The sequence below is a fragment of the Physeter macrocephalus genome, chromosome 9 (assembly GCF_002837175.3).
Source record: "Physeter macrocephalus isolate SW-GA chromosome 9, ASM283717v5, whole genome shotgun sequence".
NCBI classification, from domain to species: Eukaryota; Metazoa; Chordata; class Mammalia; order Artiodactyla; family Physeteridae; genus Physeter; species Physeter macrocephalus.
The window spans coordinates 33966070-34029807 of NC_041222.1; the positions used below are offsets into that span (position 1 = coordinate 33966070).

The window sequence follows — 63738 nt, forward strand, 5'->3', positions numbered from 1 at the left end:
GTCCAATAATTTATTTACAAAAACAGGCGGCTGGCTACAGTTTGCTGACCCTTCTCTTAGACCATTCATCATACCATTAAAAAAGAGACATTAATGCCTGCTATCTGTCACCTCACTAAGGCTATGTCTCAATCAGGCAATTGACCCAATGAAAATCTTCCCAACACCATGAAACATCACTCTCATCAAGGGATAAAGTCAAGGTTGTGTCTTCCCTCCCTCTTTAGGGAGCAGCACTTTTAATGTCACATGCAGGTTTATGACATCCTCTGTCACATAGGGGAGGACGTAAGTCAGGCACCAGCAGATAAGCAAAGCTTTCACTTTGGCATTGGTGAGTGCAGTAGGTGGAATTCTAAGATGGCCTCTAGGATCGCCATCCCCTGCTGAATACACAGCTTCCTCCAATGATCCTATCACACTAATTTAAGTGTTACTTTGCAGGGATTTTGCAGATGAAATTAAGGTCCCAAATCAGTTGACCTTAAGATAGTGAAATCACCCTGATGGACCTGATCAAATCAAGTGAACCCTTTAAACCTGAGTCTGGACTTCAGAGGTAGAGAACTCAGAGAGAATTAAAGTGAGAGGAGGATTCAACATGGAGGAAGAGTCTCCATTGCTGGAGTTTGAGATGTAGGGGCCATGTGGCAAGGACAGTGGGTGACCTCTAGGAGCTGACAGCACCCCTGCTGACAGCCAGCAAGGAAAGGGGTGCTCAGTCCTACAACCATAAGGAACTGAGTTCTTCCAACCAATGTGAGCTTGGAAGCAGACACTGAGCCTCAGATTAGAACTGGAGCCCCGGCCAAGGCCTTGACATCAGCCGATGAGACTCCCAGCTCAGCAGAGAATTCGGCCATGCCATGCCTGGACTTCTGACCTATGGAGACTGTGAGATAATAAAGTTATATATGGCAAACTACTAAGTTTGTGCTGATTTGTTACAAGGCAATAGAAAATTATTACAGAGATACCCAGGACTTTGATGTCGGAATTAACTGCTGGGGACTTTTAAGTCCAATAACTTCTGTGTTTAAATATAGATGGATGTGTCCCTTTAGATCCATATTCATTCATTCTGTCTGAATTCTCATGTGGCTCAGGCCATTGTGCACAGCCCACCTTTCAGGAGTGTGATTATCAAGATACCAACTTCAATAATGTTTACCCAAAACCAACTTGCAGGCTTATTTCAACATGCCTGTCATATGCAAAGCATCAAACCAGATATTGGGGGTGGATGGGTGATAGGGGATGAAAAGATAGACAAGTTTGCATCTTGGAGGAGGGACAGACGTTTGGAAAATTAACTGCCAGGCAGGTATTATAATTGAAGTGTAAGAAAACCATATGGGAGCTCAGAAAGCAAGAATAGATGGAATTTACATGAGAGGATGCAGTCTAAGCCAGAGAATAGAAGCACACTGTATTTTAAAGGACAAGAATGAGGTGATAAGTATAAGATGTTGGTGGAGATTGTGGAGGGTTTTCTTTATGCAGTGGATCTTCGAGGGTCCCCAGAACTCTTCCTGCATCCTGGGAATTAGTAGCTCGGACCACCACATCATTTTTCCAGGTACCTATTGTTATATTCTTTTTTACTCCCTCATGAGGATGACTGATGCTCAGCTGAATTCAGAGGAGCATTTGATTTGCCTGCCATCCTCTGGGAATACCCCTGCTAAATGCATGAAAAGTCACTCAACATCAAAGATCATTCAGCCACGGAGGTGAGAGCTACTGTCACCTTATAAAGCTTACAATAGCCAGTGTCCTCTTAAAATTTTCCCCAGTGCAAGATACAGAGGTGGGGAAGGAGGGAGGGAGCACGGGTTAATACAGTGGAATTTCCTTTGGCACCAACTCCAAGCAGTCTTTTAACAGAGATGTTTAATTGATCTTTATTGAGCAGAACCTTCCCTTCTGCTTATAAAAGAAATGATTGCTTTTCCCTCTGGTTCTATCTGGAGAAGTTAATAGCCCCAGTTTTCTCTTACAGCAGAGATACTTAATGACCGGGAGACTATCATAAATAGAGTTTATTTTCCAAAATACAAGCCCAGTTCTAAACAACCTTCACACTGAGATTGCCTTGCTTGTATCTGTTGATACTTGGAGGAGCTTTTCCCAACTGACGAGCGCATTGTTCTTTCCACTCAGGGTCTGCTGTCCAATTAACGAATTGGACAGTGAAGTAATCTATAGGCCTTTGCCAAAGACTGCTGAGGATGCCCTAATACGTATCAATTTGATCCTCACATGCAGTAGCTCCTAGATGAGGCCCCTGAGTGGAGCCATAATCATTTGTATACATGGTGCAGGAATATTTTGCAGGTGTGAAGACAATCATTGCAATACTTGCAGGATACAGAGACACTTTGGGATTCAGTACAAATAGAGCCGTTACTGCTTGGTAGCTATGAAGAGTGACTGAAAAAAAAGTAATACTTACCGAGTTCCTTTAGCTCATTTATAAAGGGCTTTATTGATATTAGCATTACTTTTTGAAATAACTTCCAAACACAACAAGCAGGTATTAATATTTCCGTTTTACAGCTAGGGAATTTTGTATTAAATGTTCTGACGGCTGTGCTACTTGACGACTAGATTTAGCAGTAAACTGGAGGCTAGGACCTGCTGCTACAGCAAACTATTACTATTTGGGAATTTATTCTAGAGTTACGAATTTCCTGGGTCTTTTTCTTTGTTCTCTCCTCCTTCTGGCTGCTGGCTTTCCCCGCCTGCCACCAGCCACGCCCTCCCCATACCTCCAAGTTGCCATCCTGGCACGGCAGGCGCCATGACCATGATTTCTGAACCACATTTTGGAACCTGTAGTATGAAAAATACCAGCATTCTTAGGTGGACAAGAGGACAGAATTGTTTTTGTTTTTGTTTTTGTTTTTGCGGTACGCGGGCCTCTCACTGCTGTGGCCTCTCCCGTTGCGGAGCACAGGCTCCGGACGCACAGGCTCAGCGGCCATGGCTCACGGGCCCAGCCGCTCCGCGGCATGTGGGATCTTCCCGGACCGGGGCACGAACCCGTGTCCCCTGCATCGCCAGGCGGACTCTCAACCACTGTGTCACCAGGGATGCCCAAAGGACAGAATTTTTGAAACCACAATTGTTCAGAAAAATCTGAGATATGTGATCACTCTTACAGTGTAGCTCTAGCATATACCCCAGTGACGAGCAAAGGAAGGTGTGGAAGGGAAGCACCTACCATTTACTGACACAGTTAATAGGAATATAATCAAGGCAGGTGTAAGGCCCGGGCCTGAGGTCTTCCCGGGAATGTGAGAGGGAAGGAGGAGGGAGGCTTTATACCTGAGGTATTGAATTCCTTTTTTCCCCCCATTTTACTGAGATATAGTTGTCATATAACATTATATTAATTCAGGTGTACAACATAGTAATTTGATATGTATATAAATTGCAAAATAATTATCACAATAAGTTTAGTTAACATTTATCGCCTCACATAGCTACAATTTTTTTCTTGTGATGAGAACTTTTAAGATCTACACTCTTTTAGCAACTTTCAAATTAAAAAACAGTATTGTTCGGTGCTTTGTGTCCACCTAGAGGGGTGGGATAGGGAGGGTGGGAGGGAGGGAGACGCAAGAGGAAGGAGATATGGGGACATATGTATATGTATAACTGATTCACTTTGTTGTAAAGCAGAAATTAACATACCATTGTAAAGCAATTATACTCCAATAAAGATGTTAAAAAAAAACAAAATAGTATTGTTAACTATAGTCATCACGCTGTACATTACATCCCCAGGAGTTGTTCCTCTTATAACTGCAAGTTTGTACCTTTTGACCATCTTTCTCATCCCCCCCTCCACTCCCACCTCTGGCAACCACTAATCTGTTCTTTGTTTCTGTGAGCTCAGTTTTCTTCCATTCTTCATATACGTGAGATCATACAGTATTTGTCTTTCTCTAATTTCACTTAGAGTAATGGCCTCAAGGTCTGTCCTGGCTTTTTTTGCATCTGGTATCACAGTTAAACATTCAGGACCATGTTGGTGTTGTTACCAGGTCCTTGTCAGGTGTCATGGGCTGAGCTGTGTCCCCCGCAAAATTCACAGGATGAAGCCCTAACCCCCAGTACCTCAGCATGTGACTGTATTGGGAGATCGGGCTTTTAAAGAGGTAATTAAGTTAACCTGAGGCCATTAGGGTGGATCCCAGTCCAATCTGACTGGTGTCCTTATAAGGAATGGAGATTAGACACACAGACACTACACCTGCCCAGAGGGTAAAAGCCACGTGAGGACACAGGGAGACGGCAGCCCTCTGCAAGCCAAGGAGAGAGGCCTGGAACAGGTCCTTCCCTCATGGGCCTCAGAGGAAACCAACCCTGCTGACACCTTGACCTTGGACTTCCAGCCTCCAGAACTGTGAGAAATAAATTTCTGTTGTTTAAGCTACCCACACTGTGGTGTTTTGTTATGACAGCCCTAGCAAACTAATACAGATACCAAAAAGTAACACAGAATGAGGCCTGGAACACCTACCACTTACATGTTGTTTGCTACATGCCAAATACATGCCAAATACTAGCTCGATCCTCACCATAGCCCTATGAAGTGGGCATTATTATTCTCACCCCCAATTTATAGACGAGAAAACTGAGGCACAGAGAGGTTCAGTGAATTGCCTAAGGCCATACATCTGACATGTGGAAAAGCTGGAATTTGAACCCAGTCACCAGTCTCAGAGTTCTCTGTCTTGTCTCAATTTTCTACCTGTTATCCCCCAATTGATCATCCACAAACCTTCCAAAACTGGTCCAGGAGGCAGCATGGAAGGCAAACCTGAGGATACTGTGCCCCACTCTTGAGAGGCAAGGACTCACAACCTGGGAATCTTAGGAGAGACAAGGAAAGCTGGTTCATCTCAGAGGCCCATGGATGGAAGGAAGAGACACCTGTGTCTGGTGAACCGAAGGCCTGGAGGCAGGAAGGCTTTTCCCATGATGGCTGTCACCCTGATCCACAGCTCTGCAGGACACAGCTCTGCCATCAGGTAGCCTTGGGTTCCTCCAGGCACGTTGGCCCTATGAGTACATGGTATACTACAGGCTGCTGGAGCATATTGGATGTAGAGTCAGAAATGGTTCACTCGCTCACCAGCAGTCATTTCTCCAGAACAAGCAGGGAAAAGATACCAGAGACAGGGAGGTTCACCTTCATCCTCTAAACCCGGGTTTCTCAGCCCCGGCTCTAGTGACATTTTGAGCTAGCTAATTCTTTGTTATGTGTGACTGCCATGTGCGCTGTAGGATGTTTAGCAGCATCCCTGTCCTTACCTACTAGATGGCAGTAACACATGAGCTACTTGTGACAACCAAAAATGTCTCCAGATATTGCCAAATATCCCCTAGGGGACAAAATCACCCCCACTGAGAAGCACTTCTCTAAGAGAAACAGAAAAAGGTACTTCCTCAAGACACTATTTCCATCTGTCAGAAAGTTGTCCTAATAATACATGCAAACGTTCTACATTTATGGTGTTGTACAGTGCACAACATGCCCAACTGCCCATGGTCATTCACCTCCTCCCTCCCTCTCCTCAAGCTTCACAGGAAAATGAGGCTAATCTGCCCTACACTTTATCATTCCTTTCTACTTTCCCATATTTCTGAGATAATATAAGGAACCCGAGGGCTTCCTGACCTAAACTTGGGGTTCAGTTCGGGATTGACCTTTCTCCACCCTCAGGTAAGGATTAAGAAAATAAAACCTGTGCTGACCCTTCTGATTTTCTAGTTCAGCCATTAATGTGATAGGCACGAGGTGCTGATAACATTTTTTTCTCCCTCATTGCTGAAGCAATAGATAATTTTATAGCTGTGTTCTCCTATCCCTAAAGCAGGCGGTATTAATTAGGAAAGAAAGCAATGACAGGGTGTGAGTTAATGGGCTATTAATGCCTGCCGTGGGTGCCCGGCATGGTCTGAAGCCAAAGGCCAAGCGATTTCCACCGCCCGGTAAGCGCACTAATGGCCAATTAAAGTCCATCCTGAATCGGCTCTTTCCTCTTGGTCGGGAGTTTTTTCAATTTAAAAAGTAGTGAAGTTTCCAAGTTTGCATAGGTTTGTTTTAATGCAATAAGAAGTGAATCTGCCCACAGAGGATAAGGGAGAGAAATCAAAGAAAAGACTGGAGTGACAGGGACAGACACACTGGCCCTCAAGGCAGTCCCTTGACCCTGTTTGCTAGAGGCAAGAGGCCCCTAGTGTGGGCTTTTTTACTCCACCCATTTCTTTCCTGTGTGTTCAAGATGCAGGAGGGAAGGAGGCTGACATTTTTGTAGGAGCTTTTGTTTTAGAGACTATTTAGTCTTGTTGACACCATATCTTCTAACAATACTGGTCTCCTAATAAAAATAAGCGCGAAGGTAACACACACTGGGTGTCTCCCATGTGCCTGTGCATGCATCTATATCTCACTGAACCCCCATAACAGCCCCCAAGAGAGGGACTTTGAGTGTCTCCATGCTGCTGGTGGAGAAAGAGGCACAGGAAGGTTCAATAATCTACCTAAGGTCACACAGAGGGTGGGAGAGCCCGTTTTTAAACCATCTGCCTCCGATTCTAGGCGCCAGGGGGCAGACTCTCTTCTGCTCGCCTGGAGGTGAAACCATGTGTCATGATTAGTCAAATCTTGTCTTGACTCATCAAGGTAGCTTGAAGACTTGCATGTCCTCCAAGTAGCAAGTAGCATAAGCAATAAGATGTTTGCCCCAGTATCGTCCAGGAACTTGGAGTCAGCTGTGTCTAGTTAGGCTGAGCTGCTTAAAACTGGAGAGGAACACCGACCCTCCAACTGGGCAAGTGCCTTTTGACCTTCTGCCATCAGCGGGCCGAAAACTCCACCCTGAGAACGTGCTGAGGCCTGTAGCCTAGTTACGCCAGCTCAGAACAATGATGACCACACCTTTTTCCAATCACCTTTCCGCATGCTCCCCACGCCTCATACTGCCCTGCTTCTTTTTTTTTTTTTTTTTTTGTGGTATGCGGGCCTCTCTCTGTTGCGGTCTCTCCCGTTGCGGAGCACAGGCTCCGGACGCGCAGGCTCAGCGGCCATGGCTCACGGACCCAGCCGCTCCGTGGCATGTGGGATCCTCCCAGACCGGGGCGCGAACCCGATTCCCCTGCATCGGCAGGCGGACGCGCAACCACTGCGCCACCAGGGAAGCCCTGCCCTGCTTCTTTATTCTTTACCCCCATAGAAGCCCCAAGTCCCTTGCCTTCAGGGAGGCGGATTTGAGACTTATTCTCCCGTCTCTTCCTTGCTTGGCTGCCTTGTGAATAAACCTCCCCTTTGCTGCAAACCTCAGCATCTCAGTGTTTTGGCTTGCTGCGCCTCAGACGAAATGGTTGGGTAGCAGTGGTACAGGCCCCTTGCCTGTGAGGGAAGCTGGGTAACAGTAGTCAGGTTGCAGATGTTTTCTCCTCCCGGGGGGCAGACATCCTACTCTACTAGAAAGAAGGGAGAAAGGCAGGAGCTGGACCCTTGCTATCAGGGTCACCATCACCTAGGAGCTTGTTAGAAGTACAGAATCCAGGCCCTACCCCAGAACTACTGAATAAGAACGTGCATTTAACAAGATCCACAAGAGAGGCATACCCATATTAAAGTTGGAGAGGCACCAAGCTGGAGTCCAAGTAGCTCACCCCTAGGGTCATGTTCTTCTCCGCAGCTAATGAAAACGAAGGAAAGATTCATCCCGAGCCTACCCTGCCTCAGTCACTTGGATATCACATGAGCTCATTTAATCCTCCCCAGAACCTGCAAACGACACTGAGGGTCAGAGTGGTCAAGCACCCAAGGTTCCATAAAAGAACATGACCAAGGCTCACTGGAGCCCAGACCTCCAAACAAGAAGGCCCCTCAGCGCAGCATGGCACCACAGCAGCCCAAACCGTGGGCCTGGAAGGTAGGCCAGGGTGCCCACACAGAGTTCACACCATTTGACAGATGCCCACAGCAGACCACAAGGAAATGTGAGAAGTAAGTTCTTATTGTGGAATCTCTGAATTTTGAGATTTAAAGAAAAAAATCTGTTTTTCTGGGCTGGTTAAAACGTTCTACTAAGGAGTAAAGAGAAGGCATCTCAAGGCCCCTTCTGGACTTAGGATTTAATGCCTATTTATTGAGAACCTCTCCGTGCATTTGCTCAGTCCTACATGAAGATAAAGTTGTTCTCTGTGCCCTGAAAGCTTACATTCTAAAAAGGCCACAGAAATGGGTGAGATGTAAAAAATGCCAGAACAATGCAATGGCCTTAATCAGACTGTCTTTGCTTTGCTTTGCTTAGAAGTCACTGACTTTAAATTTAATATAGTGTCATGTCTTTATTTTTCTTGAAGTCTTTTTTTTTTGAAGATCATATAAAGATTTTCTTCCATGGTAAGACTTTTATATTGTATTTTTCTTAAAATGGAGTGTGGTACATTTACCCTCCATCAGATGATTGCTTATAACTCATCTTGCTTTATTAAGAATACCGCTTGAGGGCTTCCCAGGCTTCCCTGGTGGCGCACAGTGAGAGGCCCGCGTACCGCAAAAAAAAAAAAAAAAAAAAAGAATACCACTAGAGGCTTCTATGCCCCTAGTAATAAAAATGCATTTTCAGGCCCATTCAAACCAAGGAAAATCCAAGTTTTCAGAGTACAAGATAATGAAAATTCTCTAGATCGGTGTCTTTTACTTCTTTTAATCTGTTAACAGACCCTAAGTGTCTCAGATGAAAGGTACTGTAGGGTGAACTGCCATCGTTAACAGCATTCCATACAGGTAACCCTTGATTATTCCAATTTCTCAAAAATTTGGACACTTTTACTGCCTCTATAACATCTCTAGGGTGTGTGAAAGAAAAAAATTTAGTTCTCAAAATATACACAGAAATATTTTGCACATACAAACAGGGAAACCTTATAAATAATGTATGGGGAGCAATGTAATGTCGATAACGGAACTACTCATTTCGAAAGACAACACTGTCACCAAGTGTCCCCTCACCAAAACTGATTGGGAATTTTTAGGGGCCGCCAAACCAGAAGTGGAGATTTATAGGAACCTGGGATGTTTGAAAAATGGCTTTGGACCACCTCCTTGAGGAAGGCACCAAGTGCCATCCCAAATTGCAAAAATGGCTCCAGGTTGACTCCTTGTGTCCTCACTCTTTGCAATGTGACATTGAACTTCTCCCATCAAGAGGCAGAGTTGATTTCCCCACCCTTGAAGTTAGGTGACGTGCCATGGCCAATAGAAGGCAGCAGAAACGATGGTGGGCCAGTTCCGAGCTAGGTTCCACGATGCTTCTACTCTCCCTCTCGGAGCCCTGCAGCCCCTGTGAGCACAAGCTCCAGTTACTAGCTGGGGCATAAGAGGCATGTGGCCCAGTCAGGCCCCCAGCCTGGCTACAGCCAGCCCCCAGCTGCCCCAACAGGTGTAGCAGCAATTCCAGCCCTGATAAGCAGGGTTGTGAGGAAGCATTAAGAGCGTAAGCGTATGCTATCATTTATAAACCACTCTGTCAACCTACGACATTATTTTTCGAAAGCATTTTCGTTATTTTGAATCCCTGCATGGACAAATTGAAAACAGCACTCCAATGATTGTTGGAGTGCAAAGGATGCAAACTGAAATTGAGAGTAAAATATTTTCGTTTATCCAGATTCACATATTTGTATAAATCAGTAGACAATCATCTGAAGAAAAACAGACATGAATGAAAAAAACAGTGCAAAGAACACAGGTGAAGAAACATGTCAATTTAACACCAACTAGTACATCAAAGATGTGATGGAAAGTATATGTTTGGTTCTCTGTATAATTTTGTATAATTTTCATCACAAGAGCATTATTTGATTTGTACATACTTGGAAGAAAACAAAGCATTAAGATTATCTGCTGGTGTGCAAACTGGCCCCTATACACAGAGGGCAAAGAGAGACTGAAGAAAGAGGCAGCCCGCTCCAGACTAGTCGGTGGCAGTTTTAACAAGCAAGGGAACCTGCTTACAAGGCTTGCCTTGGTCAGCTGAAAGACGAATAGATCTCAGCACCCACCCACCCACCAGAATCTTGAGTTTACAGAGACCTTAACAGGGTTCAGTCACGTATACTGTCCACATGGTCTCAATAACACATTACTCTCTCAAGCCTGCGTTCTCGAAAATGGTTCCCACTGTGGGAATGCTGGGCAGAATGTATATTCCAAGGTCAGGGGAGGGGGTGAGGAGTCTCTGATTGCCCGGGTCCAGCTCTCAGGTCAACTGGCGGTCATGCCCTCTCAATGGCCTCCTCTGACATTTCAGCAAGGAAGGATGCCAGAAAAGAGAGCCTAGGGCAGAAACCACTCAACTTGTTATCACGAATGCCAGGGCAACCCAAGCGAGTGGATATACAAGCCTACGTAGGGCCTGGAAGTAGGAAGCATTGGGGGACTACACCTGGGCCGGTACTGACCTCCCTCCCCAAAGGGACAAGGAGAGCAGAAACCTGGATGGAGTCAAGAGAGAGAACAAAGAAAGGCAAGGCTGGATATGGAACAACGTGTGGATCCAGGAGAATGTGTCTCAGAACTGCCGGGTGTGGGGTTAAGTCTGCAGAGCTAAAGGGGCCAGATGTAGAAAAGGGAAGGGGAATTATGAGGATAGAGTCAAGCCCCATCGTTATATTCCAAGGTCAGGGGAGGGGGTGAGGAGTCTCTGATTGCCCGGGTCCAGCTCTCAGGTCAACTGGCGGTCATGCCCTCTCAATGGCCTCCTCTGACATTTCAGCAAGGAAGGATGCCAGAAAAGAGAGCCTAGGGCAGAAACCACTCAACTTGTTATCACGAATGCCAGGGCAACCCAAGCAAGTGGGTATACAAGCCTACGTAGGGCCTGGAAGTAGGAAGCATTTGGGGACTACACCTGGGCCGGTACTCACCTCCCTCCCCAAATGGATATTTCATCCATATGTTGTATACAAATTCCATTAAATTTGCTCTGAATGAAAAAGAGAGAACAAAATTATCCTTTAAACCGTGTCAGTGACTTTATTTACCATCTCATTTGATGAGCTCAGAGCCCAGGGTCCGAGGGAAATAGAAGCTGTGAGTCTGCCATCTCTCAGGAAGTCTCAGCCCTCAGAGGCCCCTCAGAGTCAAACTACCTCACCTTTTGCACTTTTCAAGCAACGTTATTCCTAAGCGCGAGTCACCCTCTTCATCGGGTCCTCCAAGAAACAGCAACCTCTCCCAATGACCGAGGAAGAATGGGCTACTTTGGCTTTTTGAGAAACAATATGTAGTTCTCCAAAATGGTACCTGCCTGGGGGATTTTTTCAAGAAAATTAACCATCAGTAGTGATTTGTTTGTCTTCACAGAATGTATGACCCAGATGTGCTGAGAAAGAAGAAAAGGACGAATGAATCAAGGGCAGCCGATCCAAGGAGGCAAGGGGCAACTTCCACAGCCTACATGGAAAGCTAGAGAAAGGGACCATCCAGCTGGTGGGAGCTGAAGACAGGGGCCAGTCCTCCTTGGGCTCAGGATGCCACCCTCTCTTCCTACGTCTTCACGCTCTCCTTCTCTGTTGGCCCCTCCCAGCCAGAGTTAAAGAGCCACAAGGAAATGCCCTCCTCCACTATATTCTCCTGTCCTTCTATCCACCCCTCCCTTCTTTCCCTTTGCGATCAATTTCTTGACTTGCCCCCCATCGCTCCCCTCCCATCTATGCTGCGATCTGGTTTCTGCCCCACTACTCTCATGAAACTGATCTCCTTGAAGCCCCCGATGATTTCTCCATTGACAAGTCCAGGGGACTACTTCTCAATCCTTATGTATGTGACCGCCAAGCCGAGTTATATCTTAAACAACGTCTCTGTCTTGAAAATCTCTTTCCTTGGCTTCTGCGCCACCCAGCCCTCCTGACAGTTTTCTGTCTCTCGGCACCCTCCCAGTCTCTTTCTGAGCTGACCTTCCTTGGGGTATTTCTCGGGGCTCTGTATTAGGCTCTCTGCTCTTCATCTACTATGCCACCTCCCTGCAGGACCTTATCCTCTCCCCTAGTTTCCATTACCAGCTAACTCTGTCTCCAGCTAAGACCACTCTCTACAGCTTTCAATCTATATACGACTTCCTATTAAACGTCTCCATTTAAATGTCTCATAAGGCACCTCAAATCCGTCACGTCCGTATTACTGAATGTCCACTCAGAAAAACAGCCTGTGACAGGCAGTTCAATACGACAAATTTCATATGGTGATGAAAAAGCTAAAAGGCCAAATGGGATGGTGAGACATCCCAGAGAGTCACAGCAGAGGAAACCGGACCCACCCCACTGCTGGGCTGGGGGGCAAAGAAGGAAGTGGTGTTGCCACAGCTGCCAGGCAGGAGCTGGCAGCCCAGAGGGAGGGCCTGCCTGGTGGGGCGGCCACTCAGAGCACAGCGGCCACCAGCCCTGCTGCAGCTGCCCGAACAGAGAGCGGAGGGCGAGGGAAAATACGTTGGCTTGTCCCATCCTCCTGCCCTCCAACCTCCGGCCAATGCTTTCCATTGGCTGAACCTACCTGGAAAAGAGTTGGCGAGGAAATCTGGGCGATGGGGTTTGCAGGATCAGCCCTGTGACACGGAGCAGAGCAGTGGACAGGCAGGGAGCCGGTCTGAGGCAAACAGGCAAAGGGCAGCGCAGTGCCCACTTCTCCTACCTCTCCTGTCCCACTGAGTGGAACCATCTTCATACGCGACCTTTCTCTTCCCTCATCTCCCACATCTACCAGTCCCTCCTCTAAGAAGCTCACCCATTCCTCTCTCTTCCTCACAGCCACCGCCATCACCCACTAGCGTCACTGCTGCAAGCACCGCTCTGCCTTCTCCTGTCTCCGGCCCCCCTCTTCTAATCCGTCGCTACACTCCAGCCAGAAGGATTTTTCTCCAATGCGTATCTGACGTCACTCTGCCGCTTCAAGTCCTACAATGGCCGGCCCGTTGTGCTTAGGATCCAGTCCACATTCCATGGCGGGACTTCATCGCGTCTCCAGTCTCCCCTCCCCTGACATACTCCTCCACCCTCCACAGTCCCACATCCTGAACCTCAGGCCCCTGAATTTCCTGGGGCGCCTATCAAGTCAGGGCCTTCACACGTGCTATTCTCTGTCTTCGCAGAGCCCTCCCCTATCCTCCACCTCTTCTGACTTAACCCCTCTCATGTTGGCCTCAACGGCAATGCTTCTAGGGAGACTTCCCTGGTCCTCCTCACCTGTGTTCCCTTGCACCCAACCCTTCCCCCGGTGGTAGGGTTATCAGATTTGACACATAAACCATGCAAGTTGAACCGGGTGTCCTGTATTTTATCTGCAACCCTACCTGATAGGCACTTGTCCCAGAGTATGACAATTGCATGTTGACATTTTAATTTCCCTTCTAGGCTCCAAATCGCTTAAGGATAATGATCTTGTCAATACGATTCCCCATTTTGCTAACTAACTAGGTGAGGTTGGATGAATGGATCAGTGACTTGCGGATGGGAGTTTTTACTTGAAATCGTATAGAACTAGACTTCAGCCCTAAACAGGAGAGATGCTTAAGAGACTAAAAGGAGGCTAATGACAATTACTCACCCAAGTGAGGGCTCCTCGGTTAGTTCTGGGCCAGGCTCTCAGGGTGTAAGAGAAGAATTTGGAGGTGGAAACTGCACACTAAAGGCAAATGACCAGAAGGTATGACTGGAAATGATTCTTTAAAGCTTTCAGCCTGCACAAAGCTAACAGACTAACTTCAGCTGGTTTGGGAATTGCTCTGGCTCAGGTCTGAGTCCTTCACACAGCTGGAAAGTTTATGCTCCTGCTGTTGGGGTTAAAACAGTGGAAAAGGCCAGAAGGGTGATGCCAAGGATCATCGTACTCTTTTTACCTTGCGATGGTTTTCTAATAGAAAGCTTACATCTTGCTATTTTCAGACCCGGTACCCAAGGGCCAGTAGGTAACAAATATGAAAACAGTGAGAAAGGTGGAAGAAAGGTAAATTAGAGCACACTATCTAAAGAGGCAGCCTCTACTGGCTGCAGACAAACCTCCATGCTGAAATGCAGGCCCAAATTTTCTCCCCCTTCAAGAAAAGACAGGAATCAGGATGTTAATGTTTCATCTCATGATTTTTTTTAACGTGCCCATTAAGTTAATAAGTATTACATGGTTCAAAAAGAACACAACTATAAGTTTATTACTCCGTGCGGGCTTCCAACACTCTACATTGGAATCAACATGTATCTCCAGGCTGAGATTCCCCTCAACTTGCCAACCTCAGGCAGATGCTGATTCAAATCCCAGAAGCCTCTAGTTGAAAATCAACGTCTAAGATGCTCTGTGGAATCTAAGGAAGCATTTGCTAATTTGCTCTGGGGTGAAATCTTCTATCAATATCAATCAGGCATGACTGTAGATAATTTTCCCATGCTATCAACATATAGTCATCTATATGTTTAGTCAACGTTTATTGAGTATCGCATAGGGAAGGTTTGGTGGTCAGTAAATAGTGGAAAGAGGCCCAGAAGAACAGGGTGCAGTCAGGATTGAAATCCACCAGGTACGTGCCTCTGATGCCATACCAGTTATTTATATACCTATCTACTACTTCCATCCTAGTTGGTTAATAGTCTCTGCCCCAGCCCTGGCCCTGTGGGCCTCAGACCCCAGCAGTGGGCCACTCATCTGTGGCCACCTACGGCGAGCTGGTGCTCTCCTGTAGTCATCCTCCTTTGGCCACTAGTAACTTTGGCCTCTCTAAGGTACCACACTAGTTGTTCACTATTTTGAGCATCACATACCAACTCTCTTAAGAGAAAGTAAAGTGATAAATGTCTCCCCAAATGCTCACGTGGCCTTTGTCTCTCCCTAACCTCTTTTCTTGATTAACTCCTGCTCGACCATTTGGATCTCAAATCAAACGTCACTTCCCACTTCTCCGTCTGGACTGTGTCCCCCTGACACTTAGTCTCACAGCTCTGTTCTTTTACTTCATAGCTTGTATCCATTTGCTTATTTGTTTGTCTGCCTCCCTGACTAAGCTGTAAGCTCCATAAGGGCAACAAAAAGCAGAACTTATTTGGCAAACTGCACAGGCTTCCATATGGTTAGGTGGGACTGGCCACCTACCCAGCTCCAAGGATGGGCCCTATTGTATTCCAGCCAGTTAATATGTCCCTTCCTCTGGGTCCTACTCATTGGCACAGGAATGAGAAACTGACCTAAGGCAGCCCAAGCAGAGTGAGCCTGGACACTCTGGCGGGGAAAGCAGAGCTATGGACCTGTTCTGAAGAGGCAATGTCACCCAATGTGGTTATCATGAAGCACGACACGAAGGAGGACAAAGGCACAGAGTCCTAGAAAGGTGGCTCCAAAGAATACCCACCATGGGACTCTGGAGTAAACTAGACCTGGGCTGGCCCTTGTCTTTGGACTTTTCAGTTATGTCAACCAATAATTCTTTTTTTTTTTTTTTTGCTTTAGCCAGTTTGGACCAAGTTTTCTATCTATTGTGACTAACAAAATCCTAACTGATATATCTTGCCCCTGTATCCCCAAGAACCTTGCTCATGGAGGACACCGTATCTTGAACAATATGCCATTGGGAGAACTGGGGATGGCCTTAATGGGGGAGGCGACTGGGTAACATCAGCTGGAGCCTTAATTTGAACATAGTTCTTTAGAAAATATGTTAGACTGCCGTAGATTTAAATGCATCAGAAATTCAGGAGTATTTTCCCCGGTGTGTTTTACAGCAGAATAGTTGCTACCTGAGGTTATTAACCTGCTCACCTGTCATTTCCTAAGAACTCCTAAAGACTTCTGCTTCAACCCCTGGACTTTTAACCTAAAGAAACTATGGTTTTAAACTGGGGGAAGGGAACAGGAAAGAATGATTCAGCCTCTAGCTGCTTTTTACTCTGCTGGATAAGATCATTATTTTTTTCCCCCAGAATGACCTGTAACTTCCTACATTTCTTACGTTTCAACTTCAAGTTTCATTTCTCGGGATGCCTATGGCTTTTCACCTGGCTAGATGGAAGCCAAGATTTTACTTTTCTCTTGGGGGCTATTCTGCTAGGCTAGAGTCATTAGAAGCAATTTTAACTTTAGGTTGTTGTATATAGCACATCTTTCAAAGCATAATCAGGCTCTGTGGTTCATGATCTGGTTATTAGATTAAAGGTTTGTGTGGCCAAAGGGTTGTACTTCTAAAACTATTGAGAAATAAACAAACTAGACTAGACAGGGAAGGAAAAGTCTACAAGTTGGTCCCTATATCCTGATCAGGGGATTCTTTTCCTCCTTCCCTGGTTCACCAAAAAGCACACTTGCCCATACTGTTCACATTCTCAAAATATGTCTGTTACTCTCAGGGCTCCTGGAATATATATCCTCCAACGGTTGCCTTTTGACTTCTCAATGAACTGTTCTGCACACCCCTGCTTATATTTTAGGATTCTTTTTCCTTTGGGAGAGAGAAGAGTGGCTTGTAAAAATACTAGTGGAAAATAAGCATTAAGAATCACTTCACCTTCTCCATCAAATAAATCCACCTGAATTTCCAGTTCTATGAACCAGATATGTAATTCAAAAGTTTGACGAAGAACAGAATACTCTGAGTCTCAAAATATCTCTCCATAAATTACTTATTAACTACAAAGGGACAAATAATAACTTGACAGTGGAGAAAGTTCGTGGGCACCACCTTAACCAAGATGCTAATGAGACAGATGACCATCAGGTGGCTCCTGTAAGGATGCACAGAGAGACACACTGTCACCTCTGTGGAACCCCATCAAAAGCACACAACATGAAACAACCATGAGGAAACAGAGGACAAACCCAGACCGAGGATCATTCTACACAACAACCAGCCTATACTCTTCACAAGCTCTCAATAATATGAAGAACAAAGAGGCTGAAGAATTATTTCATATTTAGACCAAAGTGACATGAGAACTAAGTGCAATGCATGACTGTAGACTGGTTCCTGGGCTGAAAAAATTAGCCATTAAGGATGTTACTGGAATAAGTGGCAAAATTTGAATACGGACGGTAGATCAGTCAACAGTATCAATATTAAATTTCTGACTTAGACAACTGTGCTGTGGTTTGATAAGAAAATGTTGTTGCTCTTAGGAAGTAGTCACTATTTACAGGGAAAAGGGCACAATGTCTCCTTACCCTGAAAGGGTTCAGGAGAAAAAAACATGTATATATGGAGAGACAGTGAACGCCAAAGCAAATAAAGCTAAATATTAATAATTGGTGAATCTAGGCAAAGCATATACAAGAGTTCTTTGTACTAATCTTGCAACTTTTCTTTAAGTTTGAAATTATATCTCTAACTATATATCTACCTCTATATAGATATGTAAAATAAACACACACAAGTCAAAATAAATGCATCAACCTAAAATCCACCTTATTCTTCAGGTATTGTTAGGCATTCTGAAGAGAAACAAAGGCTAGGTAGGATACCAACAGGGATTGGGTCAGTAGATTCATTCATTAGGACCCTGAGTACATTTCTACTAACTTAAATTACGCTTTCATTTGAATAAAACATTTTGGACTTCCTTAAACTCAGTGCCAATTACTTATACATTTAAACACTCAAAGTATGAATTCCATACTTTTCCCCAAGTGAGGCCCAAGGCTGTCAATATTCTCATGTGTTAACAAGTAAGCAAGGCCAATTTCTATAACCTAACTATAGAACCTCTGTGTACATAAACTTTTTCTAATATGCCCAGTTCCCTATTTTCTTAGAAAATCCAATTTGCTCTGGGATTTCAAATACCACAGGCTCTTGTTTCTGTCACAACAAACGAACTATTTTATTCTTTAGCTTCTTAGAAAGAAAGTCAATAAATCTTTGCTCACTGCTAGCTTTTCTAGCTCTCTCCCAATATCTCTTTGATCAAGCTTTTCCACCCACTCTGGAATAATCCATGGGTAATTAGAACTTCTTACCTTCTTTGGCCCAAAAGGAGACAATTTATCACAAACTGTCATGGATTCCGATTCTAAATGACCAAGAGCCCAATTACTAACAGAGGCAAGGAATCTTCTTTCCAATTAAAGTGACTGATTTCTTTGCAGATGCAGTAGCATTTCACTTTTTAATTATGTTCATTCTGATCAAATGTGAGAAAATTCTTCTTCATTTTATTTTCCTTCCAAAGAACACGATACAACAAACATTAATCCCAGAGTGATACAAGGCCAGACCTGCAAGGGCCTTAGGCAGAGCTGGACATCTATCAATGGGTCTTGTCCATTTTACGGGGTCTCAGTGGCTCCTTCAGCTCTAAAGGGGAAAAAACGGACTAATTATTTGTTACATCACATAGTTCACCTAAGGGCTTGCCAAACCTTCCAGCATCTGCTAAGTTGTGATGAGACAGCATTAGATATTTAGATAAACACAGACTAGCGCGGAACAGAACAATTCCAATTTTGTTTCTTGTGCAGGCAAAGAACAGAGCCGCGGTGCTGGGGATGAAGCAGTGTGTGGAGGTAAACATAAGCAACGTGGGAACAAATCTGTTTTTTCTCACTTAGGTGGTATTAACGTGATTATGTGTTGTCAAATTTTGAAAGAGAAAAATAGTCAAAATCCGTTTGGGAGAAGGACACTTCGGAGGATCTAAAGGAAGATGAGGCCACCAAGCCTTACACAGATTTCCCAAGGCCTGAAAGACACCTGTCTGTCCACTTTGTTTTTAATCTTAAAGACTGGCCAGTTGTGGCTCCCGCAGCCTGTTGACCTGGGGCCTGCGTCCTTATCTCCCCTTCCCCTCTCTCCACGTGGTCAGCAGACTGGTGTCCGTTCACTCACTTGAGACATTCAAAGGTCAAGGTTTTCGCTCAATGAGTATCTTCCAGCGATCTGTGCTCCAGACAACAGTGACTATCCTTTGTCCTGGTATGAATGCAGTTGCTCACCGTTTTCCAAACACTTTCACACAAATATAAAGAAGAGTCTGGGAGCCCTCCAAGATTCTAAATTTTAGTAAAAAATGAAATTACATAGTAAGCTTTTGAAAAATTAAAACATCCACATATGTGAGATTGTACCTCTGCCTTTACTGCAGGCTGTTCACGAAATTCAGGAAGCCCTGCCTTTCCATTCATTAAACAGACAATCGTTGAGCACCTCCTAAGGGCAAGGCAGGATGCCAGGTGATGGAGGTGGAGAAACAGGGCTTGTTCCTTGCTCTGATGGGGAAGGCACGTAAGCAGACACTCTCGGCACAGGAAAACACAGAATGGAGGTGCTGTGATGGGATAAAAGGGTCAAGCTTATAAGAACAAAGGAAAAGCGCATCCTTCCAATGCAGGAGACACAAACAAGGTCAGGAGGTTGGCAGGTGTCTTGAAGGAACGTCAGTCTTGCTGAGCGGGGGCGGGAACTCCAGGCTTACCTGACGTAGCATGCGCATATATGCACGTCACATTCCAAGAACCAGAAACACAAGAAAGAAGAAGCCAGACCAGACACCACAAAGCTGTGACCGTTGGGCTCAGAAGCCTGGGCTTTTTTATGCACCAAGGAGGAGCATGAAGGGGAAGTGATCGTCCAACTGGCTGTGCTGGTAGGGGCAGGTAGGGGCAGATGAGGCTGCTGAAATGATCCGCGGAGGGCTGACAGAGCTGGCTGTGGCAATGGGAATGGAAATAAGTGGAGATTCAAGAGATTTGGGGCCGGTACAAACCACAGGGACTTGTCACCATCATATGAATGGATGAGGAAGGAGGCAAAATAGACTCTGAGCACTACTATATGTGAACACTTGGATGGTGTCCAAGCACTGGCTGGCTTTTGCCATTTAAAAATTTACTGTGGTTATAAGTCACATCCTGCATTGAGCCCTCGTTTTAAGCTCTTCAAACATCCCTGAGATAAGTGGGGGAGTTATTTCAATTCTCCTTTTCACAGATGAGAGAACCAAGATTGGCAAGGCTTAGCCCTAAGCAGGAAACCCAACTAACCCAACTAATTGGTGCAGAGCTGGGACAAAAGATAGGTATAGTCCTCATTACACAATCCAACGAAACACGAAGATAGCTCAAAACTGTCCTAGTGGCATGTTTCCAGCCTAAGTGGGACAAAGTTCATAGAACTTTATACCACGAGCTGTGTTGTAACGTGGTTTGTTGATACTGCCAGGTGATGGAGGTGGAGAAACAGGGCTTGTTCCTTGCTCTGATGGGGAAGGCACGTAAGCAGACACTCTCGGCACAGGAAAACACAGAATGGAGGTGCTGTGATGGGATAAAAGGGTCAAGCTTATAAGAACAAAGGAAAAGCGCATCCTTCCAATGCAGGATTTTTAAAAGAACAATCTGTCTAAAAAGCATGTAAAGAAATTCATTGACAAAGATTTAGATGTTTTAGGACTTTAATGTCCTTCGCACGGTCAACATAAAACACTGACAATGGATAAACAAGAGGGGAAAAGACTCTTCAGCAAAGATCTTCCTGAACTCATGGCATCACTGGTCAAACACCATAAAGAGAACAGTCACGTGAACAAACAGTAAGGGAGTTTAACAGAGATTTTTAGTTTAACAGCATAACTGAAAAACAAAGAACCAACCAACCAACCAACCGTTCTTCTACCCACTGAAAGGAAAGGAAAGGTGAATCAGGGAGCTTCCAAATCTTGTGAAGCAGCTTAAAAAGGGAGAGGGGAGGGGGAAGGGGAGGCACACAACTGTTGAGAACGTAACACTCTAATGCACAAGGTCAAGGATCCTAACAAATTCTCAAAGTCTCAACATATATCAACAAGAACCGTATTATTAGAAATATAAATGCACAGCGATATAAATGCATAGAGATATAAACTATTTGGTATTAAAAACAGACCTTGCTATATAAACATATAGTATGTCACTTTTATCTCTTTATGAGAATAACAGTATAAAGAACGATCTCCAGTTTGCCTTTTAGTCTGGAACATCACAACACGGTCGGTGGTGACCTGAATTAATAGCTGCAGAATCCAGAAGACCCCACTGCTGTCATCTTGCAAAGGATCAAAATTCAGCACCTAGAGGACTCCACCCACCCTCCATGCTGTGTGTTTGTGTGTCTCTAAAAATAATAACCTGCAATTTGCATATAATTAAACTCATAGGCAGCTTTGAATATGAGATCTAGGCAGAAAAAGTAGCAGCAAAGACAACAGTAGTTAGAATTTGGTAGAAAAGCAAGAGAAGATTTTTTAAAAGCTTCCAGTTCAAGTCAGAATTAAGGTTAAGTTTCAACAGCTTAGCATAGCTGTGGATGCTTCGCTGTTCTCTGAAAAAAGAAGAAAATCTATCATAAGCTTGTTCATTCGAGAAAAATACTATGTTTGTTTAGTTTTTTTAGCCATGCCCAAGTGACTTTCAATTTTGTACATTGTTCAAGGGCAGAGTGTATATTGGTTAGGATGTGCTCATAGCTGGTGCATCTCCAAAAAATTCTTCATGAAGCCTGCCAGCTTCTGGACATCTTCGATGGTGACAGCATTATACAGAGAGGCCCGAATGCCTCCCACGGACCTAGAAGAACCACAGATGCAGCCGTTAAGAACAGGAGCATCTGGTTTAACATCAAGACGACCCTCCTTCCAGTCACCAGCTCCTGCGAGAGTCATGGCACCTGAGAACATCGTGTCCAACCTCCCACCTGAAAGCCCCCGCAGGTGACCAGCTCCTGCGAGAGTCATGGCACCTGAGAACATCGTGTCCAACCTCCCACCTGAAAGCCCCCACAGGTGGCCAGGAGCTTCACACATCTCAGTCATTAGAAAATTCCTTTCTAACGCAGTGAAGGACCGTCATGCTCACATGGAACCTAGGTTAGTTCAACTCTTCGATGAGCCTGCCGTGCTGGGGGCAGGGAGTGGGCAGCTATTCTCATGCATGAGAACATACATCTTTCACGGAGCTTACAGAATTAACTACTCTCTCTGATGTTCAGGGAAGCAACAGTGATCTGTTGTTACACTGAACAGGCTTGTGCCAGCTGCACCAGAGATGGGATGGCACCCTTTGTGCTGTCAGAGCAGAGATTTTCAAAGGAAATTTTGACCAAAGCTCCTAGAAGGTGTGGGCCCCCCCATTCTCTCGGCCATGAAATCGTGCTAAGGGGTCTGTAAGCAGCAGCAGGAGAACCCCCCGTAACAAATGGTCTTTCCCAACTGGTTACAGTAACTGCTACTCCAGGATGGGCAGGCTCCTAGATGTGTTTCCTTCAGCGTCTGATGAATAAACAAATTCTCTGACAAGCTTCTGGATGGGACATCTACTCACCACCTATGCCCTTTCAGGGAGATCATATTGAGTTCAAGAGCTTTGTCGAGAAATCTTTTTTCTAAAGCATCATCTCCTTTGGTGTTGCCAATGCGGAATGGAATATTCATCCTGCTTCTATTCTGGGGCTCCACTGGACATCTGAAAAACATGTTTTTTGTTCCAGCTATTTTTCTGCAATGTGCAACTGACATTAACAAAGCAACAGAAAAAAGTTTTTTATAAAAAAATCCAAATAAACCCATTTATATATTATATTTAAGCATTCAGTAAAGTAAGAATCACATAATTCCAGGAAAGTGAATATTATTTAATAAACAGAGAGGGATAATTGCAGTGCTGTATAGGGAAAATTGATTTAGATCTAAAACTTATACCCCAAATGAACTCTATGTCAGTTATTTGGTTATAGAAATGCAAAAAGAAAAAAAAGTAAAGCATTAGTTACATAAAATAAAGTTATGCTAACATATGAAGAAACATCATAATATTGGATTACTTGGACATTTTTTGTATGTTTGAACTATTTCCTTAAGTCAACTTCCCATAGTAAAACTGTTGGCGTGCGCGCGCGCGCACACACACACACACGCACCACACACACAACACACATTTACATGGTTCTTGACAGGAGTTGGGAATCAAATTCAGAACACATGTTTTGAAAAATATGAGAGTACATATTTAGAGATAGAATTAAACAAAATATCTGAACTAAAGCCCATCCAGAACATCATATATTCTGTAATTAATTACAACAGGTAAAGTTAGAAACGACCTACGTCCACCATAGAAATAAAATAAATTATAACATTTCTTTATAACTAAATATTAAGATGCCACATAAAAAGATAAAGATAAGGCTGCAAAATGGAAGTGGTTTATGATCTAATAAGTGAAAAATTTTAGATGTTATGGGTACTCTAATTAGAGTATAATTGTGGATATAAAGAATCTAAGGAAGCATAGAGAAATAGAAAATATTTGTGTTCAGGATGTGAGAATATGGGATAGTTCTATGTTCCCTTTAATGTTATTTTAATAATATGTTATATATTTAAATATCATAATGGAGTATACTGAAATGTACAGGTGATTAGACTGTTCCCATCAACTTGCAATTCTATTGCCACTAGTTAGGGTGAAAGCAGACTATGAAGTAAATGTAATAAATGTGAACTGGATGCCCTAAAGCACAGCTGCTATCTAATCCAGCTTTAATTGTCAGCAACAGAAAATTTTTAAAAACCATTTTCCAGATGCAAACAAGAGATTAAAAAAAGATCTGTGCCAGGACATTTATAATTTACATAGGGAGACCACTCTTGCATATGGAACAGTGAGCTAACATTCTCTTATACGACTCATACTTAATTTCCAAGAGCCTCAGTTTCCTCATCTGAATATTGGGAATGATAATAATATCTCCATTTCATACTAGCTATGACAGTACAGTGGTACAACATATTTGAAGCTTCCAACCCATGGCAGCCACACAGCAATGTGAATGACCCTTTCTCTACAAGGCTGCAGAGAAAATAAATAAGTTGGTCCGAATAGTGGCTGTAAGATTGAAAAATAATGAGCAGCAGCTTTCAAAGCACTTAAAACACTGTATTGTCCCAAGCTGTGTGACCTTGAACAGGTTACTCAATCTCTCTGTTGTGCCTCTCCTTGAATAAGTTACTAAATCTCTCTGTTGTGCCTCTCTGATGTGAGGACTAAATGGCCACAAATTCTCTGCAGCCCTCCCAGCAAGAGGTGGGGTCTCGTGCTCTACACCTTTTGAATCTGGGCTGACCTTGTGGACTTGCTTTGAACATTTACACTCTAGGTGGATCACCAGATGACTTTGGTTGAATAAGTGATCTCAGAGGAGACGAGCAGAAAAAACCACCCCACTGAGCCCAGACCCACCTGCTGACTGAAAAGAATCCTGAGCAAAAGAAATGGCTGTGGTTTTCAGTCACTGTCTCGAAGTGTTCTATGATGCAAAAGTAGATAACTGATAGAATTTAGAACAGCGTCTGGAACACATTCAATGCTACGTAAATATCTACTGATGTCAATAAATTTGTCTTTTTATTCTCTGCACCTTGCACAGGGCTCATACAAACTCTCAAAAATGAATGAGTCAAGTTCCATCTAGGATATGTTAGTATTTGACTTCAGTTTCTGATTTGGAAAGTAAGCAAGCCAAAATTATCTTCCATTGACAACCAAAGGAGACAAACAGAAGAGATGACATGCTACTCTGGATTACAAGGAAGATATGTAATAACTCTCTCCATTTTCTCAAGCACATCCTATTTCATTCTTGCACTTCTACAGGGTGGGATTCATTAAAATTAAACAGCAAATAAAAGCAGTGTGAGGATGCCCCCATTAAAAGCTATGCTCTCCCCTCAGGGCACACACATAATTCCTGTTAAAGTTAATAGGAGTCAAGTGCACATTGATGGACAGAAGAGACACAAGAAGGGAAACCAAGTATCTGGTAATAGGCTCTGAGCCTGAATTCTGGGCCCCGCTTTGCACAGCTAGTAGGTATCCTGGTTGACATTTAAATTAAAAATTTAGTGTCTACCCTCTTTGATATTCTGCTGCCTCGGGCTCCACAGGTGACAGTCCAATTATACAGCTGGAGCAGCAAAAAGGACATGTGATTTAAGGGGAAAAAATATTAAAAGGGGGAAGAATTAGGAACCTGGATTTACAAAGAATCTGTATTTACAGTCATCCCCCACACATTTACCCATCCTACTGTGAACGTAGGTGGTACCACGACAGCAACAATGTCAGAACAACTAGAAATTGAAGATTAAATCTGCACGGTGCCCGAGAGTGTCCCTGGTGTGGGGCTGAGGGAAGGAAGAAAAAGATGAAGGGGAATCAGCTGCTCCCAACCTAGCAAGTGAAGATTAAATTTGCACGGTGCCCGAGAGTGTCCCTGGTGTGGGGCTGAGGGAAGGAAGAAAAAGATGAAGGGGAATCAGCTGCTCCCAACCTAGCAAGACGGCTGTGGAGGGAATTCAAATTCCAGAGGACAAGCGAGGTGGAAGCACAGAGCTGAGCAAATAACTCTGCCCGAGGGAAGGTTGAAGGTTTCAGAGGAAGGGAGGTGGGAGGGGTCAGGACAGGGGGAGACGAAGGAAGGGCATCTGGCGGAGAGGTGTCTCTGCCAAGGCACGGGGGACCCCAGCAAGTTCTCTGCAGCACCTGGGGTGCTGGGTGCCCGGCTGGGGGCAGGACTGCAGACCGCAGAGGGCCCTGCAGACGCACTCTCCTGGGAACTGGATCAATCGGATCCTGGAGCAACGAGGAGTAATCAGGTCAGGAGTAATCAGGTCTGCACGAGTTCCGCGTTTTAGAAAAAGCACTATGACCGACATAGGGGCTGGAGGGTGGGGACGCTGGGGGAGAGGCCTGTTAGAAAGCTCTCACAAAGAACTTCTAGGTCAACAGAATTAGGCCTCAGGACCAAGACAGGGACACTGGGGAGTTTCAAGCATGGGCAGCAAATTCAAATGCCAATAGGGACCCAACGGTCATATAAATGAGTATAACAGGCCCAACATGACAGACTCAGCACAAACTCCCTGCGTTACCTGTTAACTGAGGGCCCGTTCTTTACTGCCACAGAGAAACAGTCTCCCTTTTGCTTGAAACATACGGCCCTCCCAGTCTGTTTCTCCCACTTTCAGAGACACGGGGATTATGAAATAAGACATCTGGATTTAAATGCCCGTTCTTTACTCCCACAGAGAAACAGTCTCCCTTTTGCTTGAAACATACGGCCCTCCCAGTCTGTTTCTCCCACTTTCAGAGAGACGGGGATTATGAAATAAGACATCTGGATTTAAATCATCTTCCCATGTTCCAATAAGGGCTCAGATTGTGTGTATTAAAACCTGTGAGCCACACGGAGCACTGCCGTGGGCTGTGCTGGGCCACCACTCCCAGGCGTTATCACTAGATCCCAGAGCGGGGGGCAGGGCCTGTGGCCTGAATGAGTTGGGGGGCAGGGAGAAGGTGCCATGCTGACAGAGCGCTAGCAGGGGGCCGGGTGGGCGTGGAAGCAGCGGGTAATCCTGGGACTACAAAGCTTCCAGGACAGAATCTGAGCAGCGCTCCCCAGGGAGTCTATGACGGAAGCTGATAAGGATGGCTGTGACTGAAAAAGCAGTGCCACAGTCAGTCATAGAAATTTAGGAAATCCTGCATGAACAGGGCTACACGGGTTTCTTGACTCAACTTCCTGGAGCGTCTCAAGAGCTCCTGTGAATCGTGAACTCCCAAGAGAATAATTCATATAGGAACACAGTCTTCCCCAAATGCATGTGGCTGAAAAACCCATTGCATCTCTGGGATGAGTATTCTAGAATGCCCACTGAGAAACACCGGGACTTCCCAAGGTACCAGAGGGGTGTGTGTGAGGGGAAAGGCACCACCTCAGCGCGAAACAGCATCTCACAAAGGTGGCGAGGGTTAGGAGGGTGCAAGAAAACCGCAGGCAGTTGGCAAGCGATGACAAGACTCTCGTTTCAGTGGTGTCTGCTCCAAAAGACAAACCAGAAACAAGAGGGCGGGAAGAGTGCATCCCGCAAAAGACAAACCAGAAACAAGAAGGGCGCGAAGAGTGCATCCTGAGGTGAGAGAAGCCCACAAAAGAGTCACTAGGCCTCTCCTGACTGCCTAACTTTTAAATAAAAAATTAATTCTAAATTTGCACACGATTAGGAAAACTAGAGTAAAAATATGAAGATCTATTCCCTTCCACAGAGGTGGCTGCCATTAACAGTCTTTTGCACATTTTCAGGATCAGATACACAAATGTGTATACGTGTATATATGCGTGTTTCCACACGTACATATATACATATATAGTATTTACAAATACAAACACTGTGGCTTTCTAAGTGGAATAATAGACATGTCCTTTTCTACACCTGCTCTTTTTCCTTTTGACCTGATGACGTATCAGGTCATCTTCCCAGTTTGCTCACAGACCTTCCCCATTCTCCACGCACACGTTACTCCATACTACGGATGGATCTTAATTTCCTTCATCAGACGCCTCCTGAAGGACATCCGGGTTGTCTCTAGATTTTCCCCATTACGTAAGTATCCCGCATTGGGCTTGCGGGTGCCTGATTTGATGCACACTTCTGTGCAAGGCAGAGTACTGGCAGAGGGCAGGTGCCTAGAAGTAAAAGTCTTTGGTCAAAGAGCAAGAGAGTTTTGAATTTTGATGGATGCTGCAAAAAAAAAAAACCTCGCTCCAAAATTGAACACATTTATTATACTTAACATACCCAAAGTGCTTTTGTTCCCTCGTCTACACCAGATGTTATCAGTCTTTAGAACTTCTGCTGATCAGAGGGGAAGAAAATCCCATGGTTTTAATCTGCATTTCCTAAAGAAGTTGGCCCCTCTTCATTTGTCTAGTAGCCAGCTGTGTTTCTTCTGAGTTGTTTGCTCATACAGTTAGAAACCACCCCCTGCCTTTTTAAAATTTGGTTATCCTTTTTCATTTATTTGTGGGTTCTTCTCTATGTCAACAGTAACCTTTATATGTTAATACGCTACCAAACTTTTGTGTCTGTCATTTTGTTTTGTTTATGTCTTGAACTGTAGAAAAGTTTTAAATTTTCATGTAATTAAATATCTTTTAAATATCTTTTACTTTATGGCTTCTGAGTGTTTTTTTTTTTTTTTTTGCGGTACGCAGGCCTCTCACTGTTGTGGCCTCTCCTGTTGCGGAGCACAGGCTCCGGACACGCAGGCTCAGCGGCCATGGCTCACGGGCCCAGCCGCTCCGCGGCATGTGGGATCCTCCCGGACCAGGGCACGAACCCACGTCCCCTGCATCGGCAGGCAGACTCTCAACCACTGAGCCACCAGGGAAGCCCCTAGCTTCTGAGTTTTATGGCTTATTTAGGAAGGCTTCTCTACTCCCTACACTTAACACAGAAATTCTCTCCTGTATTTTATATTTGCTTCTTGCATTTAGCTGCATTTGCATCTTTTCGACTCACTAGAATTTGTTTATGCTGTGATGCAAATATCTAATTTCTATTTAAATGAATTATCAATGCTTCAATCAGTCAATTAGACAAAAAGTCACGTTAGACTTTAAAACTGTCTAATTTAAAATGCAATTCTCAAGTAAACAGGGACCAGTTGCTGGACTTTTCCACCGATCTGCCTTTCCCTCTGCCAGTGGCTTTATACGTTAATAGATCATATGTTAACATTACATTTTATTAATGTTAACATGTATGTTTAAAATGTTTCATCTATCCTTCTGCACTGACTTTTTCAGGTGAACACTGAACTGACTTCTAGATATTTACTAATTTTTGTGACTCTTGCGAATGGGATCTTTCCTTGTTTTTTATTGTTATTTCTGGCTTATGGGAAGGTAACTGACTTTTACATATTTAGATATAACTGATCACAATTCTGAACATGATCATTTCTATTTTTTTTACTCATTCCTGCATTTTTAAAAAAAAAACAGTCATTATCATCTGTGATTTTTGTTGTTTCCTTAGCAAAGGCTCTGGAACCAGCAGCCCTGACTCTCCCCATGTTCTTATCCTGCCTGATTCCACTTCCCCACTGCACCTGACCCTAACCTGTCTGTGCTGCTGTAAAACACTGTCTGTTCACAGGGTTGTGATGACAATAAAATGTATCCATATCTGTAAAGCGCCCAGGGCTCTGCCTGCTTTATTCTATTTTGGGGTTGTCACTAGACACATCACATGCTTCCCTCTCTTTCCTAAGGTCTGGACCCCACATGAAAGTGAGAAAAGGTGACCTCAGATGTGGATATGGATTTGATCACTTCAACAGCTTTATCATATTAAAATTAATATCTAATACATATTAAACACTATGTGTCAGGAACATCCTAGGTGCTTTCCATAATAACCACAAATACTATTAAGAGCTAACCCTTAAGGAATGCTTCCTATGTGCCAAATACGGTTTCTGGTGCTTTACACAAATTACCCAGTGCAAGAGCCCATGTTCTTAACCTCTACATTACATACTCTTTATTCACATGCATTTCCATTTAACTGCTCACCTCCCCTTCGGGGCCATATTTCCACAGCAAAGAACTTCCTGAAAACCCAAGTGCACACAGAGACAACTAGTGAGTGTCCAACTGCCAACATAGAGGAGAGAGGGAGCAAAGCCTGCTACTGACCCTGGTAACAAGGTCTTAGAGGAACACCATGAGCCAGATGACCTTTTCTGGGCAGGTGGCCCAGGGGGTGAATGGAAGTTCCCAGAAAGAGGTTTATTCGGAAGAGGCTGCAAGTTCGGGGTCCAGGGTGTTCATAAGTGAATGAGGAGTTTTGCATGGGAAGGTGATGAGATTCCTCAGGAGATGACCTGCCTGCCACATTGGCTTCAACAGGCTGCCTTCTGGAAAATGCCAGGTTGGGTGCTTGCAGTTAAAGGATCTCAAGTCGGGGGAGAGAATTCAGGGGCTTCTTGGTGTTCCTTCTACGCTTTATTTTGTTTTTAATTTCCTGGATTTCTTCTGGAGGCATCACCATGCTTTCTGTCCTCCCATTTTGTGCCTTCACATCTCCTGAGAAATATACGGAGCCAAAAGCTCATAGAAAAGTGGTCTCCTCTCCACAATAGCTGCCATGTGCTCTTATTCACATTCAGATCCTGAGCACTCTTATGGAGCCAGGAAAGGTGACTTATTCTACTGGGTATCCCCAGAGCCTAGAACAAGGCTAGCACAGAGGAGTGTTCAGGTGCCATTTGCTTGATGGATGGATGGACAGACGGACGGATGGATGGACAGACGGACGGATGGATGGATGGGTAGACGGATGGATGGGTGGGTGGTTGGATGGGTGGGTGGATGGGTAGATAGACAAATGGACAAATGAGCTAGTGAATTAAACATGTTTTCAGACCTTTCCAGACTTTCTTTCCAATCCCAGCACGAGCCGTGCCCTTCAGGTAGCCCACTCTCTGCTCTCCAAACAAACACACTACTTTCTTCCCTCAGTGCTTCGCAGAGGCCATTCCCTGCCTTCCTAAAAATTCCTAAAAGTACTTCCACCTTCTTCTCTGCCTAATTCTTACTCCTGTCCAAGGCTCAAGCTCATGTAAAAGCCCTCCCTTCGCCTCCAGCCAAAGCAGTATCTCCCTGCCCCCAGCTCATGGCTCATTATTTAGCCCTTGGCCATGACTCCTTGGACCATCTACTGCTGATCATGCATGTTACAACGGCTCCAGTAAGTGCTAGTGGAGTACCCTGGCCTCCTCTCTCACACGTCAGGCTCTAAAGTGGAAGATTCCCAAAGGCCAAGCCACAGAACCACAGAGCAGGCAGAAATGCACAGTGTGTACCCCTTCCCCCAGATGGCATGTGGAAGAGGACCCCAAAGGTCAAGTCGTTCAGCCAAGCCAGACTCCCTGAGGGCTTGTGGCTGGGGTGTCATCACAAGCCAAGAACTCATGGGAGCAGGCAGGCATTTAAGGGCAGAGGGGACAGCAGCAGTTAGGTCTGTACCAAAAGTACAACCCCACCCATGGACGGTTATGGAGATGTGTTAGCAAATCTTGGGTAAAACATACAATTCTAAGGCAGGATTGAAGCACCATTTTTTGTCCTACAAGGCCCACTAAATTCTTAAAAGAGTGAAAATTCCCGTGTTATTGTCAGCCAGATATTTTTTCTTACAACACACTGAACTCCAAAGAGTAAAGGCCGCTAAGAAGGGGGTCCTGGCTCGGCAAATGAGCGTAAGTGTTTACGCATGTATGTGTATAAACACATGTGCATACAGAGCATAAAGTCTGGTCCTCCCACAGCTGTCCCCACCTTGAAGGAGGGGAAAAGCAAATGAAAACATCATCTGTCAAGCTCCCTGCGTGCCAGGCACTATACTAGGTACTTTATATCTGGCATTTTGGTGACAGGCCTATTGTAGGGGGTTGAACGGTGTGGCCTCTGCAAAGGCTTATCCACGTGCTCACCTCCAGAACCTGCGAATGTGACCTAGAAAAAGGGTCTCTGCTGATGCAATTAAGCTAAGATCTCTAGATGAGATCAATCATCCTGGATTATCTGGGTGGACCCTAAATCCAATGGCCTTGTAAGAGACAGAAGACAAGACCCACAAGAAAGGAGGAGGCCATGTGAAGGCAGAGGCAGAGACTGGGGTGAGGTAGCCACAAGCCAAGGAATGCCCGAAGTCCCTGGAAGCTGGAAGAGGCAAGGAATGGATTCTTCCCTGGAGTCTCTGGAGGGAGCAAAGCCTTGCTGACAGCTTGCCTTTGAACTCCTGGACTCCAGAACACTGAAAATAAATTTCTCTTGTTTTAAGCCACCAAGCTAGTGGTACTTTGCTCTGGCAGCCCTAGGAGATCAATACAAGGCCCATATGTTCTCTGGCGTTGGTCCAGCGGTCAACACACGTTCATGAATCAATTAGTCACAAAAACATTTAACTAGGAGTCAGCTCATACCAGAGCCAATTCCATTCACCAACTGCAGGCCTGGGATGGGAGCGTTTGTCCTGTAATAAGCGAAAGAGGAAACTTTCCTAAAAGGGTAAATAACCCAGAGGAGGGGCCAGGAGTGGGTGTTTATACCAAGGGTCTCCAGTGAGTCCTGAGGTAAAGCTGAGAGCTTCCAGCAAGTATGTGTTTCCTCCCCAGGGGACATACAGAGGAGGTGAGGTTGGGGAGAGGGGTCTGCCCTGGGGTCTGTGGTGTGAGAAGCGTTACCACCCATTGGGGGGCAGGTCCCAAAGCCCGGGATTCCTGGGAATGGGACGCAGGAGGGAAGACTTACCTAACTCATGCTCCTGAGGACTTCAATGTCTCAGAGAAAGGTGGCTGCATCCATGTTCCAAAAGGACATGGCATATACACATTTTTAAATTCACAAGAGGCAAAATGTGAGATGAAACCCCATCAACTTACACATAGAATCCTTGAGAATTATCAACAATATCATAAATCATTCGTGATTTGATGGAGCTAAGCTTCTCCATGGCTGCTGCACCGCCGTTGTTCTTAATCCACTCCAGGACCAAGCCCATGACATAGATGCTAAAATAAAGAGTAAAAAATACATATATCCACATAGAGAATGGACTTGAGGATATGGGGAGGGGGAAGGGTAAGCTGGGACAAAGTGAGAGAGTGGCATGGACTTCTGAATACTTCCAAATGTGAAATAGATAGCTAGTGGGAAGCAGCCGCATAGCACAGGGAGATCAGCTCGGTGCTTTGTGACCACCTAGAGGGGTGGGATAGGGAGAGTGGGAAGGAGATGCAAGAGGGAGGGGATATGGGGGTATATGTATATGTATAGCTGATTCACTCTGTTATAAAGTAGAAACTAACACACCACTGTAAAGCAATTATACTCCAATAAAGATGTTAAAATATAAATATATAATTAATTTTAAAAAACATATATCCATTGAGTTCAGCTTTGCACAAGTGGAAAGACATCTAAGCAAACAGTCTGAAGTTGTACTAAAACAGACTTTTAAAGACACCCTTAGACATAGACAAGATGAAAGTGGGCCATGTGTACACCAAGGACAGGAGCGTGTCACGGAGCAAAAACGAAGATCAACCCAACTCTAGGCCCCTGAGGGCCATTCAGAAAAGAGGGTTAATTAGACTCTTCACTAGAGGTCACATCGGTGCCCAGCAGTCCAGCCCAAGCCCGAACGCAAACTCTTCATGACACCTGGAACACAGCTCCCTGTCTCTACCCCTGCTGACATTTTATCCCCTGCCACAAGCATCCTCAGACACCTAGCTCCCCACCCCCACCAGTTAACTCTTGCCTTTCTGAACGCCCAGAGCCTGCTACCCACACTTCCCCTAGTTTTTACCACTGGCTCTTTATTTATTTTCTATTCCTAGGTGCCCGTGTCTTGGACCCTGCAGCCCTAGACGGCTGGAAGCACAGTGTTCACCTTTCCTCCCGGAAAGCCCTGACGCACAGCCCACCACCGGGTGGAGGCAGGGTGGCACAGTGCCCAAGAGCCTGGGCTCCAAGTCCTAGTTGGACTCTAGTCCCAGTGCTGCCCCTAACAGATTACCCAGGAGTAGTCACCCCAGGGACCCAAACCTCGACTTTCCCACCTGGAAACAGGGAAGCCTACCAACCGACGGTGGACACCCAGCATTTTAGCTGCCCTGTTCTTCCTAACTCCACCCTCCCACCCAGCAGGAGGACCCAGCGGGGTCCCCTGCTCCCCTGGTTTCAGAGTTGAGCAAGGGACTTAGCTGGACCAATCAGAGCCCTCCATAGGCTTTTCTGAATTGGGAACGAGAAGAGGCAGAATTGTGTGTTGGTGAAACGGTGAGTTATGCGGTAAGAGCGACAAGGAACATTTGAAGGAGGCTCATCTGAGACACAGGAGTGCAGATGGGGTGGGATTCGGGTCCCTGGTTCCAGGAGGACCCGCTGCACCTCGGCCCTTCCTAGAGCTTGGGTGCATCGTTTACCGAGCCAAAATATCAACTCTGTCACTTAGAGACCTCAGTGCTCTTGTGGGGACTGCAGCAAATGGGTTGAGTGAAGTGCTTAGTGCAGGGCTGGCACATGGCAGGTGTAGTTAGTAGTATCTTTACTAGTTAAGTGCTCAAAACTAAGCCCCAAACACAAGACGCTGAAGAGCAGCGGATGGTTTTCCCAGTGATCTTCTGAAAGCCCCTCTGCTTAAAAAGGTGCTGAGGGGACTTCCCTGGTGGTCCAATGGTTAAGACCCCTCACTTCCACTGCAAGGGGCACAGGTTCGATCCCTGGTCAGTGAAAAATGATCCCACAGGCCACGCGGCACAGCCAAAAAATTAAAAAAATAATAAAAAATAAAAAGGTGCTGAGGGCTCTCTGTGCACCTCACTGAAAGCCCACGGGACAGGAGCAGAGGTCTCCCGGGGAAAAGAGATCATCCTCCTCAAACTGGGAGTGTGGAAAAGGTCCACGCTCAGCTACGGCCTCTGTATGAGTGGGACAAATGCCCCCCACAAGAATCTGTGCAAACTTAGTTGCTGAGCATCAGTGTCCCACAAAGATCTGGGATGGGGACCCCCAGACACAGCTGCCTCCTCGTTTACTTACTAACACCATGACAGGGTGGGGAGGGGAAAACGCTCGAACACCAGAAGCTTGTCCCAGGGAAGCCCAAGATACTTGACTGGCTCGTTCACTGCCTCCAGGTACGTGGAGAATCCCGGTGTTTCTACCCCAGAAGGTAGCAGAGCCCACACTGGGCTGCCCAGCGGGCACTGGGCAGGGAGCAGCCAGCACCCAGAACCATGCGGTAGCCCCTCTGGAAGCCTCCCCAGCCTGGCTCCCCAGACAGCCCTGGGAGGAATGAGAAATGGCAGCTAGGGGCAGTGGGGAGGGAGCTCAAAGCAGAAAATAGCATCTGAATAATTTACAGCCTCGGCTGGAGCTCTCTGGATAAAGACTGAGAAACCAGAGGAGCAAAGGAGAAAGAAGAAAGTAAGAGAAGGGAAGGACTATTCAGCGGTCCAGGACTCTCCCTTTTATTGATCAAAAAAATCCGAGGCCAGAGCTGCCATTATCCCACTTTACAGTTGAGGAAACAGGCTCAGACAGCTTAACTTGGCTAAAGTCATCTAAAAAGTGGCTGAGAAAGCCAGGATTCCAACCCCAGATGGTGTGACTCCAAAGCCCCAGCTCTTTTCACAGTACCAAAGGCCTCTGGTTTACTAGGGGCTCCAGGACCCTCACCCACTCTCTCACCTGCCAGCGGGGCAGCCAGGCTGGCACCAAGCCACACAGACACAGCTGCCAAGAGCAGCCGCTACAGGGGCATCACAGCACACATGCGCGTGTGTGGACGTGTAGGCATGCGTTCCAGATACGGTGCCTGCCTTCCCACTTCTCTGTTCCGTAAGGTGCTCTCGAATTTCCATCTAACCCCAAACCGCTCACTCCCCCACAAACCACAGAAACACACCCTGCCACATGATCCAAACACACCGAGCCACCTGCGGGTGCCTGCCTGTTCAACAGCACTTTTTGGAAGCCGAGCTTCACTTCTACCTGCAGCTCTGTTACCCCAGGGTTCCCAAGCTGCTGCTATTTGATTCATCAAATCAAGGCTGCAGCAAAGGCTGAGGCCAGGTCCACAGTCCCAGCCAGACCTCAGCACCAACACACTTCCCTCTTGGTGTGTGACTCACCCCTATGCCCAGACTCACTGCCCACGCTCTCTGGCTAATCTTAATGAGATCCGAGCAGGCACAGTCAGCAGAAAGCCCACCCATTTTACACGCTGCCCAGAACCAGCACCTTTAGCCTCGGTCTACAAAGCCTCAGCGTGAGGTAGGGGGCTCAGAGGAAGCAGGCTCTCCCGGAGACCAGATGCCCCTGGAGTGGAAGGATGTCCGGCCTTGTGAGTCGACTGGAGCTTCCGATGCATTATTAACTCATGCTTCTACCCCCATACAATCCGAAACCTTCAAAACACAGGGGCCCTAAAATGCTTATGCAGCTTTGAAACTTGGTCCCCACTAACCAGGGTTAACTTTTAACGGATGTATGGCTTCACTTCTAAAATGCCCCCTGCCCCACACAGTGCAGGTACACTGTCTCAGCCTACGCGTTAAATGACTACATGAATCACAGCAGATCCATTCTCTGGAATATCACTCAGCAATTCAAAGGGGGAAAAAAGGCAGGCGTCTGAGTTGACATGGCAGTGTTCACAGTACATTGATGGATAGAAAAAAGATTCACAGAACAGCCTATATGGTAAAGTTCCATCTGCATAATTAAACATACGGCTCTGTTTGCATATGCCCTACACAGCAAGTAGTTAACAATGGGTACCCCGCAGGCTCTGCTCGCTTCGGGAATCTTTGCCAAGACCATGTGTTAATTTTTGGGTTTTTTTTTTGCGGTACGTGGGCCTCTCACTGTTGTGGCCTCTCCCGTTGCGGAGCGCAGGCTCCGGATGCGCAGGCTTAGCAGCCATGGCTCACAGGCCCAGCGGCATGTGGGATCTTCCCGGACCAGAGCACGAACCCGTGTCCCCTGCATCGGCAGGCGGACTCTCAACCACTGCGCCACCAGGGAAGCCCCATGTGTTAATTTTTTAAGGCAACACAAAATACTCTGTGGGCACTAGGGATTAGAAAAGCACACCAGAAAGTTCTCCGGGAAACTCTCCCTGGCTGTTCTGAAGTACTAGCCCCCCTTGGCAGCCCACACTCCTATGATGATAAGTAAGGCGGCCTGGGTCAGTAGGGTCATTTTGTTTCTTTTTTTTTTTTTTCATTTTGTTTCTTATTAGTTACTTTACCTCACACTACAGCTAATTAGTCGTGGTAAGTAAAAATGTCTTGTGGGCTTAGAAGGGAAGCTTAGGCAAACGTTTGCATGTCCATGAACTGGGCTTAGTGCGTTCCACTACAGGGTTAAACAGAACGCCCACGCGGTCCTTTATTCCACCCCAATTCACTGCTCGGGGCTACAGGCAACTACAGGAAGGCTCAGTTCAAACCGCCCAGAGCCTGTGGTCACTTGGCTCCCAGTTTAAAAGAAAAAAAAGAGCTTCTTTTCAAACTTGGGACATTTTCAAGGACCTCCATGTGATACAAAGTTGCAGTGTTCTGGGGCCTTATCCCCTTCAGTCCAGGGCCTGGGGAGCCTGTTCTGCACAAAGCTTCCTCTCTATTCACTGCTTGTTCTCACTGCATGAGCTACAATTTTCTAATCTTGAAAGCTGAAGTACCCCAAATGAAATCTAAGTTTTTCAAGTCATAGATTTAGGGTAACTACTCAATTATACAGACTTACGTTTTTCCTTTTCTCTTCTTTCGGGGTAAAAGAAAGCAAGACACCAAGGGGTGTCTTGGGTCAGAATACCTTTAACCCAATCTCTCTGGTCCTCCACGTTTATATGATTCTGATCAAATACTATTTGCGATCCTGCCCCGAGATGGTCTCAGTGTTCACTCTTCTGACCTGTCTGGAGAGGAAACTTCGCCCCTTTTCCACCCTTGTTTCTGGGTGTCTGGCTGAGCCCACTCTTCGGGCAGGAAGGCTCTGGGCAGGGAGTATCTGCCCTCCCCCCAGCCTGTGCCCCACCCCCAGGTGCCCAGGTTGGCCAGCTGACCCGACTGGTCAGGGCCTGGGGTGGAGGCCTGCACAGGGGCTGGTAGGGGAGTGACCCTCTCTGAGTCACTCACAGGGGGACTTTCTCTCCGTGCCCACCAGGTCTGACTCCAGACCTTTTATCTCCCACTAGACAGACTGACCTGCTTTCTCACTGTTTCTGCTGATTTTTCACTCTAATATTAACCGACTGCATCTTAACACATATCCATTAGAGTTTTAAAAAATGTACTTCCAGGTCACTCATGGAGAAGGTGCCAGAGGGCATGACAGCTCCCCCTGTTCCTCCAGCCTGTGCTCTGATCAGAACTGCCAGTTCCATTTCAGGCCCCGTTTCAGGGCCAGGGCTCTCCCTGCCTTCTCCCACCATCTCACTCGCGGAGCTGTGGTGGCCTTTGCCCCCCTGGAAAGACTCACCTGCCTGCAAGCCAGGCCCTGGCTGCACGTTCTAACAGGTAAGGACAGACGCCTCCCGCCACCTCCTGCCACCTCGCAGCCTGGAGCCGAAGCTCCTTCTCCAGAGGCCCTGTGCTCAGGCTCCCCAACTATCCTGCACCGCTCAGCACGGCAGTGGCTCCTTTCCCAGTTGGCCGGTGGTCACGGGTTTTTCCACTGCCAGAAACCCCAGAGATAAGACGGGCAGGTGAGACAGGTTCAGCCCTGCCCACCAATCCCTACCAGGCACTTCAGAAGCACTTTCAACCGGGGTGAAACAGAGTGGGATTGACAGGTGACCAGGAGAGTAAGCACTGGAGCCCTCCGTGCCCTGAGGAAAGCAGGGGACACAAAGTGAGGAGCTGCTCCGGCCCATGTGAGCCGCACAGAAAACCAGCAAACATTTCCAGCAGAATTCTAACTTTGGAAAAAGCTCCTTTCTTCCTCTGGTAAATTATGTGGAAGACATTTCCCGTAGGCAGGGCCTCAGAGGGAGACCTCTAACAAAGCCCCAACCCCATGGAGCCGCAGCCTGTACCAGCCCGAGCCCCTCTTCATACGCTCTTTTAAGAGAACTTCTACCATCCCTGGAAAACCCGGGAGACTCAGAGAGCTGGACTCCCAGCAGCCAACTGTTCTCCAGAGATGGGATCTTTCCAACACAAACCCACACTGAGAGTTTTGCTTGTGAAGAGCACAAAGATACAGGGTGTGCATAGCTGGGCTCTCAAGCCAGACCGCCTGGGTTCAAACCCCGGCTATGCCACTTCTTGAAGTATGGCTTTGGCTTCTTCACTTGCAAAATGGGAATAATAATAAGAGTACGCACCCCCTAGGGTGCTTGGGAGATTAAGAGGGTCATACACATCACTATTTTCCATCATAGCTGCCCTGGAAAGATAAGATAATCTATAAACTCTGGCTCTTTTATCCCCGCTGCTAAGGCTGGGGATAAAACAGAAACCACAGTAATAATACAGCAGCTAACATTTATAAGTCACTGAGAGCCAGGCACTCACCAAGTACATTTTATACATATGTATTAATCATTCAATCCTCACAGCAACCAATTACTCCTGGAGACACCTGCTGCACAGATAGGTTAAGCAACTTGCCCAAGGTCACACAGCTTGTTAGTAGTAAAATCTCTCAGGCAATTGTTAAATCCTAGGTGTCACAAAGATTTTCACAAACTACCTGAGTCTGGGAGTTAAAAGACTGTACGGTGGGGTAGCCTTACTCTCCCCAAAAGTGCTGTAATGCAGCCTCTCACTCGGATAAGGGGAAGCCAGGCTAACAGGACCCCTGCAGACTGGGTGAGAAACCAGAGAGGTGTTTGTTCCAGCCAGTGTGTTAGATTCCAGGCAGCCAGCTTCAAGCAGACGCAGTAAGGAAAGAAAAAGACCAGTAGCCCGGCCTCTGAAAGTCCTTCTCCAAAGCCGCACTGGTTGTTTGAGATGCAAGCATGACACTTCATGTGCAGAAAGCTTTTGGGTTAATGGTGAACCACCAAGGCTACCAAGATCAAACAAAAACACCCCAAAAGAAAGGCAAGGAAAGCTGATCAAACAGTGCACAGAGGGGGACGAGGGAGAGGTGAGCTGGGCAGAGAATCCTAATAGGATATCTGGGCTGTTAGATCACTGATTCGTGGCATCGTGCCCTACTTTAAAAACTCAACTAGTATTGATGGGAAACACTGAGACCTCCTCACTGGTCCCCAAGCCATACCCCAGAGTTACCTGAAGCAGGGAGGTGTGTTATACAAGGAGTTATTTCCGGCCTGCACTTTGTAATCCAGGACTGAGGGGCACTCTCTGAGGGCGAACCCCAGCAGGTCATCTCGGACGATCACCACCGTGACTCCTGCAGAGCCAACATTCTTCTGGGCACCAGCAAAAATCACACCAAACTGCAAAAGAGAAAGCCTGCTGTTCTAGATGCACTGGGTCATTTTTCATAAATGTAGTCAAACTTCCCAATCTCCTTCCAAAGCACAATTTTTACGAGGAAGTGACTCTATTTTAATCCTGTTCAGAGTGCATTCCCTTCTCTAAAGGAATCTCTATCTGGGACAGCAAATCGATACTCAAGAGTTCAGAGCCTGCAGATTACAAATCTGTCTGATCCTTCTCTCCAGGGAGGGGCCAGCCCAAACCCATCACTGAGGAGGCCTTGTATCTATTCGTATTCACTCTAGTATACCTCTTTTCTACGTCCAAGCCCATCTTTAAAATAAGGCTGCTGTCCTTGGTAACCTAAAGAAATCAATTTTTTTATCCATTTATATTTGTATAAAGGGATAATCAGAAGATACTGAGAAATAATGGGACAAGCTGCCCGAGAGAGAAGACATTTTAGAAAAAAAGAGATGTTTAAAGATACTTTGGGAAATTTTTTCGTGTAACATGTAGAACCCTCTTCCATGTCTCCCCATGAAACCTGTAGGAAAATTCAGTGGCATCCCAAGTGGGAGGAGGGGGGACGGTGTGGCTCGACAGGGAGTATTTTATAGTTGACACTGTTTAGAATTGCCAGTGCACGGTGAGTGAAAATAAAAAGCAGGCTATAAACAAAATGTGTACATCCATACAACAGAATATTACTCAGCCTTAAAAAGAAATGAAGTTCTGACATGCTACCACATGGGCGAACCCTGAGGACATTATGCTAAGTGAAATAAGCCAGACAGAAAAAGGACAAATATTGCATGATTCCACTTACGTGAGGTTATCTAGAACAGTCGAATTCACAGAAACCAATAAAAAAAGTAGGAATGGTGGTTGCCAGGGGCTGGGGGGAGGGAGGACTGCGGTTACTGTTTAATGGGGACAGAGTTTCAGTTTGGGAAGAAAAAGTGCTGGAGATGGACGGTGCTGATGGTTGCACACCAGTGTGTGTGTACTTAATGCCACTGACCTGTACGCTTAAAATCGGTTAAAATGGTAAAGTTATGGTAAGAATATTTTACCACAACTTTTTAAAAGGCAGACTACTTCTTAGTTTGTTTTAAATTCCTTACAGCTATCACACCCACCATGGCATGCGCCTAGGGCACTAGTGCCCACCCTGGGGAGCTGCTCAGAAATCTACATGTCATGTCCATGCTCTTGGAGCTGAGCTGGGTACAAAGCAAGGTGAGGCTCCTTCATAGCCCCCCAAGCTTTCCTTGATGACAGCAAGTTAACTCCCAAGATGTTGACAAAAGGATTTTCTAAGCGCCACTCTCAGAGGCAGATGAATTCCCCAAGGACTCAACTGTGACCCCTGGGAGACGACGATTAACACAGGGCTGGGAATGTCAGGACGTAAACATTCTGACAACCAACACTGTCAGCCTTTCCCCATTCTGGTATATATTAAAATGTCCTTAGAGAAACCGAGAGGCTGGCTCCCCCGACCCGCGCCCCGCTGGCACAGGCCTCTTTTACACTCTACCTTGGAAACATCCACTGGCTTGGACAGGAAGTTTGAGGACATGTCGCAGACCAACACTGCTCCCTTGACATCAGGGATAAAGTCAAACTCCACTCCGTGCACGGTCTCATTGGCGCAGTAATACACGTAGGAGGCGTCCGGGCTGAGGTTCCAGGTGCTCGGATCTGGAATTTCTATCACAGGAGACAAGTTGGGGACTCCACCCGTTTCCTCCCCTCTTTCCTTAGGGAGATAGGAGGCAACCAGGAATGATTCCCCTCCCCTAGCAGGGGAAGACAGATCCCAGAGCATTCACAAGCGAAAGCACCCTACCCATCTTACATTACAATCACCACCAACATCCTAAAGGGATGACCCATCCCACCCCCTTTGACTGTTACTGGGGGCAAATAATCTTCAAGAATGGCGTGGTGAGTATTTGGGTTTTTTCCTTGTTGCCCAGTATCCATCCATCCTATGTCCACTGACAGTTTCCTGTGGGCGTCAGCCTCCGCGACTCTCAGCCCATGTAGTTCCAGTGGAAACAATTCCACCCACAGCCCCGAAGGTACAATGCAACTCAGGCAAGGCCGCTTGACTGATACAGAATGGGACACAGGAGACATGAGACTGTTACTGGGAACGCATGAGCAAAGGCATTGAAACGTGAGAGAATATAAGGTCAGAAGCAGCTGCAGCCATCTTCTAAAAAGGAGGGGGCAGCTTTCCCGACTGTGAAGGAGACAGGGAAAGACACCAGAACCGGGAGACACTGTAGGCGGCCCTTGATCAAACCAGCCCCTGGGCTTTGCAGCTAAGTCAGCAGGCTAGGCATACTCTTTCTGCAGCAGCCCGTTAGTAATCTTAACAGGAACAGGCAGCCAATCTAAATGGTATCAAACTAACTACTGACAAAGGGATGAAAGAATTGCCCAGGGCAGAGGTGACCTGCTAGCTGAGGAGGGACCACCTGCCAGCCAGCATTTCACTGTCCAGCTCAGCTCCCAGCACTTACTTGTGTAACTCCCAAGTTTGGGGTGGACAATATTCACAGTCCCAAACTTCTTGGCTTCTTCCGCGGCCTTAGCTGACCAGGATCCCGTCACCACATAGTCGGCACACCTTCCTGCTTTCAGGCCAATCAGGTTTAAGGGGACAGCACTGAACTGGCCACACCCACCTCCTTGTACAAAAATCACCTTGTAGTTGTCTGGAATGGCTCTGGGCAGAGCAGAGGTGACAGTAAACAGGGTCAAAAACTGAGAATGAGTGATGCTCTTCCGGCACTTTACGCTGGGATGGATACACTACAAGAACGATGGTCAAGCCCCATCTCTGCCTTCCCCAACCCAGTCATTTATCTACTCAATTCCTTGCACAGATATTTACTGGGCCCTGTGGTGGAAGCCTATGGTTACTTTTTGGACAGAGCCAGTAACACCCTGCTGTTCCTTTAGGGAAGCATCGGCTGCCACTCTCGGTCTACCTGGTTCAAGGGTGGCCAATCCCAGCTCCAGGGGATGAGCACGTGACCCAAGCTGGCCAGTGTGGTTTGGTTCTGAGACCTGGATCCAAACTTCTAGAAAAGAGGAGCTGTTTCTATTGAGGGAAAGAAAGAACTTGTAGGAGCTAAACCCGCAACCACTGGTGGCCATCTGGTGAAGCCAACGTATAAAAAAGCAGAGCCAGGAGATGGAGAAAAAGACCTTCCTGACATCATGTGAGCTCCTAAATCACCCCTGCACTTTTCTGTTATATGAGATAATACACTCCTTTCTTTTTTTTTTTTTTTTTTTGCGTAAGCCAAGAGTTGGGCTTCTGTCACTTGCAACCAAAAGTCCTAAAAGTATATATGTGCTGGTCCATGCTATGAACCAAGTGGACACTGGAGAAGGATCTTTGATAATCCTTTAGACCTAAGCATGTATCACCTACCCAATATATATCAAGATTAACAGCAAAAATATTTGATTGCAACATGGAAAATTAAGATGATGATTGGCATGGCTACAGGCAATAGGGTAAGGCCAGATCAGGCCAGGGAAACTGGACCCAAGCCTTTGAGCAATGTCAGAGCTTGGGAACAGGTTACACAGAAGGCAGACGGCCAAGGGACAGAGCTCCAGCACATAGGTGTAAGGAAAGCACCAAAGGGCAGGGCAATGTGAGAGGGTCTTGGTCTCGCCAACACGAGGGATGGTGTGCATATATCTGGTTTTGAACCATGGCTGCCTATATCCAGGGCTCAGGAGGCTAGCAAAGCACGCAGACAGGTCTTAGGAGACTCTAACCATGAGGTTCTCAGCAGCTGGGAGGATGGCAGCCCAAGGCAGCATTCCTGGTTTATGTTATTCAGATGCAGGGCAGTGAACAAGGCCAAGAACTGGACGGAAGGACACCAGAGGTCTAGGTACAGGGGTACAAAGAAATCGGCCCCTAAATTGAGCCAGAAGTTCAATCTGGAAAGGCTCACAGGTGTGTGGGTCAAATGCCACATCTCTTGGGCCAACATTCTAAGTACCCACCCCATGAAGGATGCGATTGTTCTGTGAACATGACAGGGACCCAGCAGGCAGCCCTGGCATGCTAAGCCAAGCAGATGATTACCGGCTCTAAACACGGACATTAGCACAGGTTTCGAGGGCCCCTCACAAAAATGTCACCAAGCCCGCCCCATCTGAAGCATTTTATCAATGCAATTTAAAGGGAAAGTTATTAAATAATTAGTATAATTCCAATTTTGTTAATGAAATAATGCAAGGATGGACCATAAAATGTTAACAGTGATTACCCCTGACTGGTAGGGTTATGGATAATTATGGCTGATTTTGTGAGTTTGTTTTTTCCCTAAACTTTCCACCATGAACATGCACTAGTTTTGTGAGCAGAAAAAAAACAACAACAATGTTTTGTTCTCAAGATGACCGTGTTATATGTCTATGTGAATAGATTTATATAATATATAAAACCTCTCCTTTAAGCAGCAATCTATTTAAGAACACAGTTTCCTCTGGGTAAGAAAAGCAGTGCAGATAACTAGGAAAGTTCATTTGAGAAGCAGTTCCCAGAGTTCAGAACCCTTAAAATTGCCCAAAGAGCCCGTTAAAAATGAAGTTTGTACAAAGGCTCTGATTCAACAGGTCTGGATGGGGCCCAGCACTTGAATTTTTTAATACTTCCCCCATGAGTTGATTCTGACAGGTTGTATGAGGCAATACTTTAAGAGCCAGTGAACTAAGTTATAGTTAATTATGCTGACAAAGATGACCACTTCTTTGCCATTTAAATCCCTTTTAAGCCAGTTTAACTTCCACAGTGCTAAAAAAAATCTTTCCCAGATACAATGATTTCAAATCTTTGGAAAAACCACATAAAATAAAAATAAACATACAAACGCAGGATGAGGAACAAATAAAAAGCATTATGTACTGCTCTAGTGAATGTGGGAGAATCTTAACAAGATTATTTGTAAGAATGGAATATTCTGAACACACAGCAGAGTCTAGAAAATAATGTAACAGACACCCACGTATATGGATTCCCAAACAAGAGTAACACAATTTTGTCTTTAAAATTTTAAACTTACAATAATTCCCGCACAAGATTCTCTGTGTTGTTAATAATCTTAGAGAAATCTGATGACCTGTGGCTCATTTCTGTGGAAAGAAAAACAAGAAAAAAAATTCCAGTTCAAAACCAAAGCAACAAAAGTTAACTGTAGCTGTAACTACAAAATTTGCAAATCAAATAACAAAGGGAAATGTCAGTTATTTTCCATTCAAATTGTGGGCCACACTTTAAGGGAAAATCCAAATTGATTTTCAAACTGCAAACATTTTAACCTTATTGTCACAGCAGAATGATTTTTCAAAAGTGGCAATATTCACTGAATGAGCCATGTACTAATTTATCCTTTGGTCTCTGATCACTCACATCTTTCTCACAAACAGGAATTGTGTGCAAAGGCTGCCCTTAGGACAACAGCACAAAATTCCATACTGTGCTCTCACTTCACAGAAATCTAGGTGCATGTGCCAGACCCACAGGAAGAAAATTTAATAGCAATGAGCACACAGTTAAACCTACAGTCTCTTAATAGTCTGTAGCCTTTGGAAATATCAAAAAAGAAAAAGAAAATTAAATTTATAAAAAAGTAAATTTTAGAACTCAAAGAAACTTCATGAAATTATTAACATGCAAGATCTTCAAAAAAAGGCTTGTGTACTTCACAACATTAATGAGTTCATGTTTAACAATAGCAAAAACTGTAAAATGAATGTGAAGCAATTTTATAAATGTTTGGGCACTGTTAATGTAAATGTACAGGATCTTTTGATCTCAGATCCTATGCATAGCAAAAACCAATGATGCAAGGGTAAGTTGAGACGTATAAACCCCTCTCCAGCATTTATGTTGCTTTCAAAATTGCTTCGATCAAACATGCTATGGAAGTTATTAAAATTTAAAAATATATCTACAAAGGCCTACAGGAAGACCCAGTAGAAATTCTAGGCTTGATGATGCATTTTAATTGGTTCTCTTTGAATCCTGGACATTCACAGAATCCAAAAGTAAATCTTACCAAGAACACTAATCCCAACTCCTTTGTAGTCTAATAATTCTTTTTGTATCTCTGACAATACCTAGAAAAAAAAAATAAAAGAAAATTTAAGATGATTTCAATATGCTGTGCACAGCTCTGGACATACAAACTGCAGTGGGGGAGGGACAGGGGCGAGGATCCACCCACCAGGCCTGTGAGGAAGCTTATGTCACTGCTCACAGCCAATCCCCTTCCTCCCCTATCCCCACAGAGCCCCGATGATGCAACTTACACTCAAGTTGAGAGTGAAATTATGCAACGTGACTGATGCTAAGACATAGTTTTTCCAAAGGTATGAATTTATTTAGAGATAAAAACTCACTTGGACTTAAAAAAAGATCAAGTATAGAAGTTTTCTGATAATTCTTTAACTGTCCACTTCAGACCTTTGGGAAAAGTCTAATTCCCTAGAAAAATGTCCCTTCCACAATTGCATTTGCACTCTGACAGCAAAAGCACAAAAAGCATAAAGTTCTGGGGGACAACAAAAAAATCAATTAGGCCCAAGTTAAACTGATAACTCAATTTTCCATCTTTTTGGTCGGCTGGGATGGGTGGGGTGGGCAGGAATTAGGAAGAACCTGCTATGAATTAAGGTTCGTCAGGGGTACTGATGTACTGAACTCTCCCCTCAACAACAGCCCTGAAGGTGATATTCTCATCCCCAATTTGCAGGTGAGGAATCTCAGCTGTGGCTCCAGAGGTACTTAGCTGTATGCCCCAGTCCAGCCCCTTGACCCATCTTGTAAGATCACTGCAATCCCATAACCATGTTCTGCCTTACAAGGACAACTGGACAGGTGGGACCCATCTTATGGCCAATCTTCCAGTGCCAGGAAATGGGTGGGGGGCAAGGGTCATTCCTTACCCCCACCCCCAAACACATAGCTCACTTGCTAGGGAGGTGCCTCATTGTTTTTTTCCCAAAGGCAAGTAAAATGTAAATTACTACACACTGAAAGAAAAACACCTATTTCATATATATATCTACATAGATATATATATAGATATATAAAGATATATATATATACACACACACTTCAGTAAGAAGAATAGAAAGCCCTTATCAGAGATGTATGCTGCATTGTTTATGAGTGAAATGATACAATATCCGTGATTGGCTTTAAAATTATCCAGGGGCAGAAGGGGAGAAAGAGGGTATGGGGGAGGGAGCACTAAAACAAGATTAGCAAAATGTCCTTAGTTGTTAAATTTTGGATGCATCCATGAATTTAGTTATATTATTCCCTCTCTACCTTTGTGTATGAGCGACCTGCCATAAAGTAAAAAGAGAGAAAGAAATGCTCTAAAAATGTACACAAAATAGGTGAGATAAACCCTCTGTAGAAGCATCCTGCCATCAAAGGAGGTTCCCTTAAAAGATACAGGATAAAGACCTCATAAAACATAATCTAGGGCTTCCCTGGTGGCACAGTGGTTAAGAATCCGTCTGCCAATGCAGGGGACACGGGTTCAAGCCCTGGTCTGGGAAGATCCCACATGCCACGGAGCAACTAAGCCTGTGCGCCACAACTACTGAGCCTGCGCTCTAGAGCCTGCGAGCCACACCTACAGAGCCTACATGCCACAACTACTGAAGCCCGCGCACCTGGAGCCTGTGGTCCACAACAAGAGAAGCCACCACAATGAGAAGCCCACACACCACAACGAAGAGCAGCCCCCGCACACTGAAACTAGAGAAAAGCCTGCGTGCAGCAACGAAGACCAAATGCAATGAAAAATTAAAATTTAAATTTTAAAAAAACCCATAATCTAAACTGGATTGCAACTTGTCTGAAAAAACACCATTTTAACAATAAAGAATGAGACAAAAGAGGTTCAAGAATTTGTCATGGGGCTTCCCTGGTGGCACAGTGGTTAAGAATCTGCCTGCCAATGCAGGGTACATGGGTTCGAGCCCTGGTCCGGGAAGATCCCACATGCCGCGGAGCAACTAAGCCCATGAGCCACAACTACTGAAGCCCACGTGCCACAACTACTGAACGCACGTGCCTAGAGCCCATGCTCTGCAACAAGAGAAGCCACCACAATGAAAAGCCCGCGCACCGCAAGTAAGAGTAGCCCCCACTCGCTGCAAGTAGAGAATGCCCGTGCGCAGCAACGAAGACGCAACGCAGCCAAAGATAAATAAATAAAATTTAAAAAAGAAAGAATTTGTCATCGTTTTTGTTGGACACATTAGCAATGGCTGATCAAACAAACTTTTAGCAAATCCTTGTCTTTAGTAAATACAAACATCTGTCTCTGATAGAATCATCCTTTAACTTCTGTTCAGACTGTATTTCTCTCATAGATAGTATTCCTTGAAAAGACATCTATAAAAGTTTATAACCAAAATCATTATAAAAAGTTTTAAAAACTTCTACCCAAAAAGCATACCCCTCTAATCCAGTGGAGTTTATTTTTTTCAAACTGCAGAATTGCAACCACTTTTGCGGATCATAACTAATTTCTTAATGAACTAGAATAGACCAGAGCAGAATAGAATACAAAATTGTGCATGTTGTAGTCATTAGGCTAAATATTTCATAAGCCTTTTGTTTTAATTATGTGCAGGTACTTGCTCATTTTGTGAAATATATTTTTCACTGTGGTTACAGTCAAAAAAAGTTTGCAAAGCTTCTCTAATCCTTATACTTCAATTAAATCAAGAAGACACATAAATAGCAACATCTGCCCCGCCCCCCAGCTTGGAGAGCGCACAGGAGGGCATAAATCCTCCCCGGAAAATAAATAATAAATAATTGTACTACTGATAACAACTGCCTTTATAATAAATGCAGAACAAATTACACAGGAAACAAATGCGCAGAAGACTCCAAAACACAGAGAGGGAAAAAACGGTGAGGGTAGAGGAAACGTTTGTCTGGCAGGGAATCTCACCTAAAACAGACCGCAATAACTACGAAAAAACGAAGCCCTGTACTCTCAGCTCCTACGAGCGCTGCCCGCAGAAAAGCAAAATGTCCTTTCCCTTCTACAACTGTAAGATTCTCTGTTCTTATCACAACACAAGAGAAGTCTCTGTCCCAGGGAGATTCTACTCAGTTCAACAGCAGATAATTGCAAAGCACTTGGCTATGCCCTATGTTGCTACAACGTATCATCAGAGTCATCCTGGTTAGGAAAATAAAAATATAACAGCAGCGGCAGGGGTCAGTGCGTCCAAGGCACAGTAGAGACTTGGCCTCCTTCACAGCTTGGGCGGTGGGAGGGGAGAATGGATGTGGAGGGAGTGGGTTTTGGAGGTTAGGGGAGGAGCCGGAACCCGGCTGGGGGCTGGGAAGGCAGGGAGTAAGTTCCACTTGCACTTGAAAGGTCTTGTAATGGCCCAGGGGAGAATTCAGTAATTCATTTGCTCCAGAACAAAGTGAACCGAACTGGGCTAGCAGCCCAAGGCCTACCAGAATTTGAATATTAGAATGCCTTTAGGGGACACGCCAGTTGGAAAAAAAAAAAAAAAAAAATCTACGCGTGAAACAGAGGGGAGAAAAAAGGCTTTAGGGACGGATGGGGTATCTGAGAGACAAAGAGGAAAAGCCTGGGCTGGACTGAAGGCTTTTAATTTTACATTTCTGAAAAGCAATGTTTCCAAGTGCTGGCTAAAGGCAACACTGCTTCCGAGGGGTCGTGCGCGGGCCTCCAGTTTGCAGTTCCCTCCAGTTAACGCAATCCTCATTCACCGTCCATTCACGCATCCACTCAACACTGCCTGGTTCGCAGCACTGCGGGGCGAGGCGAACGCAGAGTTGGGAGCTTTTTCTTTTCCGCTGCACCCCCGGCCCGGCCGGATTGAAGGCACAGCGCCGGAGTTTGCAGGTGCGCAGCGCAGGGAGCCAAAACTCCCGGGCGGGCCGAGTTCTGCGCGCGGCGCACCCGTAGCCGGCGCCAGCGCCAGCTGCACAAGCAAGCCTCGCCGAGTTCCTTCCCCAATGTATCCTTCTAGAGGCCCACCCACGATAGATCCTAAACTGGGAGTGCACGCCAGTGCAGAGCGTTTAGGGAACTCCGGGCAGGGAGTGGGGATCCGGGAGCCCCGTGCAGGGATGCACAGCCACCCACGCGCCTGCTCCCGCCGGGACCGCACTGCCGGCGCGCGCTAGAGGGGACTTACCGAGCGCGGCAGTTTGGCGGGCCCGGGCCCGAAGTTGACCACCTGCATCAGGGAGTCCATGGTGCAGAAGCGGGAACTGGGAGTCTGCTGGAAAGGACCGATCGCGTGGGCAGCGCAAGTCTGCAGCCGGCGCCGACTCTGTGCTTTCTTCCAGCGCCGAGCCGGCGCCCCCATTGGCCCGCGCTGTCGCTGGCCCTGCGCTGATTGGTTCGCGCAACAGGGCTCGCATCCCCATTGGTCGTGCTCCCCAGTCTAGACTGGAGAGCAGTTGCTCCTCCTCGCGTTTACTGTTTCAACCCGTTTTTTGATCAATGCAAGGCGCGCGGGAGATTGCACCATCCAGGCGGCTCGGCTGCGCGCCCGCCGGAGAACCCTGGGCGGCGAGAGGAGGCTACCCCTGCCAACTTGCGTTGGTACTTCTGCACGCTTGATGAGGCGCTTTCCAGTCCTCCACCGCGGACCCTAGCCCCTCTCTCTGGGCTGCACTGGGAGATGGCGGAGTAAATCACCCCTCACCCCCATCCAACCACATCTTCACCAGACCCTGGACTGGGCTCTGTTGCATTTGTTTGAACCAGCGCTCATTAATTCACCAAACTTTCCTAAGCACCCCCATGGGCGCCAGATACTCCAGGGGGGAGGAAGGGCCCCCAAGGATGGAATTGCAGGGTGAACTATGGGCCGGGGGTGGGTGGGTGGGAGATGAGGTTCTCTGCAAAACACCAAGGGGCCAAGGGTTAAAGCAGGATTAAGGGATGGAGGTGGCCAAGGACATTGAGAGAAGCCTTGGCCTGGGAAGCCTGGATGCTTCCCAGGCAACTCCTTTTAAGCTGCTGATTCTCCATTTCCCCTGGGGAAAAGAGCGAGTTGGAACATGGCAATACCTCTCAGGTTGTGTAGGCGCTGACAAGCTGTGAGTTTAGAAACGTGAGCAGATATTAACAAGAACGCGATACCCCTGAGGAGCCTCAGCCCAAGCCAGGGGAGAGGCCCAGAGCCAGGCCGGGCGCAGAGCCAGAGCGGCTCGAACTTTTCCACAGAAGTGTTCTTCTCAGAAGAACTCCAGTGGAGATCCACATGGGGTTCTGAAACAGGGAGGTCCCCTTCCTGCAAGAAAAAAGTTCCTTTGAAGTCTGGAATTTCATTTTTTTGAAATGTGAATTTTGCCTTTTACTCCTTAATTTAACCCAGTTTCTTATAAAAATATTTTCCCAGATCTTTGAGCAAAAGTGATGCACCAGGAATACACACAGTGCCTGCCCTGGGGCTTTCCATCACACCAGCCAGCGTCAACCACCTCAGTTTGAAAAGATTTGTAAACTGACAGAGCTAGGACTTTTGTTTGCTTTTTTGTGGTATGTGGGAGGGATGGGGCTGGGATAGGAGGTACTGCTTTAGGTTTGGGAGGTGGAGGGCAAAGTTTCTAGAAAAAGCTGAAATGAACAAGGTCACCGCCTTCCTCAGCACCTTCATTTAGAAAATTGCAAAACTGAGTAGAGGGTATGAATGTCAGTCCATAAACTCAGGTGTGCAAGGATTGTCGCATATCCATTATTGTATATAATGACTTAGTGTAGACCCCCTAGCAGCTAATCTACCAGGGGAGTGGGGAAGTTAGCCTTCCTCCTTCCTGGAGTCCTTAATCCCAGGGATTTACACAGTCCTGTGGTATGGGATAGGGAGGGAAGCACTCATCCATTTGGTCCTCCGTCCCCAGAAAATGTGGCTGAGTTTTCTCCACTGTTGAAGTCTATATGCTGCTTCAGTAAATTAGCTCTCTACCACTTTTATGACCCACTGAGGAACACAGGAAATCTGGGTGGGGTCAGGGTGGCTATCATCCCATCTGCCAAGACATGCCATGCAGTCATTCCTCTGAGGGCCTTGCAGTTTCCTAGATGATATTACAGGGAAGAAAGGCACACAGACCCTCTGCCCAGGGACATGCTGACCTCTGTCTCTCTCTCTCTTCCAACTGAAGGAAATCTCTTTTGCATTCTAAGAAGAATCCATCTCTTTGTATGTTTCTTCCTCACATTCTGTCCACAGACACCTTAAGCTGGGGCCACTTAGGGATAGAAAGACAGTGGTTAAGATTGTGGTGAACTGCAAACGCACATGCCCATTTGTGGCAGAGTTGCACCAGCCCACCATACATTTATGCCTCCCCTTCCATGGAATAGAGTCTCTGTCAGGCTCCACATTTCACAGCTCCCCTTGCATCAAGGCAGGTCATGTGACTGGAACCCACCAATGGAATGAAACAGAGGATGTCACTTTCAGACCAAGGTGGTTGAGAATAGTGTGCTTCTCCACTGCCTTTTTCCCATTCCACAGGCTGAAATCAAAGAATCCAAGGCCCTTGGGGATGGTGGAGACACAGAAAGGAAGGAGCCCCAGTCTCTGAATTACCTGCTCCGGGCTCGTTGTACATGAGTGAGAAATCAACTTCTCCTGGGTTATGCCACTGAAATCTGAAGGGCTATGTTATCCTAACTAATACACCATTCTAAATGCAACAGCTGCAGCTCAGATCCAGCTGGTTGTTGCCAGGTAGGCAACCAAGGTTGCTCAAGCTATCTTCCCATATTTAAAGAGAAACCAGAAATCCAGATTTTTATGTGAAATTTCACAACTTTTAAACAACTACAAATTTCAGACAACACTGTACAGATCAATATTGTGAGGGGTCAGACCTAGCTTCCCTGCAGGTCTGATTCAGCCTGCTGATCACCAGCTCTCCTTCTAAGGACTGCTTTATAGTATTCTGCCATGTATTTCCCCTTATTCAACACGGAACACCCTCCTCTCCCTGCCTGAATAAGGGAACAGGAAAAGGGAAGACACTGCGGAAAATATAATCTTAAAATATTATTCTGTCACCCTTGCCTATTTTGCAGTGCAGGTGTATAAAGATAGCTCAGGGAACCCCTGCATTTCACGTGGGCCCCTCCCCTCCTAGTAGATTCACCTGAAATGCATATTTTGTAAATATCAGTTTTCACAGGTATTATTTATTGAGCCCTTACTATGTGTGAAAGGTGGACTTCGCTGCCATTTCCAGTCAGATTGGTGTCCTGTTTAGAGGGGAGTAGGAAGAGAAGAGAAGGAAACTCTGAGGAAGGAAGAAACCTATTTGAAATGAGGTGAGGTTATTTCTGCTGCCCTTTTGGTAGCTGAAGATCCTTTTTCCTTATCATTATTTCCAGAGAAAATGGGGAATGGGGCAAGGGAGTCATCACAGTTTATGTAGCAAAAGAAATTAAAAGTCACAATCCTATTACACTCTTCATTCTGACCCCAACTGATAGGAAAATATATCTATTCTACTCACTGTATTACCTCAGTTTATTTCCTCACCCTACTTTCTTATTGTGATAAAATATACATAACATAAAATATACCATTTAAACCATTTTTAAATGTACAGCTCAGTGGCATTCATACATTCACAGGGTTGTGCAACCATCACCACCATCCATCTCCAGAACTTTTTCACCTTCCCAAACTGAAACTCTGTCTGTACCCATTAAACAATGTCCCCATTCCCCCTCTCCCAGCCCCTGCAAACCACCATTCAACTTTCTGTCTCTGAATCTGACTGCTCTAAGTGAGACAGAACAGGACCCTACGGGGCCTTCCCGGGGACAGACCCCTGAGTCCCCTGACTCTTGTTTGTAGAAAAGCTTTAGGCACCTAGGCCTTCCCCAAGTTCCAAAGGGCAATTTTAATATCAGAGAAGTGAGAAAATGCAGAAACAAGAGAAAGCAGTCAAGCAAGACAAAATAATAATAGTTTATCCATAAAACAAAGTCAAGGACCTTTAGTTCCTCCTCAAGGGCTGTAGATAATATCCTGAGTCATATCCTTGAATTGTTTTGCAGATGCTAAAGCCCCCACCAGGCGGGAGAAGTTAACTGCACGCTGCCCACCAGCACATAGAGCCCAGACCGGTTGGAACCACAAGGTTGATGACTGACATTCCCGAAACATCACCCTGTTACCCCCCAACCACATCAGTCAAGCAAGCTGATCGCCTATAACCCTCAGCCCTAATGTTGCCTTTAAAAACCCTTCCCTGAAAGCCATCCGGGAGTTCAGGTCTTTTGAACATTAGCTGCCTATTCTCCTTGCTTGACACGGCAATTAATGCTATACTTTCCTTCACCACAGATGGGTGTCAGTAAACTAGCTTTGCTGCGTGTCGGGTGATTGAACCCAAATTTGGTTCAGTAATAAAAGTATCTCCTATAAGTGGAACATACAGAATTTGTCTTTTGTGACCAGCTTATATCACTTAGCACAATGCCTTCAAGGCTCACACATTTTGCTTTTTTAAAAAAAATAATTTAATAGACTATTTTTTAGAGCAGTTTTAGGTTTGCAGCAAAATTGAGAGGAAGGTACAGAGATTTCCCTCTACCTCCCACCTCTCCCTACACACACATAACCTCCCCCATTATCAATATCCCCTACTGGAGTGGTACATTTGTTACAACCAATGAACCTACATTGACATATCATTATCACCCAAAGTCCACAGCTTGCATTAGGGCTCACTCTTGGTGTTGCACATTCTGTAGGTTTGGACAAGCGTATAATGTATCCATCATTATAGTATCATACAGAGTAGTTTCACTGCCTAAAAATCCTCTGTGCTCTGCCTGTTCATCCCTCAATTCCCCCTTTTTGCTTCATTTCTAAATAATCAGTATAGAGAGCATTCCACCACAAGATTCACGCAAGTAATATCTCTAAGGGGATCATTTTAAGAGAAGTGATGTCTATGGACCAGTGGGCAACATTACACAGGGAACTGAATACTGCTTATATCTCCTGACATCCTAAAAAGATTCTGATATAGAAAAAGCATCAAAATTTTTTTAACCTGAAAATGTATTTATCTCACTACTTTTTTTTTTTTAAAAGAAAGGAACAAAACTCCTGGCACCATCTCTCTAGCTGTAGACACACTATTCATCACACCCAGCATGCTGGCCCTGGTCATATACATATGCATTTTCTGGATCAGCACTACTCACCTGGGCTATCTCATTCATTCCAGGGTCCCACGCGGAAGCATGAAAATGGACCACAGAACACTTGTTTAATCACCTGTCCAAAGTCTATGTGTGCCTACAATAGAAACCATCATCTCAGGGTTTTGTTTTGTTTGTTTTTTTCATAAATTTATCTATCTAGCTATCTGTCTACCTGTCTATCTTTGGCTGCATTGGGTCTTCCTTGCTGTGTGTGTGCTTTCTCTAGTTGTAGCGAGCTGGGGCTACTCTTCGTTGTGGTGCATGGGCTTCTCATTGCGGTGGCTTCTTTTGTTGTGGAGCACAGTCTCTAGGTGTGCGGGATTCAGTAGTTGTGGCACACAGGCTCAGTAGTTGTGGCTCGCGGGCTCTAGGCTCACGGGCTTCAGTAATTGTGGCTCGCAGGCTCAGTAGGTGTGGCTCGCAGGCTCTAGAGCGCAGGCTCAGTAGTTGTGGCGCACGGGTTTAGTTGCTCCGCGGCATGTGGGGTCTTCCCGGCCCAGGGATCGAAACTGTGTCCCCTGCATTGGCAGGAGGATTCTTAACCACTACGTCACCAGGGAAGCCCCATCATCTCAGTTTTAAAATGACTTTTGTAGTGTTAATAATCTGGTGGTAGTTTTGTTCTTTCTTTTCTTTTGGGGGCAGATCAAATACTAAGACAAAGGAAGGAGACAGAGCAAAGCCAGGGATATTGGGGGTGGGGGTGGGGGGGTGGAGCCAGTGCAGGACTTGGATCTTCCTGCTTCTCCCCTTTTTCTCATACTCCAAACTCCAAAGGACCACACACACTGCCTCAGAAATGAACAGTGATTGTGATTTATTTTTTGGTACAGGAAGGGAGCAAAGATTAACACAAAAATAACAAGAATTCAAATTCAAAGGTGCCATGGGTGAGAGCCATTTCTATAATCACAGAAATGAAATGGAAGAAGAGCAAGGCAGGCACTGTGGCTGGAGGGGAGTGACTGGGAACAAGGGGAAGACTAGTTCAATGTGTCATGGTTTATGTATATGGCAAACAGACTTTTTCATGACATAGAAATATTCCAGTATGAAAAATTAAATAAAAACAAAGCTGCTCCCCATCGCTGGAACAATTAACCATCTCCATTCACACACAGCCAAACATAACAATGATTCCCACACTAAAAAAAAAAAAAAGCTCACCTCTTTGGAGTCACAATACTCAAATGTAGATAAATTTATAGCTCCTAACAAAACATTAACAAATGCATTCAGACTCATTCATTCATTCAACAAATACTGCATTCTTACCATGTATTACATAGAATGCAGGCACAGTCCCTGCCCTCCTGGAGCTTCTGGTGTTTGATATGTTTATATAGAATTCTTCTATATTTTATCAGGGCCATCTGCCCAAAGAGGCCTGCCCTGGACACCCTAATGTGAAAGCCTCCCCCTCCATGCCTGGTGCTCCTGAGATCTCTTACCCTGCTAACATCTCTCTTCTTCCCATAGCACAAATCACTTCTAACATGCTACATAATTGGTTCATTTATTATGTGTATTGTCTGTGTGGTAGAGTGTAAGCTCTGTGAGGGCAGGGCTTTTTTCTGGTTGGTTTACTAATACACCTAGAACAGTGCCTAGCCCAGGTAAACTCACAATAAAGATTTGTTGAGCGAAAGACTGAATTTATAAATACTGGATCTACTGTGATACATTTCCTAAAGCAAAGAAAGGTGTGTCCCAAAGTTGAAGTCTTCACCTCTAGAGAAAGAAGACCGCTTGCCATAATTAATGAATTACCCCCACCCCATTCTGCAAGGGTTCAGAGGAGGTTTTATCTTTTCTCATTGTCTTATTCAGTCTCTTAGCAAGTCTGTTCTACCTCCAAACTTTTCTCCAGTCCATCTACTTCTATCACCTGCCTAGTCCAGGCTCCCATGGGCTCTTCTAGATTCCTAGACCTGGTTTCCTTGCATTCACTTTGCTCCCCTTAGAATCCATTCTCTAAACAGCAGCAAGTCATCTTTTAAAAACATGCATGGAGTATGTCATGTAACTGCCCTGCTGAAGTCCTAACAGCTTGCCATTACATTTAGAACCGCACTCCTAATGGGCCCACAAAACCCCTCTGACCTGGTCCTTGGTCACCTCTCGGCTCAGCCCTTGACTTGCTCAATTTCCAAACTGCTCCTTCAGTCCCAGGACCCTCTCAGGCTCCTTCCCTCCCCAGCATTCTCTCCCTCCAACCTCCCCAAGGCTGGATCTGCCCACCTTTGTCCATTTTAGGCTCCATCTTGTCAAATCTTGCCTGACTTCCTTATCAAAAGTACCCCCAGCCCACCCTCCAGTTCCTCATCATCTTATTTCCTGGGCCATTTCTCTCATAACTTGCCAGTCTCTGAAATACTCATATACTTATTTTTTTTCTTTTTTTTTTTTTTTTTTTTTTTTTTTTTTTTTGGTATGCGGGCCTCCCCCCGCTGCGGCCTTTCCCGTTGCGGAGGACAGGCTCCGGACGCGCAGGCTCAGCGGCCATGGCTCACGGGCCCAGCCGCTCCGCGGCATGTGGGATCCTCCCAGACCGGGGCGCGAACCCGGTTCCCCTGCATCGGCAGGCGGACGCGCAACCGCTGCGCCACCAGGGAAGCCCTCATATACTTATTTATTGTCCACCCTAGAATGTACTTCCTCTGAGAGCTGAGACTTTGCCTGCCTTATGTACGGCTAAACCCCAGCATGAGGTATGGTACTTCTAGAATGACTATAAAGGGCAGGAAGAAAGAAAGAAATGACATTGCTGACAGTCTTTGTTGCTGGGAGAAAGAGATTATATTTACTATTTTTCTAGAACTTTCCATAGTGAATATTCAAAACTTAATCAACTTTTAAAAAGTTGGTGATTTTTAAATAGTGGGGTGAGAAGAGGCATAAGACCACCAAGAAGCCCTGGCAATCCTGGGATGCCACTTTGAAGCTTTTGAGAGCCTGTGACTGCTGAGGCCCATCCTCCCACCAGGTGTTTCTACTGAGGCTAAAAGGCTGGTTGCTCCATCAAGTACTAACATGTCATCCTACAGTTAGAATTCTAGGTCAGTGTTTTCACTGACGATGGAATCCTTTCTATCCAACTGACACTGGATCCAATCTCACTTCTTTGACTTTGCACAACTACCTAAAGTTTACGACGGGTCTTGGCGAGTTGCAGGCTGTTGAAGGGATGTGTTTTATGGGGGAAGAAGAGGTACTTAGAGGAGCAGGGCTGGGGGGTGGGGGTGGATAGTGTACAAGTGTTTCTCAAACTCACAGAGCTGGAAGGAATCTTGGAATGTGATCTAGAATCATCTATTCACACATTCTGAGAACCAGTCTCTCCCAGCGTTGTCCTGGAGTGGTGGGCAGGAAAATTACATTCCCCTATAAGTCAGCACAAAGCCATTCCCAGAGGATTGCCTAGAGATTGGGGTGGAGGCTTGCAGAACTGGGGAATGGGATGAAATTATCACCATCTTTATATTAAGGCTGTCTACCTATATCAAAATATGAAGTATTTTCAGTGTGTCACACACGTTTTTGGGTATCTGTTATCAAATTCAAATTGTAGAGCTCAGGAACTAGTGCAACTCCTACACTTTCTGATGAGGAAAATGGTCCAAGGGGTGAAGTGATGCTGTCGGGGTGGAAGTGATGCTGTCTCTGTGACCTGCTTGTAATCTCTTCTCCTATTTCACAGAGGGAAAGGCTGAAACCCAGCTCACGGATCTGTCTAGGGTCACCAAGAATCTGGTGAATCAGACCAAGGAGAGGACACCAAACCATCGCCCTTCTATTCCAGAGAGTATGACCCTTCTACTTCCCCGCTTATTAAAATGATTTAAAGCTGTCAGGAAAGTCATTTAAATGCTCCTAGGAGAGAGCAATCTCAGAGAACTAGGACTGAACCTGAGCAACAGACAAGATCTAAAAAGTGAAGTGTGTGGGCAGAGGCGGCTGCCACCCGGGCGCCCTGGGGTGCTGCCACTCCCTCAGTAACAGGCTGCATCCTCTCAGGACAGCAGGCAAGGCTGCAGACAGCGTTCCTGTGACTTTTTACCAGTGCTGCTTCCTAGTCTGCCAGCCCCAGAGTTGATCCATGATATCTCAAGCAGCCTTGGTTAAGCTTTCCCATTTTTCTCTGTAGATCTCTGGTCCCTTGTCACCCTAACCTACTTCTCACCTCCTTTCATTCGTTTATCTCCAAGTTAGCTGTCGCCATCTTGCTCGTCCTCAATCTTTCTGCAACTGCTCAGTGCCACGGGGACATTTTAAATCATCCTTAAGGGGATGGCTCGGAGGAGAAGCTTTCTGACCCGTTTGCAATATAATTTTTTTTGCAATATAAATTTTGAGATGCGTTTATATAGAAGGCCCAGCATTTGGGAGATTCTCTCTTCTTCCCTATTTTTTTAAAAAGGTTTTATTTATTTATTTATTTATTGGCTGCTGCGTTGGGTCTTAGTTGCCCTGCAGCATGTGGGATCTTAGTTCCTCAACCAGGGACTGAACCCGCATCCCCTGCATTGGAAGGCAGATTTTTTACCACTGGACCAACAGGGAAGTTCCTTCCCTATTTTTTGAACTTCACTTGTTCACACACTGTTTTGGTCCCTGGAGACACATATGGTACTTTGCCTTTGTTTTCCTAGATCTCCTTACATATGAAAAATGTGAATAGCATTTGTTCTTCCAGAATGGTTTTCTCCTTTTTTTCAGTTTTCCTGAGGCAAATGTAACATATGAGCACTTTAAAATATTCAAGCATTCTAGAAATTCAGAGTGTAGACAGAGAATGTCCAAACTTCAAGACAATTTTAGTTTAGGTATATATTTTGAATTGATAATATATTCATATGATTCAAAAGTTGAACATATAAAAGGTGTACAGTGAAAATGTCCTAGTCTTCTAACCCTCTAGGTCCCACCCCGTCTCCACTCGTAGCCACTTTTATCAGTCACCTTAGTATCTTTCCAGAGTTTCTTTAGCAAATATAAGCAAATACAAATACATACTTATTCCCTCCCTCCCTTTTACACAAAAGGTAGCACACTACATGCACTTCTTTGCATCTTGCTTTTTAAATTTTACAGCAGAGTAAAATTTGGTTTAGAATGTAAAGTAACCAGAAATAAGCAGGCTTCCCTGATAGCGTAGTGGTTAAGAATCCGCCTGCCAATGCAGCGGACAGGGGTTTGAGCCCTGGTCCGTGAAGATCCCACATGCCGCGGAGCAACTAAGCCCATGCACCACAACTAGTGAGTCTGCACTCTAGAGCCCGCGAGCCACAACTACTGAGCCCATGTGCCACAACTACTGAAGCCTCGTGCCTAGAGCCCGTGCTCCACAACAAGAGAAGCCACCGCAATGAGAAGCTCGCGCACCGCAACGAGGAGTAGCCCCCACTCGCCACAACCAGAGAAAGCTCGCACGCAGCAACAAAGACCCAACGCAGCCAATAAATAAATAAATAAATTTATTAAAAAAAAAAAAGAAACCAGAAATAAAAGGCCATATACACATGTGTGCATACACACACGGACACACACACTTCTTTTTTTGGTATAACTAAGCAGGATAAATTAATTGAGCCAGTAATTGTTCAGCCTGCTCCTCCTTATGGGCCTTAGGAGAAGGTCTGATATTCCATTTCTGATGCAACAGTTTTGGATGAGAAGATCCTGTTCTACAGATAATAGCAGAAGATGGGGGCAGGTGAGCCCATCTACGAGCCAGAACTGCTCAGGTTCATGTTTTGCTTATTCAAAGACACTGAGACTCAAATCTTTTAGGGCCAACCAAAACTGGGGATGCCTCTCTGAGCAGCTCTACTCTTTCATTCTTTTTATCACCAGGAAAGAGAAATCACAGCACATGGAGAGACAGAAATTGGGAAATGGGCTGCTTCTTTATTCCCTGTAAATACAATGTCAGTACAATTGCAGAACTCACCATCTGTCTGAGAGTGAGACTTTCAACAGTCCAAACCATCCCAGGGTCCAGAGCTGGTGAAGTTCACTCCTTAGCATGTGGCCAACCAGGGATTATGCTGAGAAGTTCAGTCACACCTCTGAAAACATAATTGTTCTGAGAAATCCTCCCATTTTGTTATTTCTCCCAACACAAAAACTAAAATTTCATGGTGTCAACGAATCACAATCTTCCTTAACTTCTTTTGGATGTGTGTGCGTGTGTGTGTGTGCGCGCGCGCACGTGCACACACACACACACACACACACACACTTAATCAAAGGAACAACCAAGACTATTTTTCCAAAGGGACTTAGCCCTTTCAAGAAACATCACATTATTCTCCTTCCTCACAACACAGACAAGCTATTTCCTGAAAGGAACACAGAAACTCTAGTGCATTTTGCTTAAGAACAGTAGTCCCAGTTCTGTTAAAAACATCTTGTATGTTTATGTTGTGGGAACTCAGACCTACACAGGAAATTTTCCCAAGAGTCTTCCATAATAGCAACTCAAACCACTCTTCAATCAGCAGAACTCAGCTTCTGGCTACATATCTTTTCCATCTTTGGCCGTTTCTACCCTGCAGCAAAACATCAGCCAGTGACAGCATCCAACCTTGGGACCAGAATATTTGGAGGACAGTTTGAGATTCTTCTTTCCTTTGCATTCTGTATGCCCTATACTGTCAATAAATAGCCGGCTTTTCTTTACTAAGTCAGTTTAACTGGGGAGACAGAGGGTATGGTATTTTTCTCTGTTTTACTTTCGCTAGCCAACTCAGGAAGAACAAAAGTTAAACCCTGTTAAAGAAGTGAGCAAGGGACTTCCCTGGTGGTCCAGTGGTAAAGAATTTGCCTTACAATGTAGGGGACCCAGGTTTGATCGCTGGTCAGGGAACTAAGAGCCCACATGCTGCAGGGCAACTAAGCCCACGTGCCTCAACTAGAGCCCGCACACCCTGGAGCCTGCATGCCACAACTAGGGAAGAGAAAAATCCCATACACCACAACTAGAGAGAAACCCGCCCACCACAACAAAGAGCACATGCACTGAAGCAAAAGACACTGCATGCCTCAACAAGGATCCTGAGGGCTGCAACTAAGACCCAACACAGTCAAAAATAAATTAAATAAATAAATAAAGGGAGACTGGTTCAAGATGGCCGAGGAGGAGGACATGCTCTCACTCCCTCTTGCAAGAACACATGAATCACAACTAACTGCTGAACAATCATCGACAGGAAGACACTGGAACTCACCAAAAAAGATACCCCACATACAAAGACAATGGAGAAGCCACAGTGAGATGGTAGGAGGGGCGCAATCACAATAAAATTAAATCCCATTACTGCTGGGTGGCAATCACAGTAAAATCAAATCCCATAACTGATGGGTGGGTGACTCACAAACTGGAGAACACTTATACCACAGAAGTCCACCCACTGGAGTGAAGGTTCTGAGCCCCACGTCAGGCTTCCCAACCTGGGGTTCCGGCAACAGGAGGAGGAATTCCTAGAGAATCAGACTTTGAAGGCTAGCGGGATTTGATTGCAGGACTTCAACAGGACTGGGGGAAACAGAGAATCCACTCTTGGAGGGCACACACAAAGTAATGTGCAAATTGGGACCCAGGGGAAGGAGCAGTGACCCCATAGAGCCTGAACCAGACCTACCTGCTAGTGTTGAAGGGTCTCCTGCAGAGGCAGGGGGTGGCTCTGTCTCACCGTGAGGACAAGGACACTGGCAGCAGAAGTTCTGGGAAGTACTCCTTGGCGTGAGCCCTCCCAGAGTCTGCCATTAGCCCCACCAAAGAGCCCGGGTTGGCTCCAGTGTTGGGTTGCCTCAGGCCAAACAACCAACAGGGAGGGAACCCAGCCCTACCCGTCAGCCAACAAGCAGATTACAGTTTTACTGAACTCTGCCCAACACAGCAACACCCAGCTCTACCCACCACCAGTCCATCCTAATGACAAATAACATACAAGGGAACCCCCATAAGGTTAACAGCTGATTTCCAGCAGAAACTTTACAAGCCAGAAGGGAGTGAAAAGAATTCAGAATAATGATAGTGAAGATGATCCAGCACCTCAGAAAAAGATTGGAGGCAAAGATTGAGAAGATGCCAGAAAAGTTTAACAAAGATCTAGAAGAATTAAAGAACAAACAAAAAGAGATGAACAATACAATAACTGAAATGAAAAATACACTAGAAGGAATCAATAGCAGTATAACTGAGGCAGAAGAACGGATAAGTGACCTGGAAGACAGAATGGTGGAATTCACTGCTGTGGAACAGAATAAAGAAAAAAGAATGAAAAGAAATGAAGACACCCTCAGAGACCTCTGGGACAACATTAAATGCAAAAACATTCGCAATATAGGGGTCTCAGAAGGAGAAGAGAGAGAGAAAGGACCCAAGAAAATATTTGAAGAGATTATAGTCGAAAACTTCCCTAACATGGGAAGGGAAATAGCCACCCAAGTCCAGGAAGCACAGAGAGTCCCATACAGGATAAACCCAAGGAGAAACATGCCGAGACACATAGTAATCAAATTGGCAAAAATTAAAGACAAAGAAAAATTATTGAAAGTAACAAGGGAAAAATGACAAATAACATA

The 63738-nt window shown here is 45.6% G+C and overlaps 1 protein-coding gene across 1 annotated transcript; it reads right to left on the minus strand.

Annotated features, from left to right (window-relative positions):
* Positions 1–20430: 20430 nt before the first annotated feature.
* Positions 20431–50244, minus strand: PSAT1 (phosphoserine aminotransferase 1). The gene is made up of 9 exons (XM_024126755.2): positions 50105–50244; positions 45949–46009; positions 44953–45022; positions 42382–42587; positions 41388–41560; positions 39692–39861; positions 32321–32449; positions 22355–22492; positions 20431–21598 (listed from the first exon to the last, which is right to left on the minus strand). Exons 1-9 carry the CDS (start codon positions 50162–50164, stop codon positions 21493–21495), a joined length of 1113 nt encoding a protein of 370 aa, XP_023982523.1. The 5' UTR covers positions 50165–50244; the 3' UTR covers positions 20431–21492.
* Between the last annotated feature and the right edge of the window lie 13494 nt (positions 50245–63738).

Coding starts and splice junctions, on each gene's coding strand:
- PSAT1 (XM_024126755.2), bottom strand. CDS start 50,164: ATGGACTCCCTGATGCAGGTGGTCAACTTCGGGCCCGGGCCCGCCAAA. Junction 45,023..45,948: donor AGTTGGGATTAGTGTTCTTG/GTAAGATTTACT, acceptor TTCTTTCCACAG/AAATGAGCCACAGGTCATCA. Junction 22,493..32,320: donor AATTCTCAAGGATTCTATGT/GTAAGTTGATGG, acceptor CATGTTTTTCAG/ATGTCCAGTGGAGCCCCAGA.